Raw genomic sequence first — 62,169 nt, 5'->3', positions numbered from 1 at the left:
CCCCTGATTGGCTTCAGGTGTCCCAATCAACCTAGCCTTCTCCCTGCCTTCTGGAAAGTTCTTAATTGGCCCCAGGTGTCTTAATTGACCTGGAGCAGCTGCCATTTCACTTATCCTGGTACCAGGGATTTGTTTAGCCTGGAGCTAATATATCTATCTCCCACTACTTCTCTATAGCCGTCTGGCCTTGTTCCTCACACAATATATAAACTTGTTTTATTTTAACTGTTTGTTCAGCAGCCCAGGTGTTTAGGCAGAGGAGCACTTAAAAATAATGCAGCCATCGGGATGATCTTGTATGAATTTCATTTGTGTGCTTGTTACTGTGACTCACAGATCAATAATGAAAGGCCAGCACTGACCCCCGTCCCTGTGCTACTCCACAGACTCGGCTCTTGACCCAAATGGCAGTGGAACATCATTTATCTTTGTTTATGATCCTTCAGCCAGTGCTTTTGTAACACCGACAGACACTGGTCATTGCTGAGCAGGATCAAACCTGGGGTCTCTGGAGCTTAGTGCATGAGCCTCTACCGCATGAGCTAAAAGCCACATGGCTCTTAGCGAAGACTGTAGAGCAGACTCAGTAATCTCTCTCTCTGAGTGGTCTCGGTGCCACTAGAGGGGACAGAACACCACACCCAGGAGGTGTGTTCGTTACACTTTCCTTTGACAGTTTCATATCTAAATTAATTTTCAAATAAGATTTCCTGAAACATTGCATCAAATGATTTACTAAAATTCAGTATGATTGTAAACCATAATCAGATGCAATATTAAACCATTTGCTTCCCTTCTCCCACTAACCTGTAACTTAATCAAGGAATGGGTCTGGTTTGTTTGCTATTGAACTAAATAGTGCATCACAATAGTAAAGAATCACTTTTCTAGGTGAGCACAAAGAACAGCAGCTGGTTGTTAGACTGGCATAATCATCTTCCCCTGTTTTGGTACTTAGGCATTGTATTGAGCTGGCAAAAGGCCTTCTTGGGGTGGCAGGGATTGTTGTTAGCTTCCCAGGGCAGAAGCCACACATTGAAACACACCTAAAAACCTATCAGGCCTATGATTTCCACCAGTGTGAGATGAAATCAAACCCAAAGGCTATCCAAGTTCTTAAATGACCCTATTATCCTGAGTGCCCATCAAAAATATTTACGAGTGTATCCTCACAGCACCCTGTAAGATAGGGAGGCATTGTTAGCCCCACTTTATAAATGGGAAACTAAGGCACAGACTCTAGTAACTTGTCTAAAGTTACATAGGAATTCTGTGGCAGACCTGGGAATTGAACTCAGGGACTCAACCACACCATATCTCACCTCTATATTTTCTTCTTCAACATGTTTCTTTTTCTGACTTCAGTATGAAGATGAAAAAATAAAACAACATATAAATAAGAACGATGTCATTTAAAATACTTTCACATGCTGTTTATTTTTGTAGGATTTCTGCACCTTTGATTCCATCAATGATAAAATTTATAAAAATAATTTTAAATGATGCTTTCTTTTTTTTATATTCATACAATGTGCAGCTCTCAAAGACAGAGATGATGAGAAATGAACACAGGCATCACATAACTCTCATGCTCCTTTTGCCCTTTTCCTGATTCTGATTGTCAGGTTCAGGGTCACAACAATATGAACAATATCCAGAAAACAGTTACTGGTTCTATAGATTTCCAATGGGTAGGATACGTACAGGAGGAAATTTAATTTGGGGATAAGGCCTCTAAAGTTAATGTACCTTCCCCTCAGCAGCAGCCCTCTCTAACTCATTCACAAAACAGAATTTCTGCTAATAATATTCACAAGAAATACTGAGTTCCTACCTACACATCTTTCTGCTCCCACTATGTCACACTGCCGATGCTGAACTGAGCAACCTATGTCACACCATAGCAGGAGACATGGCTTTCCTATTCATTCCATCTCGCTTGTTACAAATCTTCCTCCATCTGCTGATTTTGTAAGTGCACATGCTCACTGTAGAGACCAGAAACAAGTTCTACTAAAAGATTTATAATCACAAACAGAAAATAAATACAAAATGATTGGCAAGGAGTTCTCAGTTACATGCACAATATCAGACTAGCAACAGAGACAGTAACTATCATTACAAACTACAGGACTAAGAGTACATAAGCCACTAGGTGGGCTGTGGGAATGCACTAGGACAAATGACAAAACAAGAAAGTAGAAGAACTAAGAACATTTTCTGAACTGGATTAGTTTCTGGAAGGCCTGTTTAAACTCTTCATTAAAAGCGGTGTATATGACTGGATTGATAAGCGAGTTTAAGTAACCTAGCCATGTGAAAAAGTCCAATAGGATTGGATGAAACCAGCAGGCATCCTGACAGAGCGGCAGGACCAGGGTCACAACAAAGAATGGCAGCCAGCAGAAAATAAAAGCTCCCAGGATAATGCCCAGAGTTTTTGTGGCTTTCCTTTCTCTTGCAGCAGAAATTCTTTTCCTTTCCAGGACACTATCTGCAAGTTTGATTTTCACATGATTGATAAATACTGGGGAGCCCCCTGAATGAGCATTCCCCTCATGAAGGTTAGAGTTAATGGAGCAGAGAGAAGACCCAGTGGAGCCGGTAATCAGGTGGGCTGTGGTAAATCGTTTTCCATATAGTGAAGGTGGCTTAAGAATCCTGGATCGAGCTGCTACATAAATTCTCCCATACAGTATAACAAGGAGCACAGTCGGGATATAAAAAGCTCCGCAGGTTGAATAGATTGTGTAGGAAATCTGATCCGTGTTCACAGTACAGTCTGCCATTTCTTCATGAGCTTTTGCCTGTCTCCAAAAAAGTGGTGGCATAGAAATACAAATAGAGATCACCCAGACAACGGCTATCATGAGGGCTGCTCTGCCAGCCGTCCGACGTTTTGTGTATTCCAAAGCATCTGTGATGGCCCAGTATCTGTCCAGTGCAATAACGCAGAGGTGCAGGATTGAGGCTGTGCAGCCGGTGATGTCTGACAATAACCAGATATCGCACATAACTTGACCAAAGGTCCACGTGTGGCTGACAGTATAAGCAATACTGATTGGCATGACTAAGATAGATACTAAGAGATCAGTCACCGCTAAGGAGCCAATGAGATAATTTGCAGGTGTATGAAGCTTTCTAGTGAGAAAAATGGTGATCATTACAAAGGAATTGGAAAGAATAGTTGCCAGAGTTATCACAGACAGGACGACAGCCACTAAGACCTTCAGCCCCAGCAGAGTGGTCTCATCCCACGCCACTGGCATTTCAGTGGCATTCAGTGACTCATTTGATGTGCTCTGGAGAGAAAGCTCCTTGGAACGGTTGCACTGAGCCATTCTCTGATTTTCCTTTGCTATTTAGTCCGCCATAAACAGGTGAGAATGTTGCTGTTTCTGCCGAAATGGAAGGTCTGTGGCCAGAACGCCCAGGCTGGAGGGAACGAACTTCTAGTGAGCAGGAGCCTGGCCAGGAGTTGAAGCATTTTTCTAAACTAGATTCCTGCAGCTTATTTCCACCTCTCTTTTGTGACGCACTTTAATAAGCAGCAGGTTCTAACACAATTATCAAGACATTATTTCTGCCATATATTAACACGGACTATAGGATAAAGGGTGGAGTGTTTTAATTTCTGTTCGCTCCACATATTCTTTTTGAGCTAAGTCTCCAGCAGGCAGCAAGAATCAGCACTAGAGAGCGAAAGGCAGAGAGAGGAATATTCTACATGGCTATGTTGGCCCCATCTTTGGGACAAAACTCTCCTAGAAAAAGTTTGCCCTCAGTTAATAGCTGACCATGATGACTCTTATAACGGGGAACGCGCTCTTCCCAGAGTACATATCGACATAATACAACACTGTTTGACTTGTTTCTGTGGACATAACTTCTGCCAGACACACTTATTAGGCCCTCTTTAGTGATTTGTGCAGGGTTCTATCGGTGTGTGCATCTCCAGACCATCCTTTCTTTCTCTCAAATGCACGTTCAACCCTCAAACATTGGTCTCGATTTCTGAATGATTAACAGAGTTCAATGCTGTGGACCTGGAATTCACAGGATGTTTTAGTTACTGCGTTGTCCATGACTGAGTAGATGGTGAATGATTATAATGAGCTGTGGAGTCATGATTCCCCCAACAGAAGGAGGACGTCATCATCTGACAAGGCTGGTTATCGCTGAATGGATCTAAAGGGAGAAAGTGAGTGTGTTAGCCCAGAACTGTGGAATCATGTGACATGGGAGTTCACAGCCCTCAGTGTCAGACTGGGCCTTGTGGGCATTAATGAAGCCAAAGGTCTCTTTTTATGTATTTCTTTAGATGTAGTAGGTGACTATCTGTATAACTAGAGCCTTACTATCTGTCAGGCAGCTCCATCACACAGATAATAAATCCCTACCACCGGCCCGGCTTTGTCAGCCTGTTCCTCCTGGAAAAGGCCAAGAAAATAGGTGGCCTTACTGCATGCCATGAAGGTTTACAAATTTGGGTTCTAGCAGGCCACATGGGAAGCACAGTCAGTGCTGAAAGCTTCTCAGAGAAATGTCCTGCCAGTACCCCCCTTCTGAAACCAAGGAGCTCCAGCATCTCTGCTGATCACAAATGATGCAGCTTCCTGGGCGAGAAGCGTCTGTCAAACGGCTAAGGCCCAAACCATTTAGGGTATTGTAGGACAAGACCAACACCATAAATTCCACTGAGAAACTAAATTTGAGCCAGAACAGAGTCTGGGGCCAAAGTGGAGTCTGAAAATACTGGTCTCCTCAGACAGAAAGTTTCGGCTGTTATTCCTCACAGATTTATTTTGAATGGGAGCTTTCTGTTTAGAGAGCGGTGTTGCCGCAGCAGTTGGAACTGGTATTGTTTCAGATCTCTCACTAGACTATTTCTGGGTTGGAAATTTAGCAAAAAAACAACCCCACAAAAGAACAGCTTTCTGTACATCTGCTAAAAGTCCCATTTTAAAGAACTGAGCTAAGATTCAACCTAAAAGAACTTTGAACTTACTGATAACTCAGAAATTGCCATTTTCAGAGTTTGGGAAACATACTGAAGCATATTTACCTGGGTGCTGGGATGCTCTCATAGGCCAACTCACAAATAAAACCTACAACAACAAAACGGATTAGAAACATTACTTAAAGACAATAATACTCTACAGTCAGGTTCCAGAGCATTGCAAGACATTTCTCACACTTGAGTTTTCTCTATTTTAGTTTGTTGGCAACAGAAAGGCCAGTAGAGCCCTTTCCCGTTTGTTATAAGGAAGAACCATTCTTCCAATCTGATTCTAAATCTTTATTGCAGCAATGAATAATAAAATACAGAGCAGAGCTGTCAACCAAGTGCATATCAACAAAGTATTGTCATATTGCTCCCCAGAGCTCTATGCCCTAAATGGGAATCAAAATCCTGATGTGATGCACAAAATTCTTATCCAAACTAACTGTCCCCAAATGAAAACCTCAAATGTCCCAGAGCCAGGGAAAGAATATTACCCAGGAAGAAACTCCTGGTGCAATCCAGAAGTTCCATTCAGGCAAAGCAGCAGGGCCTGACGGATATAGGATTAATTTATATACACAGCTGAGTTTCTTGGTGTAGGCAGTCCATATTGCACTGACTGCCTATACCAAATCAAACTATAAGTGACTTAGGTGCTTAAGTCCCATTTTCAAAAGTGACGTAAGCTCCTAGGGCAGCAGTTCTCAACCTGCAGCCTGTGGGCCGCGTGCGGCCCAATTAGCACACAGCTGCAGCCCAGCTGTATGCTAAAAAAAGTTCAAAATTTATCTCTCTGGTCTGGCAGGGGGTGGGGCTGGCTGAAGGGGAGACAGTCTTGCAGCCTGCACCAGGGCTCCTGCCAGCAGGGGGCTGGTGAGTGCCACAGGGGGCTGGAGAGTGGGTCGAGGGGGGCACTCTGCGCAATGAGGGGGTGGGGGGCACTGGGAACTAGGGATTAGTCAGGGGGCTACAGCATCCCCAGTTTTTCAATGGGGCTCTGTTCCTGGCCCCCTTCTCGGGTCCTGGCTGCTGGCCTGTGCCGGGCGCTCCATTTCTAGCCTGGTGCTGGGGGTCCTGGCTGCCCGTCCGTGCACCGCAGCACTTGGGTCCTGGCTGCATGTCCCCACGTGGGGTGCATGTATGTTCGACTGCTGCCCGGCCCTGCCTGGTGGGGTCCCAGGGTCCAGCCCCTCGTGGCGGTGTCTGGGGTCTGGCAGCCTGGCCCACTCCCAGGGCTCTGCTCTGGGCGAGGGCACTGGGCATAGGGGACTGTGGGGGGGTTGCGGGGGGGCGCTGTAGTTCTCAACCTGCGGCTCACAATGATAAACAGGTTGAGAACCACTGTCCTAGGGGTAATGTTTTCCAAAGTGTCTAAGGGCCAATTTTCAAAGATATTCAGGCACCTAAAGGTGGAGACAGGTGCTTAGTGGGACTTTCAAAATTGCCTAGGTGCCCAACTCCGCTTCACTTGGGGCTGGATTCACAAATGGACTTAGGCATCTAACTGCTAGTGTAGGCACCTAAATCCCAGAATCAGGCCCCACTGGGCTTCACAAAGCCCCCACTCAGCTGCCCCTGAACCTGGTAAGTTCCTAAACTCACTCAGCACCTACATGTTTGCAGTGAAGTTTCCCTAGGTGTCTATGTTTCTGCCTCAGCGTGCACCCTGCGGCTGCACACCATGCCCCTCAATGCATAAACCCCTGCGTAATGCGTGAACAGAGGGATAATAGGCCTCCCTCCACCTAACCTGCTGGTGGGGGGCCCTACCTGGTCAGTGTGCTCAAAGCTCACCTGCTGGATTGAGCTTCATTTGTGAACTAGCACAAAAGAGGGAAGGGTGGGGGAAGCCCTCCTGCATCACTTTTAGCCCATGGGTTAGCATACTCACCTGGCATGTGGGAGGCCCCCCAGTTCAAGTTCCCCTCCACCTGAGGGGAAGAAGGGCTTTGAAAAGGCTCTGCCACCTCTCAGCTGCAGGCTCTAGCCATTGGGCTAGGGGATATTCTGATGGGAGGGCTGGGGCTCCCTCAGTCTCTCCTTTCGAAGTTGTCCCACTGTGAATAAATAATTGAAAAACTCACTGGGCCACAGAGAGAAAAAGTGAGAGAGCAAGCATGAGAACAACTCAGCAGTCTGGTGGCTAGAACACTACCCACCCTGTTCCAATGACTTTTTAAATTCTTTACCCACAGTTCAATAGCTTCAACAGGAGCGTCTGAGGCTCTGACCACGGGAGCGTATCATAACCCAGTGGTCAGAGCCCTCACCTGAGAGACAGCAGAGCTCTGGTCAAACCCCTTCTCCACCCCAGGTGCATGGGTGCTTGAACTGGGGGTCTCCCCCAGCCCAGGTAAGTACCCTAATTACTTGGCTAAATATTAGGAGGGAGGCCCACCTCCTCCTCACAAAAACAGAGTAGATGCCTAATGCCAAGAATGGGTTTGCAGCTAAGAACCCCAAGCAGAGGGAGGCACCTCCTTCGGCCTAGGTTTAGGTGCCAAAGTCCCTGAGAGTGGCAAGGCTTAGGAAATACCGGTTGCTTTGGCGTCTCTCATTGGCCAGCTTGGGCGGCTCCCCACCTAGTTGCTGTTTTTCATTAATCCCATTCTGGGACACGTACCTCTCCTCATTCATTGTATACAGAGTGCTCAGGCTTCATGATTCCCCTGATTCCAGTCCCCAACTGCATTGCCACACCTAAGGGTATGTCTATACTGCAATTCAACACACTTTGATAAGTTAAACAGTAATATGTCACCAGGACTACATGGTATCACCCAAGAGTTCTGAAGGAACTCAAATATGAAATTGCAGAACTACTAACTGGTATCTGAAGAAGTGGGGGGTTTTACCCACGAAACCTTATGCCCAAATAAATCTGTTAGTCTTTAAGGTGCCACCAGACTCCTTGTTGTTTAACTGGTATGTAACTGATCATTTAAATCAACTTCTGTACCAGATGACTGGAGGATAGCTAATGTAACACCAATTTTTAAAAAAGGCTCCAGAGGTGATCCTGGCAATTCCAGGTCGTAACCTAACTTCAGTACCAGGCAAATCGTTGAAACTATAGAAAAGAACGGAATGATCAGACACATTGATGAACATGATTTAAAGACCCTGTCCTTTAAATCAGCTACTGTACCCAATGACTGGAAGATAGCTAATGTAACGCCAATATTTAAAAAGGGCTCTAGAGGTGATCCTGACAATTAAAGATTGGTAAGTCTAATGTCAGTACCGGGCAAATTCGTTGAAACAACAGTAAAGAATAAAATTGTCAGACACATAGATGAACATAAATTGTTGTGCAAAAGTCAACATGGTTTCTGTAAAGGGAGATCATGTCTTACTAATCTATTAGAGTTCTTTGAGGGGGTCAACAAACACGTGGACAAGGGGGATCCAGTGGACATAGTGTACTTAGATTTCCAGAAAGCCTTTGACAAGGTCCCTCACCAAAGGCTCTTACGTATATTAAGTTGTCATGGGATAGGAAGGAAGATCCTTTCATGGATTGAGAACTGGTTAAAAGACAGGGAACAAAGGGTATAAATGGTATATTTTCAGAATGGAGAGGGATAACTAGTAGTGTTCCCCAAGGGTCAGTCCTAGGACCAATCCTATTCAACTTATTCATAAATGATCTGGAGAAAGGGGTAAACAGTGAGGTAGCAAAGTTTGCAGATGATACTAAACTGCTCAAGATCGTTAAGACCAAAGCAGATTGTGAAGAGCTTCAAAAAGATCTCACAAAACTAAGTGATTGGGCAACAAAATGGCAAATGACATTTAATGTGGACAAATGTAAAGTAATGCACATTGGAAAAAATAACCCCAACTATACATACAATATGATGGGGGCTCATTTAGCTAAAACTAATCAGGAGAAAGATCTTGGAGTCATCATGGATGGTTCTCTGAAGACGTCCACGCAGTTTGCAGCGGCAGTCAAAAAAGCAAACGTGATGTTAGGAATCATTAAAAAGGGATAGAGTATAAGACGGAGAATATCTTATTGTCCTTATATAAATCCATGGTATGCCCACATCTTGAATACTGCGTACAGATGTGGTCCCCTCATTTCAAAAAAGATATACTGGCATTAGAAAAGGTTCAGAAAAGGGCAACTAAAATGATTAGGGGTTTGGAACGGGACCCATATGAGGAGAGATTAAAGAGGCTAGGACTTTTCGGCTTGGAAAAGAGGAGACTAAGGTAGGATATGATGGAGGTATATAAAATCATGAGTGGTGTGGAGAAAGTGAATAAGGGAAAGTTATTTACTTGTTCCCATAATATAAGAACGAGGGGCCACCAAATGAAATTAATGGGCAGCAGATTTAAAACAAATAAAAGGACGTTCTTCACTCAGTGCACAGTCAACCTGTGGAACTCCTTGCCTGAGGAAGTTGTGAAGGCTAGGACTATAACAGGGTTTAAAAGAGAACTGGATAAATTCATGGAGTTTAAGTCCATTAATGGCTATTAGCCAGGATGGGTAAGGAATGGTGTCCCTAGCCTCTGTCTGTCAGAGGGTGGAGATGGATGACAGGAGAGAGATCACTTGATCATTACCTGTTAGTTTCACTCCCACTGGGGCACCTGGCATTGGCCACTGTCGGTAGACAGGATATTGGGCTGGATGGACCTTTGGTCTGACCCAGTATGGCCATTCTTATGTTCTTATTTGTTGGAGAAGAGTCAACGTGGCTTTTGTAAAGGGAAATCATGCTTCACCAATCTATTATAATTCTTTGAGGGGATCAACAAGCACGTGGACAAAGGTGAGCCAGTGGATATTGTGTGCTTAGACTTTCGGGAAGCCTTTAACAAGGTCCCTCACCAAAGGCTCTTAAGTAAAATAAGTAGGTCTGGGATAAGAGGGAAGGTCCTCTCATGAATCAGTAACAGGTTTAAAAGACAGGAAACAAAGGGTAGGAATAAATGGTCAGTTTTTACAATAGAGAGGCAAATAGTGGCAGAGTTCCCGAAGGATCTGTAGTGAAATCTATGCTGTTCAACATATTCATAAACAATCTCGAAAAATGGGTGAACAGTGAAGTGGCAAAGTTTGCTGACGATGCAAAATTGCTCAAGATAGTTAAGTCCAAAGAAGATTGTGAAGAGTTATAAAGGGATCTCACAAAACTGCATGATTGGGCAACAAAATGGCAGATGAAATTCGAGGTTGATAAATGCAAAGTTATGCACATTGCAAAACATAATCCCTACTATACATTCAAAATGATGGGGGTCTAACCTAGCTGTTAGCACTCAAAAGAGATCTTGGAGTCACTGTGGATAGTTCTCTGGAAACATCATTGAATGTGAAGCCGCAGTCAAAAAAGCAAACAGAATGTTAGGAACCATTAGGAAAGGGATAGATAATAAGATAGAAAATATCATAATGCCAATATACAAATCCATGGTATGCCTACATCTTGGATACTGTGTGCAGATCTGGTTGCCCCACCTCAAGAAAGATATATTAGTATTGGAAAAGGTACAGAGAAGGGTAACAAAAATGATTAGGGGTATGGAACAGCTTTCGTATGAGGAGAGATTAATAAAACTGGGACTTTTCAGCTCGGAAAAGAGATGGCTAAGGGGGGATATGATAGAGGTCTATAAAATTTTGACTGTTGTGGAGAAAATGGATAAGGAAATGTTATTTACTCCTTCACATAACACAAGACCCAGGACTCAGCCAATGAAATTAATAGGCACCAGGTTTCAAACAAACAAAAGGAAGAATGTCCTCACACAACACACAGTCAATCTGTGGAACTCATCATCAGGGGATGTTGTGAAGACCAAAGCTACAACATGGTTCAGAAAAAGACTAGATAAGTTCACGGAGGATAGGTCCATCAGTGGCTATTAGCCAGAATGGGCAGGGATGGTGTCCCTAGCCTCTGTTTACCAGAAACTGGGGGATCACTTGATGATTACCTGTTCTGTTCATTCCCTCTGAAGCACCTGGCGTTGGCCACTGTCGGAAGACAGGATACTGGGCTAGATGGATCATTGGTCTGACCCACTATGGCTGTTCTTATGTTCTTAATACCCGTGGCCGACTCATGTCAGCTGAGTAGAGCTCATTGGGCTTGGGCTACGGGGCTTTTTAATTGTGGTGTCAACATTCGGGCTTGGGCTGAAGCTTGGACTCTAGGTCCATCCCTCCCATGTAGGGTCCCAAAGCCCGGTTCCAGCCTGAGCCTGAATGTCTACACCACAGTTAAACAGCCTGTAGTGAGTTAATGGGGGTCCCTCCGCCTCACTACGTCACTGGGCGTCACCCACAGTCAGGGAATTAGCAGAGCACTACACAGACTGCATGGCTCTGGCCTGCAGTCCAGGCAGATCTGCAAATGAGTCTCTGGGCCCTGGACCCTCAAGCAGGGCGGGGCAACAAACAGTCTATGCGACTGGCCTGCAATCAGGGCGGAGCGACAACCAGTTGGAGTCTCTAGTCTGCAATCGGGGCAGACTAGCAAACAGTTATTAGCCCAGGTCCTCAGTCAGGATAGGGCAGCAAGGAGTCTATGACTCTGGCCTGTACTCAGGGAAGAACAGTAAGAGGGTAGGGTGTCCTAGCTCTGGCGGATGACCAACAAACGCAGGTCTCTTGGCCTAATGAGGGGAGACTACTACCCCAGCATGGGGTGGCAGAGGGTTGGGGGGCCCGGGCCCATTTGACTCTACCATGCCCCGACCCAGTGGCGGAGTATTCTGCCACTGGGTCAGCGGGGAATCCACCCAGAACATGCTGACCAGATTTCTGGCAGCTGTGCAACCAGATTGGGGTCAGCTGCCCAGGGCCACTTCCCACCTTCCCCTTGGGGTGTACCTGGATCCACGGAGGGTCCTCCGGTTCAAAGGCCAGTGACAGTCCCAGCAACTCCTCAGTGCCTTGGTCAGCTGGCCGCTCCAGTAGCTCTGACCAGTCCTCAGCTCTGCAGGGGTCTGCTGCAGTCTCCCAGTTTAGGAGTGGGTAGTAGGCATCTGTCTCCTTCAGCTGCTGCCCGCCAACTGAGCTCCAGGACCCACGCTTTATCCTTCCTGTTCTGCAACTGACTTCCGGTGGGAGGGGCAAGCACAGCCTGGATCTGCCCACCTGGATTCAGAAAGTGGTCCCTCCCACTCTGGCTCAGTGAGAGGCCACTCCGCCTCACTACACAGCCCCTTAATCCAAGCCCCGTGAACCCGAGACAGCTGGCATGGGCCAGTCATGGATGTTTAATTGCAGTGTAGATGTACCCTCTGTTTCTTTGTGAATCTAGCCCTATGCACCTATCTGCTTCTATAGGTATCAAAATACCTTTACAAATCTGGCCCTATGTGCCTGCATCCCATTGTCTTTCAAAGGGAGTTAGGCTCCTAACTCACTAAACCATTTTTGAAAATTTTACTCATCGTCCAAGTGTTAGCCAAATTTTATTTACATTTTCCCTACGGAAATAAAGCTGGGAACCCTGGGCTGCTTAATGGGCATCACTTTGGAATGTGGGCAGACTCCTTCTGGGTACGCAACGTTTTAGCCAAGATCCATGCAAACAGGCTAGCAACCCTAACCCGTCCCCTGCTAGGCTGCGTCTGCCAGGGAGCTGCCAGTTGTCACGCAAGGATGTTTATGTAACTCATTACCTCAGAGGCGCCTAATTCTTAGGCTCGAGTCCCAGGCGATCTGTTTTTATTCCCTACTTCAGAAGACTTCACGTCCGGCCACCATTGCACGGTGTGGATAAACCTGTGCTGCTCACCATCCAGGGGCTTAATGATCGCTAACAGTTTATAATACCCCAGCTGATTGAAGTGGAACAATGAAGCAGGGATAACCCATTTTTTATAAGCTGAAAAAGGAGGCCATATCCCTTCTTTCACAACTATATGTGTCAAAAATCCAGACTGAAATTCACTCTAGCTCCTTCACAAAGTATTGGGCTCAAAGCAGGAATTACTGGATGAAGGTTGCTGGGAGACTAGATGGTCATAGCCCTTTCTGCCTTGAAATGTATGGCCCCAGTTCTGCAGAGATTTATGCACGTGCTCAGTGTTCTGCATTTTGAATAATCCCATTGATCTGTATTACAGCCTTTGAATCTGTAAAAACATTTCACTGTTTGCTAATGGTTTAGCGGAGCCTTTCCCCTAGCATCCCTATTTTAAAGGACATGCCATTCAATCTATACAAATCAGTAGTCACTCCCACGGATATTTTGCAGAAAAATAACCAGCAGAATCCCACTTTAAAATAGGTACATCAGGTTCTAAGGGCCTTTAATATTCATGTAGTTAAAATCAATATTCTCCTGTGAATTTTTCATCTCTAACAAGTTTTACCATATTTTAGCCCAGTTAGGAAAAAACCCTAGACAAAGCCAAATCAATATGGGTCGGGGGGGGGGGGGGGGAATCAAAAATCAGTTTTCTTAAACTACAGTTATCAAAGAAAATAAAACATGCAGTTTGAAAAAAAAAAACAAATACAAGGTCATACATGCATGCATACAACACTAGGAAAAAAGAATACAGGACATATTTACAAGATGGGGGGATGTATCCTGGAAAGGAGTGACTGAAAAGGATTTAGGGGTCTTTGTACATAACCAAATGTATCCTGGAAAGGAGTGACTGAAAAGGATTTAGGGGTCTTTGTACATAACCAAATGCACATGAGCTCCCAGTGCAATGGTGTAGCTAAAGGGCTAATGAGATCTTTGGGAATATAAATAGGTGGATGTTGAATCAGAGTAAGGAAGTGTGTGTGAGCATTATTTGAGTACTGTGTCCCGCTCTTGTGTCCACACTTGTAAAGGATGTTGAAACATTGGAGAAGGCTGAGAGGAGTTGCAACAATGATCCAAGAGCGTGAAACCCTGCTTTTCAGTGGGATTCTTAAGGAGATCAATCTTGTTAGCTTATTAAAAGGAGGAGACTTGATGGGGAGGTTTCTAATAGGACAGTAGAGGATCCTTCATTTAGCAGACTAAGGTAGAACACGATGCAATGGCTGGAAGATGAAGTTAGACAAATCAAAACTGGAAACAAGAGACACATTTTTAATAGGGTAATTAACCAATGGAACAGCTGTCCGAGAGACACAGCAAATTCATGAGCACAACAGAGTCTTTACACTGAGATGATGCATCTCTTTCGAAAAGATGTTCTAGTTCAAACACCAGTTATTGGGCTCTGTAGTGTCACTTACCTAGTGGGGAAGAATAATGCCTTTTGCTGCAGAAATCCCTGTGTGAGGCTCGCTGGTGTGTTTACAGTGGAAGTCAGACTCGATTATCAGAGAGGTTGTGGAACAGTGCCATCTTGTGGATGCTGTAGGTATTTAACAGAAAGCAGGCTAGAGCGAGAGACATGGAGACATTTTAGGGGTTCTCTGAGTAAGATGCTGAATCTGGTTTCTTCCATTATTTGTTGATGTAACTGTAAAATAAAACATTCAATCCTTACATCTTGAATACAACTACATTTTATGCAGAACAAGATGAAAGTTTACAGAGCACACTCACTACACAGCTGACAATTCAAACAGAATATGCATAAAACATGTATTTTACCAAGATAAATGATAATAGCATCTGCTACTGAAGTAGACACACTCACATAAACCGGGCGGGAGTGGTGAATGCTAAATGTGAGTGCACCCCGATCCTAGAGTTAGAAGAAAGACAGAAAAACTGAAAAAACTGGGTGCAAATTCTGCCCAAAGCAGCTCGAAAAGGGAAGCTGGATAGATAGCATGACAATAACCCTGAGTCACAGTTAGAGGGGTTTGTTTACTTCATGAACTCAGAATTGAGGGGCTGTGTTTGTTAATGAACAAAAGCTGGAATTGGTCATTGATCCCAAGAGGGAAAGAAACTATTAATGTTGCCTTTTTGAATGAATAAATAACCAGAGTTAATATCCAGTAAGAGAGAGTATTTTGCTCAGACAGCACCAGCCCATTGAACTGTAGTTATGGTTGCGGTGTTTTGCGGAGCGACTCAAAGCAAGATTTTTACAAGTGTTTAGGAATATGTTTTCAAAAGTTCCAAGTTTGCTCTGAGCTGCAGAAAATGGGTCTCTCCTCAGCCTTCCTGGGATCGCTGCATGCCTCGTTGCCCACAGTCAGATCTGGCAGAACACAGTCATGTCTGCAGAAAAGAAAAGAAGAAAGAAGAAAGGCCTTGATCCACAGCTGTGCCAGGAATTGTGCAAATGCTTGGGTTGGGGATACGATACATGGTGTCTCACAATGAACAATGGGTAAGGAACCCCACCATAGCAGTGCTCTCAGCACAAACAGACAAACACATGGGAAGTGTGTGAGACTTGCCAGAGCTGAGCTCTCCTCGCAGACAGATACAATGTGGGTCAGGTACTTAGGGAAAAATTCAAGAACTCTATACATCAGGAACCATTTCTGCCTTCAAGAGCTAGAGCTGGCCAACTGTCCTGAGAAATACATTGCCAATATTGGTCTGAAATAAAAACGGAATTGACTTTCCCCTCTGAGCGTTGGGGTGTTCACTTCCCATGAATAGCCTGGGGAATGAGGTGTTTAAATTCACTCTATGCACCAGTGCATAGAGTAAATTTAAAGCAAAGATAGAAAATATTGGTGGAAACCCCATTTTAAACTGAGAAATGTGAGCGATCACCATGGAAACCTAGTTTTCAGAGCTATGTCCATTGGCTCAGGGAACAGAACAAACCATGTGATCTACAAGGCCAGTAAAACTAACCAACATGGTTTGAATTCTGAATATGCACAATGACGTGCTCATGAACAAGCTCCAGTACAAGAATCAGTCACTGAATGATTCAGCCTTTTGGAATAATGAATACATGCAGGAAAGCTAGGACAATTCACCTCTGGGCAGAGAGGTTATCACTGAGCTCTACAAAGCTCTTACACAACCAGCTTCTACATCTGTGTAATGGAGCAGGGGCTACTTGCTGACTGACATCTCTGCATTTCAGTGTTTCCAGTGCTGAGGCTGAGAAGCAGTCTGGCTGTGCTGGGCACTTGCTCACTCCTCTCAGACTTCTCCTCACCTTTCTTGAGAGGGATGTTCCCACCTGCTCTCTCTCCCCGCTGTCACTTGTCTCCATCTCTTTGGCTGCTATGTAGACCAGTGCTCTGCAGACAGTTCTCTCTCTCTCTTGTAGCCCTCGGTGATGAGATAAGATTTGGTGATGCATATTCTGTCTGTTACATCGTGTGTGTGTGTGTGTGTGAGTGTGTGTGAATTATTCTTGTGATTGAGCTCTGGATGTTGCCCTCAAGCATATCTTCCTTCAGGAGTGGCTTGAACAGAAAATGGGAGCCCCTTTCTGCCATGTGAAGTGGTGCTTGGTTTCTCTCAGAGGGCTCCAGGGCCCACCTCCTGTGATTCCTCTGCTCAACAGAAATTATTTAGGTCCTTCTCATGAAGGAAATCACTATCTTTATAAAGAGAGAACAGACATGCTGTGTATAAACCTCCCTGCTTCTCCCACATCTCCATACCCTGCTTCCTGTTCACCAATCACTCACTAACTCTGCTGCCCCTACACACCCCATTGCTCAGTCACTGCATCACCCCACACTCTTCCCACCCCTTCACTGAGACTCTGCCTCCCTCCCGCACTCACTGGAATGGTGCAGATTGTGGCTTACATCTCATTGGGTAAGGGTTGAATATTTTTATTGTAAGGAAATATTGGGACATCCTGAACAGGGGAATTGTTACATGTTGCAATATAGAATTGTTACATCAGAACAGAATTGTCTCCACAGCATATTACGGTAATCATGCCTCAGAAGGAGCAGAAATAGGGTTTAACTCTAGCCTTGAGCTTCCCCTCTCAGACTTACACCCTCTCAAAGCCAATTGGTTCCACTCCAGGTCTCCAGTAAATCCATTCTTCCCCATATTTCATCTCCTATTTCTATAGAAAACGACTGTCGATTTTGAATGCCTCAAATACAATCAAACAAAAATTATTGGGCTCAGTACAGGGGTAACTGAGTGATGTACAGGAGGTCACACTAGATGGTCTAATGGTCCCTTAAGAACAGAAGAGCGGCCAGACTGGGTCAGACCAATGGTCCATCTCGCCCAGAATCCTGTCTCTGACAATGGCCAGTGCCAGACGCTTCAGAGGGAATGACCAGAACAGGGCAATTCTGAGTGATCCATCCCCTGTCATCCAGTTCCAGCATCTGGCAGTTGGAGGGTTAGTGACACCCAGAGCATGGGATTGTGTCTCTGACCATTGATGGACCTATTCTCCATGAACTTACCTATTTTTTTAACCCAGTTATATATTTGGCCTTCACAACATCCCATTCAATGAGTTCCCACAGCTTAACTGTGCTTTGTGTGAAGAAGTACTTCCTTTAGTTTGTTTTAAACCTGCTGCCTATTCATTTCATTGGGTGACCCCTAGTTCTTGTGTTATGTCAAGAGGTAAATAACACTTCCAGATTCACTTTCTTCATGATCTTATAGACTTCTACCATATCCTGCTGTAGTCATCTGCTTCCTAAGTTAAACAGTCCCCATCTTTTTAATCTCTCCTCATATGGAAGCTGTTCCAGATCCCTGTAATTTTTGTTGCCCTTTTCTGAACCTTTTTAAAGATAGAGCGAATAGAACAGCATGCAGTACGTAAGGTGTGGGCGTACCAGGGATGTATATATTGGCATTATGATATTTTCTGTCTTATTATCTATCCCTTTCCTAATGGTACCTAACATTGTTAGCTTTTTTTACTGCTGCTGCACAGACGTTTTCAGAGAACTATCTACAATGACTCCAAGATCTCTTTCTTGAGTGGTAACATCTAATTTAGACCCCATCATTTTGTATGTATAATTGGGATTATGTTTTGCAATGTGAATTACTTTGCATATATCAACCTTGAATTTCATCTGCCATTTTGTTGCCCAGTTACCCAGTTTTGTGAGATCTCTTTGCAGTCTGCTTTGGACTTAACTACCTTGAGCAATTTTGTATCATCAGCAAACTTTGGCACCTCACTGTTCACCTGCTTTTCCAGATGTTTATGAATACCTTGAGAATCATAGATCTCACTACAGATCTTTGTGGAACCCTGCTGCTGTTTGCCTCTCTCTATTGTAAAAACTGACCATTTATTCCTACCCTTTGTTTCTTGTCTTTTAAACCTGTTACTGATTCATGAGAGGACCTTCCCTCTTATCCCATGTCTGCTTACTTTGCTTAAGAGCCTTTGGTGAGGGATCTTCTATGATTCTATGATCTTGTCAAAGGCTTTCTGAAAGTCCAAGCAGACTGTATTGACTGGAATACCCTTGTCCACATCCTGGTTGACCCCCTCAAAGAATGCTAATAGGTTGGTGAGGCAGGATTTCCCTTTACAAAAGCCACGTTACCTCTCCCCAGCATATTGTGTTCATCTAGGTGTTTGTTAACTCTGTTCTTTACTATAGTTTCAAAAACATTTGCTTGGTAGTGAAGTTAGGTTTAGTGGGGCTAGAATTGCCAGGATCGTCTCTGGAGCCTTTTTTTTTAACGGCATTCCTTTAGCCATCCTCCCGTCATCTGGCACAGAGGCTGATTTAAGCGATAGATTACGTACCACAGTTAGTAGTTTTGCAATTTCATATGTTTGTTCCTGCGGGTCCTGGTAACGTCTTATTTTTAATTGATCATTTGTTCAAAAAGCTCCTCTACAGACACCCCAGTCTGCGACAGTTCCTCAGATTTGTCACCTAAAAAGAATGGCTCAGGTCTGGGGATCTCCCCCATGTCCTCTGCAGTGAAGACCGATGCAAAGAATTCATTTAGCTTCTCTGCAACAACCTTCTGTTCCTTGAGTGCTCCTTTAGCACCTCGATCATTCAGTGACCCCACTGACTGTGGCAGGTTTCCTGCTTTTGGTGTACTTAAAACCCTCTGGCATTCTGGCCACTGACTCTCTGCCCTTTTGAGACCAGAGTCTGATTTTCAGAGGTGCTGGTCATCTGTAACTCCAACCTAAGTCAGTGGGATATATGGGTGCTCAGCACTTCTGAAACCAGGTCTGTAGGGGTCTCAAGCTGGGCACCTAGAATTAGGGGGTCACTTTTGAAACATTTGGTCCAGAATTCTACCCTAGCCAGGAGCACCATGCTTGTCTCTCCTGCTGTAATGCCCAGGTGTCAGGCAGGTTGAAATGCAGTCCAGATCAGTGGTCAGAGTTCATGCAAGAGGTTCAATATCCAGGAGATCCAATCCGAGGGGAAGATACAGCAAGGCAATTGGTGGGGTTGGGCAAGGCAGCAAAACAGGATGGGTGTGGACAGCAAGGTCAAGCAAGGACAAACAGCAACTGGAAGGCAATGACTTGTTGCTCAGACAAGGCTAGAAAGGAAGCAGGAAGTTTATATATGGTCACCAGGCAATCAGAGTAATGGGTATAGATTTTGCACAGTGATTTTATTTAAGGCATGGTAGTCCACACAGAGAATGGGCGCCCAGCTGGGGAAACGGACTGTTGAATAAAATCCTTTTTCAGTTTCTCATGGATATAGTTCTTAAGAGCTACCATTTCAGGCTCAGACGTGGAGTATATTTGCTTAAATAGTATCTTGGCATTGTGATGCAAATCAATTAGGCAGTTCAACAAAGTTGGATTTCCCGAATGTTTCAGCGCATCACCCAGTCATGGATTGCTTCTACCTTGTGGGACTGCATGTGGACCTCTTTGAGAGACAGTGTGCACCCAAAAAATTCTATGCTAGTTTGCCTGAAGATATATTTTTCCAAGTTTGCATAGATGTGGTGGAGCCTTCCCAATACATTGCACACATGCTGGTCTTGCATGGGTTTATACTTGGAATCAATTAAAATGTTCTCTAGATAGGCAATCACATCGTGGTCCAAAATGTCCCACTAGACATCACTGATGAGGTGCTGTAAAGTGGCAGTTGCTTTGGTGAGGCCAAAAGGCATAACCTGGTATTAAAAGTGGCCATATTGTGTTCAAAACACTGTCTTCCATTTGTTCCCTAACCAGATCCTAACTAGATTATAGGCCCCTGAGGTCCTGCTTGGTTAATATTTGGGCAATTCTTACCCAGTCTAGGAGCTCCGGAATCACAGGTAGTGGGTATCAATTTCACACGATGATTGTATGCCACGCACAGCCTCAAAAGATCCACCCTTTTTTTTTTTTTTTTTACTAACAAGATGGGAACCCAGCTAGGGAGACAGACTATTGGATAAAATCCTTTTTCAGATTCTCATGGATATAGGCTTTAAGAGCTACCATTTCAGGCTCAGACATAGAGTATATTTGCCCAAATAATATCTTGGCATTGGGATGCAAATCAATTGGGCAGTCATATTCACAGTGGTGGGGCAAGGTGTCTGCGTTCCATTTTTTGAACACGTCTATGAATTCTTGGTATCTCATGGGGAGAGAAATGGCTGACCCTACAAGTAAGGAGGCCTATTCAGCTGCTCAAGCCTGTGTACCCCTCAACATACCTGAAACCCAAATGAGTCTGGCTGGGGATTATGGAACTCTGGGGCCAAAAGGCAGTTAGTTTAGCAGTACTCTGAGTTAAACGTCACAATGTGCTGCCACCAGGAGATACATGGAATCCCCTGGCTGCCAAGTATCCCAGGAAAGTGTGGTGACTGCATTAGGCTGAACTGAAGGAGTTCACGGTGTTTGTGACGGTTTTTCCCCCTTCAAGATGCCACCTGATGTGCTGAGATACTACTGAGCCCACCTGTTCTGCCAGCCTGGACACCCTTTTTACCTTTCTTGCTGAGCCAGGCTATTAAGCCTCCTCCAACACACACACACACAGGCAGGGCCACACCCAACTTCAGAACGACACAGACACTGAGACCAGCTCTGGGAAGACTCATCTTAAGGGACTTGCCCCAGCACTCAGGTGTCCACCTCCCTTGGAGTGCAGTTCCAAAGGTATATTATGAAACCCGCCTCCTCCCTCAGTGTGGAGGCACAAATGGGATTATATTATAAACAAGAAATAAAGTTTATTAACTACAAAAGGTGAATCTTAAGTGGTTAAAGAGATAGCTAATAGAACAAATCAGATTACTAAGCAAATAAAGCAAAACACGCCAACTAAGCTTGTTTCACTAAAGAAATTGGTTACAAATAGTAATTTCTCACCCTAGATATTGTTGCATGCAGATTACAGAAAGTCTGGAAAGGCAGCTGCACTGGTCTTCAGCTTGAGACCTCAGGTATTACTACTCACAAGCTAGATGCCCTTCCAGCTTGGGCTCAACCCTTCTCCCCCAAGTTCAGTTCTTCGTTCCAGGTGTTTTTCAGTGTCTCTTTGGGTGGGGAGGCAAAGAAGAATCACAATGATGTCACTCCCCTGTCTTATATCGCTCTTGTATAAGGCAGAAATCTTTTGTCTTCCAGTAGAAAAACACTGGCAATCCAAAAGGTGAGGAGGGGTATACAGTACCAGGTGATTTGGACCTATGTCTCTGCATGGCTGTAGCAGCCATTGCTCGTAGCCTGTCTTGAGCAGCCACAGGAAGACTACGCTCTTTTAGAGTCCATTGTCTTTGCTAATGGGCCATTAGCACTGTCTGGCTTTCTCATTGTTGTACATGAAGGGCTAGTTGGGGGTGACACCCAAAGTAACCCATTTGAAATACAGATACATAGGCAATATTCCTAACTTCAGGTAGAGAAATGATACAAGCATACAACATGGATACTCACATTCAGTAAATCATAACCTTTCCAATGATATCTTACATGAGCCCTCTTGCATAAAGAACATATCAATTATGTCAGACCCATATCATAAGCATATTTTCATAAAGAATATAGAGTCTAATGTCACAATGTTCCCCATGTACAGTTTCCAGAACAATGGCTTCCTGACTGATGGGATCAGAAGCAAGCAGTGAGTCATCAGCTCTCTCAGCCAGCTCAGGGGTGGTCTTGGACTGTACGAGGAGACCAAGTGCTTGGGCTACAGTGGCATCCATGAAATGAGCCCTTGCCCAGATCAGTCAAAGCCCACTGGAGGGGAAAAGCTTGTCTGGAGCCCTGAAATTGGAATGTGGGAGCTGTAAATGAGGGGATGATTTTGAGGAGGCGGGGCAGATGTCTGGAAGGGCTTGGTGAGTGGGGTCTCCTATATTACCCAGGCTCCACCCTCTGACCAAGGGTGGGCAGGGGCATTTTTCTGAAGCCATGTGATTTGGGGCTTTGGCTGAACAGACAAATGCCACATGGCCCATGGTGCCACAGTAAAGGGCAACTAAAACGATTAGGGGTTTGGAAGAGGTCCCATATGAGGAGAGATTAAAGAGGCTAGGACTTTTCAGCTTGGAAAAGAGAAGACTAAGGGGGGATATGATAGAGGTATATGAAATCATGAGTGGTGTGGAGAAAGTGAATAAGGAAAAGTTATTTACTTGTTCCCATAATATAAGAACGAGGGGCCACCAAATGAAATTAATGGGCAGCAGGTTTAAAACAAATAAAAGGAAGTTCTTCTTCACTCAGTGCACAGTCAACCTGTGGAACTCCTTGCCTGAGGAGGTTGTGAAGGCTAGGACTATAACAGGGTTTAAAAGAGAACTGGATAAATTCATGGAGGTTAAGTCCATTAATGGCTATTAGCTAGGATGGACAAGGAATGGTGTCCCTAGCCTCTGTTTGTCAGAGGGTGGAGATGGATGGCAGGAGAGAGATCAGTAGTCATTACCTATTCGGTTCACTCCCTCTGGGGCACCTGGCATTAGCCACTGTCGGTAGACAGGATATTGGGCTGGATGGACCTTTTGGTCTGACCCAGTATGGCCATTCTTATGTTCTTAATTTTATTTTATTCTGGCATTGGATAACCTAAAAGTAGAGCTCTTACACATAGAGGCTGAGTGATGGACACTCTCAGGACAATAGTATCAGTAAATATGAATATTGCTTGTTTGGATGGGAGTGTTACGAGTCTGAGGGGGTAGAGGTGTGTGTGTGTGTGTAGCTAGCCTCTGCTGTTCACTAGTTTATTTCTATTGCTCCATATGTTCAGACAGGGTAAAATGTTCAAAAACCCCTAAGTGAGTCATTTGCAAAAGTGATGTGGGCTTGTCTACATGGGAAGGTTTTGCAGCATCTTTGTTTTGTTTATTAACTAATCTGAAGTAGTTGCATCTACACAGCTGGCTTCCTCCTACTTATCTTTGAGTCAGTGCATCCAAGCAGCATGGAGTTTTTTTCAAGTAAGCACTCAGCATTCTAGATCGGTACCCCTTGGGGCACTGTCCCACTACTGGGCTCTGTGCATTGTGGGATTTTTCTTGTGATGTACTGTGGGATGCCTGTCGGAAGCCACCAGCATTCTGGCACCTGGGGTCACAGTAGCAAATTCCCATGATTCCTATGCTCGTATCCCATGATTCACTTGTCTTTTGTGAGCCAGGGCCATTTTCAAGCTGCTGTCAGTTGTCATAGAGGAAATACAGCTTCATGCTGAGACCCTGATAGTCACTAATATTCAGGGGCTGCTGCACAAGCATTTGCAGTTGCCCAGCCACCGCCCAGCTGAGCTGATCAGGGTAGGGGAGGAAGAGGAGAATGAAATTGAGCAGCTACTTGTGGATGAATTTTTCCAGAAGCAGCTTCATCGAGGGGAGTGCTATTTCTGGGCTCGGGACACCACCACTGACCAGAGGGAAAGGACAATGCTCATGACCTGGGGTGACCAGCCCTGCAGCAGAATTTGACAAGAGGCTACTTTCCTAGAGATCTACGCAGAGCTCACCAAGGAGCTGCAGCAAGAGAACCCCTACATGAGAACTCCCCTCAGCTTGGACAAGCATGTGTCCTTCACCTTCGGGACGCTGGCCATCCCTGGTTGCTACCTGTCAGTAACTAGCCAGTTTGGTAGGTCACCTGTCAGGGTGCTGTGATGGAGCGCTGTGCTGCTACAAAGAGGATGTGGATGCTCCAGGTGATAAAGCTGGGCAATGCACTGGAGATTACTGATGGGCACATCTCCATGGTACTCCAAAGGCTGGTTGATCACTGTGGCAGGTTCACCAATATTAAGTGGGGTGGTCTGGAAAGGTCCATGATGCCACGATCTTTCAAAACTCAGACGTGCTTTATTTAGTGAAAAGTGGAAATTTTGCTTCCAGGATTGCTATGAACATTAATGGTGTTGTGATTCCCCATCATTGTGGGAGAACAGCAAGACAAGGACACTGGACTTCAGAAAGGCAGATTTCAAGCGACTCAGAGAAATAGTAGGCCAGGTCCCATGGAAAGACCAATTAGGAAGAAGAGGAGTCAAAGGGAGCTGGCAGTTCCGAAAAGACATAATACTCAAGGCTCCACATCATGCTATTCATGTGCAGAGGAAAAATAAGAAGAGCCACAGGAGGCCAATGTGGCTGGACAGGGAGCTTTTTAGCTGTCTAACAAGCAAGCGGTTTCCATCCAGGGAATGGGAGGAGGGGCACGTCACCAGGGAGGTAAACATGGGAATAGCGCAAGCATGGTGGGACAAAACCAGGAAAGCCAAGGCAAAGAATGAGTTACAACTGTCAAGAAATGTTAGAGACAACAGGAAGGGGTCCTACAAATATGTCAGACAAAAAAGAAAGATCAAGGACAGTGTGTGTCTACCGCTCAGTGGAGAAGGTGAGCTGATAACGGAAGATGATAGGAAGGCGGAGCCGCTCACTGCCGACTTTGCTTCAGTCTTCTCCCAAAAAATAACATGTTACCGGATGACTAGCGAAGTTACCATAGACAATAAAGGGGAAGGGATGCAGATCGGGGTAAGTAAAGAACATGTAAGAGATCTTCCGATCAATTTGAATGAACTCTAATCAGCGGGGCTGGATGCTATTTACCCCAGGGTACTGAAGGAATTAGCTGAAGAAATCTCAGAGCCACTGGCAATAATATTTACGAACTCATGGATGACAGGAGAGGTCCCGGAAGCCTGGAGAAGGGCTAACGTAGTGCCCATCACCTTTAAAAAGGGGGAAAAGGAGGAGCCAGGGAACTACAGGACAGTCAGACTGACCTCAGTACCTGGGAAGTTACTAAAGCAATGTAGAAAACACTCAATTTGCAAATATCTGGAGGATGAAGGGCTGATCACTAGCAGCCAGCCTGGATTTACCACAAACAAATTATGCCAAACCAGTTTGATTTCCTTCTTTGACAGGGAGACTGATTTGGTGGACGGGGGAATGCAGTGAATATAACATACTGGACTTCCCACATGACATTCTGATAAGTAAGCTGGAGAAATGCGGGCTTGGCGGAACTACCATTAAGTGGATACATAACGGGTTAAACAACTGCAAACAAAGAGTCACTATTAATGGAATGATGTCAGATTGGAGAGAGGTATCATGTGGGGTTTCACGGGGACCTGTTCTAGGTCTGGAGTTAATACAGAGCGCACTGATCGAATTTACAAATGACACAAAACTAAGGGGGGTGGCCAATACTTTGGAGGACAGAGCTAAAATTCAGAAGGATTTTGATACATTGGAGAACTGGGCTATAGACGACAAAAATGATATTCAACAAAAACCATTGTAAAGTGCTCCACTTAGGGAAGAAAAACCCAAATGCACAACGACAGAATGGAGGAAGGATCTGGGAGATATGATGGAACACAACCTCAGCATAAGTCAGCAATGCGGTGCTATTGCAAAAAAAGAAATGTAAGTTTAGGCTGCATTAGCAGATGCACATCATGCAAGTCACAGGAGGTGATGGTACCGCTTTCCTCGGCGTGGTTAGGTCTCAGCTGGAGTATCATGTCCAGTTTTGGTCACCAATGTATAGACAGGATGTAGAGAAACTGGAAACGATCCAGAGGCAAGTGACAAAGATGATCAAAGGGATGGAATGCAAGTCATATGAGCAAAGGCTGAAGTGACTGGGTATATTTAGTTTGGAAGAGGAGATTAAGGAGGGATATGGTTGCCGTCTTCAGATATTTGAAAGGTTCCCATAAAAAAGATGGAGAAAAGTTGTTCTCTTTTGCCATATATGGCAGGACAGGAGGCAATGGGTTCAAACTACAGCAGAGCAGATTTAGATTAAATCTCAGGATAAACTTCCTAACTGAAAGAACAGTAGGACAATGGAACAGATGCCTAGGGAGGTGATGGAAGCTCCTCCACCGGAGGTTTGCAAATGGAGGCTGGATAGCCTCCTGGCGTGGATGGTTCAGGCAGGGGGTTAGAGGAGATGACCCTTGTGGTCTCTTCTAACCCTATGGTTCTATGAGACCCAGCTTACTCTCATCTTTCCTGGCTTATGAAGCTTTTACTACGTACGCGGACAGGAGAAAGGAGCTGTTCAGCTGTACCCTGAGTAGCTGCAGAATGACAGTGGAGGGGGCATTTGGAAGGCTGAAAGGGAGATGGCATTGTCTCATGATGAGACGGAAGGCTTTTGTGCAGAGTCTGCATCATGTGATCACTGTGTGCTGTGTTTTGCACAACATCTGCGAGAGCAGGGACAGCGCCTCCCCAGTGGGTGGGAGCAGAGGTGCAGAGACTTTCAGAATGCTGTGAACATGTTCCGAGAAGCTGAACACATACAAGGCAAACTTAAAACCAGTGGAACATAAAACACAACATGAACCAGTGCAAGCTTTACGGAACATGTCAGTGCAGACGAGGCAGGCTTGCCTAAGGTACAGAATGCATGTTTGTGCTCCTCTGGTCACAGATGTTTAGGTGCAGGATTTTTTCGTGTTGCCCCTTGTCTTGGGGTATAGAATGGCCAGGGCAGAACTCATCAGCTGTAGCTGCAGGAGTGAAGGTGGGCTGAATGAGTGAAGGTGTTCTCTGTGCTTGTGGTCTTGGTGTGTGGAGTGGGAAGGGATGTGCCTGTGGCTGCAACTTGGGGAAGTGTACTGCTGCTCCCCATATATGTTGCTCCCCATGGGCTACAGAAGATGGCTGGGTTGAGGAGCTGGGCAGGAACATTAAACCAGAATATTTTCCAACAGGACTGTCTGCTTCTGCATCAACTCCAACACCTGTTTCTGCATGTCTCTGTCTTTCTCAGTGCTGCCCTATGTCAACTTTCTGTCTCTATCTCTGCAAGGAGAACTTCCCTTCACTCCTCTGTCTTCTTATCCCTCTTCTGGGATGCAGACACAAGGTCCCGAAACATCTCATCTTGTGTCTTCCTTTTCTTGACCTGCAGATTAGCCAGGCATTGTGGGGTTGATAATGCTCCTGCCAGGGGGTGGGAGGGCACAGCATGTCATGTGTAGAAGCTGGGAGAGCGGAGATGCAGAACAAAGTCGTTGTATTGGTCCAGGTCTCCATGGCAATAATGATAACATATTGCTTCTTCCTCAATTTTGGAACACCATTAGTCGCTTTCCAGTTTGGGATGAGCTTGGAGATGGTAAGGAAGTGGAAGTTTTCCACCTTACTACTCCTCTGCACAGGAACACTGCACCAATCCCGGATTGGTGGTGGGCTTAGGGTTGGGGTGTGGGTGGGAGGGGGGGGCGCAGGGGGCTGGGTAATAATTGCATGTGCACCTCTGCAGGCTGTCCTTTTTTTGGAGGCTAAGAGGCAGAGAAGGGGCATATTCAGAAAAGATGCTGGGCAGACCAGAAAGCTAGGCAGTGATGTCGCCCACCAGTCCTGCAATAGCTCTGGAAGGACCATTCTGGAGAGTTACATCACCGATCCAGGCAGCTCTGCTTTGCCTTGCCATGTCTGTGCCAAGATAGAGCACTACTTCGCCTTAATTCCTCCTTTATAACATCTGCAGATCAGCACAAAGTGCACTGCAAAATAAGTAGACTTCTGCAGTTATTGTTCTGAACCCAAGGGGTTAACAATGCAAAGAGTCTGCTTAAAAGACACTGAGTGCCTTCTAATCTCTATGCACTTTGAAATAACTCACTTTGGGAAACGTTTAGCTAAGGAAGCTGAAATCTCAGAGCATTCTCAAATGGGAAGAAGCAAAGTACTTTTGATACTGTATTTTCTCTTTCTCTATCTGCCTTTTCCATACACATGTGTGCATCACCATGTGATTGATTTTTAACCCCTGTGGCGCTGCCAGCTTGAGTATGTGTGTGTGTGGGGGGGGGGGTAGGGTGACTAGGTAGCAAGAGTAAAAAACCGAGATGGGGGTGGGGGGGTAATAGGAGCCTATATAAGAAAAAGCCCCCAAAATTGGGACTCTCCCTATAAAGTCGGGACAACTGGTCACCCTAGCGGGGGGAGTGGTGGATTATTGGGAGGGAGAAGGAATGTTTTGATATTTCAGAGAAATAAACGCTGTACAGGTTAAATCCTACCATCACAGTCGAGCACGTGGGGTGGCAGCGGTTGTCTGGGAGTGGGAGGGAAAGGGGAATGGGGTGTCAGTGTGGCCAGTGGATGTGGGATTTGATATTTCAGAGAAATAAGTGTTGTAGAGCTTAAAGTCTCTGGCACAGATGCCATTTTGAGCATGTGTGTGTCAGCATGGGTGTGGGGGAGACAAAAGCCAATATGGCTCTTTGCCCACATCTGCCCCAAATGACAGTGGCCGTTGGGCTCCCAGAGGCATAGGTGCTGGAACCAGGCGTACTGGGGTTGCTGCCGCACCCCCTGGCTTGAAGTGGTTTCCATTACATACAGGGTTTACAGTTTGGTTCATTGGTTCTTAGCACCCCCACGATACAAATTGTTCCAGCGCCCCTGCCCAGAGGAGAGGTTATTTAACACCCTGTACGGTTGTATTATAACACAGAACATACTACTTCCAGGCTGTGCTCCCCACCCCAGCACTGTCAGGCTGACAATCGGCCTGGGTCTGGGCATCCATCTCTGACACGGCCTTTTCCTTGTGGTCTGCCTAGGCCACTTGTGTGGGGAAGAGATCCTGGCTTTCCAGGGAAACCTCCTTCTTATCGGGGTCCTGGATGGGGTCCAGGTCTCTTGGGAGCCTTCGGTGCTGTCCACAAAATACTGGGGTTTGGTGGTCACCTCCTTGGCAAAACTCTAGTCTGGGTCTTGCTCTGTGACAGTGGGGCAGGTGCTGGGAGTGTGGCTGGAGGGTCTAGTGCTGTCCTTGTTTCTATAATTCTTCCACAGCTCCTTTCCTTTTTTGTGACACTGGAGCTTGTCTCCAGAATGCCCCCTCTCCCTCCGCTAGATGCTTATATGGCTTGGCTGCTGTTAAAGCAGGACTGGTCTGTCTCCTATCCCAGGTTTCAGGGAAATCCATGGTCTCTGCACAGCTCCACATGGAAGCATGAGGCCTGACTGCTGTAATGGTGAGAAGGGCATTCGACTCCAGAGTGTGTAACTGCAAATGGGGCACACTGGGCTGTGTACCAGTATCTAAATGGGGAGGTGATATCCAGTCAACTTGACCCCAGCATAGTGGCAGGCACACAGGTAAACAGACAGATACATCCAGGTGTGCAGCAATGCAGTGTGGGAGAGCAATGGGAGGACTAAATTAATCCAAAATGCAGGCACATCCACGTGAACCTTTTTCTACACAAACTCATCCCGAGAGAGACTTAATCTATGTTCAAAGTGGGTTAGGCAAGTCTCTAAAAGTTGCCAGATAATGTGAAAAAAGATTTGCATTGTATGGCCAAGGGCCATTTTAAACCAAACCACCAGACAAGAATGTGATAAAACACCCCCCTGCAGAGCATCTCTTAAGCACTTAGTGTCTAATTCTCATTGAAAGTCAAAGGGGCTATTGAGCCTAAATCACTTATGGGCTTTTGAAAACATTACCCATTAGCTCCTGCCAAGGAGGATGTGATTGTCATAAGCAATGGCTCCCGTATTCTCATCTCCCAAACAATCCTTCCTCCTCTGTGGTCAGTGAATGCCCCATAGTGCCCCCTGTCCAAAAGAAAAGGAGGACTTGGGGCACCTTAGAGACTAACACATTTATTAGAGCATAAGCTTTCATGAGCTGCATCCGATGAAGTGAGCTGTAGCTCACAAAAGCTTACGCTCAGATAAATTTGTTAGTCTCTAAGTCTGCTACTCTGAAACCTGTCCAAAAGAGGGTGAGAAGAGGCAGGCACTAGCTGCTTGGCCAATGTTAGCCACTAGGGGGTAGTGCAGGTTTAGATTTACAACAACAAAAGCATTTTGGAACGGTTTAAAATAAAATAAAAAATCGTCAGGAAAGCAGAGCTGGGATGTGTGAAGTGGAGCTCATGCTCAAATAAATTGGTTAGTCTCTAAGGTGCCACAAGTCCTCCTTTTCTTTTTGCGAATACAGACTAACATGGCTGTTACTCTGAAACCTGAAGTGGAGCTGTTCTTGCTCCCTGAATACTGGAGAAACCTCAATGCCCTGAAATCTGCATCAGTGTCAGATGGGTCCCATCTGGTGCCAGGAACAAACAATATCGGTGAAACTTGCAGGATGGGAGTGGGGGACTGTTGCCTGCAAAGCAGGACTCAGAAAGGGACTGAGCGGCCATGGTGGAGAGCAGCTCCCAGTGCCACGCGGGGGCTAAGTATGTTAACAAGGGGAGGTCACTGAGAAGTAGGGAAGTGGTACCACCTCTGGATCCGGCATTGCTGCGACCATTACAGTGTAGTGTGTCCGGCTCTGGTGAGCATCTCTCTGTTTAGTTTACTTAAGAGGTGATTTATATTGTAGGGCTCTTTAACTTAGCAGACAAAGGCAAAACAAGATCCAGTAGATGAAAGTTGAAGACAGCAAAGTTCAGACTGCAAATACTAGACACATTTTTAACAGTGAGGGAAATTAAGAGGGCTGGCTGGAAAACAAAACTATTCCATTTCACGAACAATTTAACCAAGACCTTTGGGAAATCTTTTTTCCGGGAGGTGTGGTTGGGCGGGGGGGGGAAGAGCCCTAACCTCTTAGACTCAGAGACTTTAAGGTCAGAAGGAACCATTGTGATCATCTCGTCTGACCTGCACCTGGCAAACCACAGAACCTGGCCTATCCGCTCCTGTAACAGACCCAGAACCTCTGGCTGAGTTACTGACGTCCTCAAATCATGGTTGAAAGACTTCAAGTTACAGTGACTCCACCATTTACACTAGTTTAAACCAGTGAGCGACCCATGCCCCATGCTGCAGAGGAAGAGGAAATAATCCCAGGGTCTCTGCCACTCTGAGGTGGGGGAAATTCCTTCCTGGCCCCAGATATGGCGATCAGTTAGACCCTGAGCATGTGGACAAGACTCACCAGCCAGACAGGTGGAAAAAATTCTCTGTAGTCACTCAGAGCCCGCCCCATCTAGTGTCCCATCACCAGTCATTGGTGATATTTGCTGCTGGACCTGCCAGAGAGACTGACTGCAGCCTGCTGATGAGGACACTCATGTCAGTGTAGGCAGTCCCTCCCTCTTGGCTATTCTGGTGTGGGTCCCATCTCTCTCTGACCAGAATTTTTATACCAGACCTTAGAAACCTTCCTGACAACATTTCCAACCAAAGCAATCTGCTTCCATGAAACATTCTGGTTTTGAAAAAAACGCATTTTTTGATGGAAAAAGTTTTGTTGACAAGTTTTTGACCAGCGTTAGCGATTAACAATTGGAAACGATTACCAAGGGATGGGGTAAAATGTCTGTCCCTGGGTGGCTTTAAATCCAGGTCAATGTCTTCTAAAAGATCTGCTCGTGCTTCATCAGACGTTCCGGCTGGATGCAGGAATCCTTGGGTGGGGTCCCCTGTGCCTTAATCTCCCCAGGGACTTTTCCTGAGAGGGGAAAGCTAGGCCACTAAATTCTCCTTACACATTCACATCCCTGCGTGGGCCCTCTGAGCACAGACCGGCTGGGCCAGCCCTGTGCCCTCCCCGCTCCCCCAGGGGAGTCCCCGCAGTCAGACCCCGGTCCAGGGCGCTCCGGGGCCACCCCATCCTCGGGACCGCACCGCGTGCAGGCACTTACCCGCTGGTTCTCCGGGCCCCCTGCTCTCTCCTGCCGCAGTTGCCCGGGGAGCGCCGGGGCCGCCAGCCGAGGAGCCGGCGCGTCGCTGCTCCCGGAGCCGCTCGGCCCGGCGGCGCCCGGCTCCAGCGTGCGGGACGCTCCTCCGGCCCCGCGCAGCCCGCCGGTGCCCAGCGGCAGCCCAGCGCCAGTCCCTGCAAAGGCCGGCGAGGGGGTCTCGGGGATGCCGCCTGGTCCGCCCCGGGGCCGCCCAGCCCAGCTCCTTTGCCCGGAGGCGTCCGCAGCTGCGGGGTCTTGGCAGCTCCTGCCCTTGCCCGGGACGCAAGGGAGCGGCGCGCTGCGCGGGGAGCTGCCTCCGCCCGTCTGGGTCTCCCCGGGGCTCGGGCCACGAGGCGAAAGCTGCAGCCGGGCGCTCTGCCCCAGCCTCTCCCCTTGCGCCCGGCTCCAGCGCCCGAGGCGGCCCGGCCCGTGTCAGCACCGCTCCCGGCACCCGCAGCGAGCTGCAGCCGGTCCCTCTGGGCCCCCGCCCTGCGACTTGCGCTGCCTGCAGTCCGGCCCGCCGGGCATCCCCGCTGGGGTCCGCATACAGCAGGGGACGGCAGGAGCGAGGCTCGGTACGATTTCTGGGCTGGTGGCGAGCAGCCTTAGGCGGGATCCGGATGCTGGAGCCGGGAGTTCGCAGCACAGTTGTGCCTCGGGGCTCTGGGGTCCTACCGGTGCCCCTGGGCAGGGCCAGCCAGTGGGTATCCGCGCTGCTTGGAGAAAGGCAGGGTCAGAGCTGTGCCACTCACTGGTTTAGTGCCGCTCTGTCCCTGAGATAGAAGAACAACGGGAGAGCCCAGCTGCGAAACTGAGAACCTTGTTTTATTGTGTAATTGTAAAAGTGTACCCGTGTTTTAAGACTTGAAGAGTGTAAGTAGCAGCTAATAAAGGACATATTTGATGAGATGCCAAAGATATCTATTGACTCCCCATCTACACACCAAGATAAAAGAAATACTGTTACTTTTTTTGCCATGCTTAACACACATTTGATGACTTTCTAAGACTGCGGAACTGAAATGGGCTACAAATGCAATAAAAATATGCAAAAAGAACAGAAGGACTTGTGGCACCTTAGAGACTAACAAATTTATTTGAGCATGGTATTCAAAAAATACGGTATTCAAAAGTTTAACAAATGGGCAAGGGGGGACCGAAGATGCTCCTTGCCTGGGGCGCCATTTGGTCTGGGGCCAGCCCTGCTCCTAGGGATGCAAAAAGTTCTGACCTTCCTGTGATTTTGAGAAGCAGTGAGCCCCACCCAATATGGTTACCCTGTAAACAAGGAGAGGGTGTGCTAAACTGAAAGGTGACAGTTCTCATCCTAGCTCTTCCCCTGCTTGCTGTTAACATTCCACAACCTTTGTTTATGTTGAGAAGGGTTTATGGGTGGGGCAGTAACTATCATTCAGACATTAGATAACAGAGAATCGACACTGAGCCCTAGTCTACACTACAGACCTACTGCATATCACTGTCACTCCTGCCGACAGAGCTACCGCCTCTCGGGGAGGTGCAGTAACTTCAGCCATGAGCTCTCTCCCCTCAGCTTAGAGCGTCTTCATTAAAGCGCCCTAGTGGCACGGCTGCACCGAGGCAGCGTTTTAAGTGTAGACTTGCCCAGAGACACATTAGGCAGAGCTGAGGGTAGAGCCCCCGTCTCTGAGGGCTTGTCTACACTTGAAAGGCTACAGTGGCACAGCTGCTCTTGTCAGGGTAGGTAACCCACCTCCACAAGGGCAGGTCTACACGTAAAAAAGCTGCAGTGGAGAGGTTACTATGCCCGGGGAGAGCGTTTTCCGTCGGCATAGTCAATCCACCGCCTAAGAGGCAGTCGCTATGTCAGCGGGAGGAGCCCTCCCATCAACAGCCCCATCTCCACAGGGGTTAGGTCAGTATCCCGACGACGTATCACACTCATGGGGGCCGAGTTTTCTGTATTTGTAGAGCAGCCCTGCCTTAGGGGCGGTAGCTAGGTTGCTGGAATAATTCTTCCATCGACCTAGTGCTGTCTACTCTGGGGTTAGGTCAGTATAGTTATGCTGCTGAGGTGTGTGGATTTTTCACACCCCTGAGAGACGTAGCTCCAGCGATGTAAATTCCTAGTGCAGACCAGGCCTGACATAAAAGAGTCAAGTCTTATCCACTTTGCCATCCACCTTCAAAAGAAACGAGGGAGGGGGAGCGTCTCTAGTTAGAAGCACCTGGCACACCGTGGCTCTGGGTTGCCCTCTAGCAGCTGGAGCACATACCGAGGTTTTTGACTCTGCGATAACTTTTAGGCTAAGAGTCCTGCCCCTTTGTCTCAAGTAGTTCTGCTTCAGATTCCTCTATCAAGAGGCTCCAGGTTCAGTCCCCACCCAGAGATGCTGCTGCACTTGGATGTGTTGTCTATGACCAAAAGCCACAATCTCCTCTCAAAGCCAGGAAGGAAAGCCAAGAATCCTGGAGTACATTTTGGATTTTAGCAAATATTTGGTGCTTTTCTTACATCCCCCGCTTCTGGAATCATGAGGTTACATGAGAATCTCAGTTTTCATTTTCAGACATTGTTTTTAAATCAATCTGATTTTTGCACATTTGGGGCTGGTGACACTGAGTCAGTCCCTGCTCCAAACAACTAACTTCTTAAACAGACAAGATAGACAAAGGGTAGTGGTGGGGAATCACAGGTGAAGTGGTGTAGGACCTCAGCGTAGATGAACAGTAGGGCCAGGAATGGAACCCACACCTCCTCTCTCCTAGCCCTATCCGTTGGCCTGGCAATGCTGCTGCTCACAGTGGCAGGGTGAGACATTGCTCTCCCTTTAGGCAGTGGAATTTGGGGACTTGGAGTAAAATACTGCCAGTATCTAGCTTTTACCCAGACCCCTGCCCCTTGTCACTGCTCTGGGGCAACTCAGGGGCAGCATCGCCTCCCCAAAAGTGAGGGGGCCAGGAGCCCTTGAGGCCCCACACCTCTTGTCCCACCCCTCCTCTTCCCCCCAATGCCCCACCCCTTCCCACTGAGGCTCTTCCCCCAATGCCTCGCTCCCTCTGCCCCCGGAGGCGCCACCCTTGGCAAAGCCAGAAAGCAGCCCCCTGCCCATCCTTACCCCCTTGGTTTCCCACCCAGGCTCCCCACAGGAGCCCACATGTATTTTACCCCAACCTGGTAAGAGCCACGTGGACAGCTATGGGAAGCTTACAAAAAAGAAGCTTACAAGAAGTGGAAGATTGGACAAATGACCAGGGAGGAGTATAAAAATATTGCTCAGGCATGCAGTAGTGAAATCAGGAAGGCCAAATCACACTTGGGAGTTGCAGCTAGCAAGAGATCTTAAGAGTAACAAGAAGGGTTTCTACAGGTATGTTAGCAACAAGAAGACGGTCAGGGAAAGTGTGGGCCTCTTACTGAAATGGGGAGGCAAGCTAGTGACAGAGGATGTGGAAAAAGCTAATGTACTCAATGCTTTTTTTGCCTCTGTCTTCACGAACAAGGTCAGCTCCCAGACTACTGCACTGGGCAGCACAGCATGGGGAGGAGGTGACCAGCCCTCTGTGGAGAAAGAAGTGGTTCGGGACTATTTAGAAAAGCTGGACGAGCACAAGTCCATGGGGCCGGATGTGCTGCATCCGAGAGTGCTGAAGGAGTTGGCGGATGTGATTGCAGAGCCATTGGCCATTATCTTTGAAAACTCATGGCGATCGGAGGAGGTCCCAGATGACTGGAGAAAGGCTAATGTAGTGCCTGTCTTCATATATTCACACCCTGTCTGTGGCCCCATGAAGTTGCGAGACCTCCTTGTCATCCTCCTCCTGGCGCTGGCCAAAGTGGCCATCCACAATACCAGGAGGAGGATGCTGGATGAGGGGGTGCTCTGCGACTGTGGAGCCTATTTCTGTTCCTCCCTTGTGTCACGCATCCGGGCAGAGTTCCTCTGGGCAGCGTCCACTGGCTCCCTAGACAGCTTCAAGGAGCAGTGGGCGCTGGCTGGGGTTCTCTGCTTGGTGTCCCCCTCTGGATCCCTAATTCTGAACCTATGACCCTCACTCCCATTCCTGTTATTCCTTAGTTGTCCCCCAAATTCAGTTGGGTCCCAAATCTAGTCATTCCTCCTGCAAGGCTGTGGGAGGCACCTCCCAGAATTTCCAGTAAGGAGGACACTCAACCTCCACCTACTCTGGGCAGGGAACCCGGGGGGCGGAGACATGGGGGGGTAGAGGAAGGGAAGGGGACAGGGTCCACCGTGGTGAAAAGTGGACAGGGCCAGGCTCCCTGCCCCCTCCCCGCGTTCCAGCACCATTGTCTTAACTTGGATGCAGATTTCCAACATGACGTGTCTGATTCTGCTAAGGACCCTGTGAGGGCCAAGTTGGAGCTGCTGGTGAGGAGTCTGCCTCCTTGAACCCAATTGCTTTTGTCCTTTCATGTCACAGAGTGCCTCTGTGGGGAATAAGAAAAGGAGTACTTGTGGCACCTTAGTGACTAACCAATTTATTTGAGCATAAGCTTTCGTGAGCTACAGCTCACTTCATCGGATGCTGTAGCTCACGAAAGCTTATGCTCAAATAAATTGGTTAGTCTCTAAGGTGCCACAAGTCCTCCTTTTCTTTTTGCGAATACAGACTAACACGGCTGTTACTCTGAAATCTGTGGGGAATGAGGGTCTGAAACTGAAACTGAGCAGTCACAGAACTGGGCTCCCCACTGGGGAGCCCCGAGCAAGTGGAGGTGAAAAGGGAAACCGGTGGGTTTTCACAGCGGGGCAACAATGCCATGCAAAAAATGTTCCCTGAGCCATCTCTCCTGCAGACAGGGGGAAGACTCATGGTGAATCATTTCCAATTCCGAGAGCATCTTAACTCCTTAGAGACAGCAAGAGGGAGATATTGTATCAGCCAATAGCTTTGCTTTGAAACCTTAGGAACATTTGCATCTTGGCTTATTTTCTTTCCAAACAAAGTGGGTGTGACTCCGTGGGCAAAAATGCATTTGGTGTAATTTAAAGAGAGTGAAGCTTTTAAGTCTCCTACTTAAAGCCATCCCTTAGGAACTGGGTGTCTCAGGGGATTGGTTACAGAGCAGTTCAGACTTAGCCCAGGTCTATAGCAGCTCAAAGTTAGCCTCACGTTCTCAGTCAGCAATGTGACAGGAGCTGGGGAGCGGATCTGTAGTGGCTAGTTGCCCCTCTTCCTCTATACAGGAGCAATAGGCATGAAGTCTGAGCTCCCCTCCCCTGAGGCAGAGAGAGGCAGTTGGCAGGAGCCAGAAAGCTTGCACGCAGGCTGTATCAGGTCTGCTATGGACTCAGAGCTCCAGAGCTGCCCCTCTGGTGCTTCTCACAAGCAAGAAGCTCACACAAAATTGTTTTAAGAAGAAAGGCAGCTTTTCCCTTTCACTGGCTCTAAACGCCCAGATGTGCTCCTACCTGCCACCAGCCGCATTCAGCTAACCTCTGTTCCACAAGTCACAATCAGCTTTTGTATTTAATGTTCTGTTCCCAAAGAGTCTTTTTCAGAAACATGGTGCAACGCTGTCTCTTTGAGGGGAGCGTGGACAGGGGCCATGTGTACACATGTGCCCACAGACAGCAACTCTAGGATTGTGTGGCAGTAATACAAAAAGATTTACAGACAAAAAGGGCAGGTGAAATGAGCTTGTTCACAAAAGCCAGAACTTCATAGCCAGGTGGGAGAGGTGGCATGGGAGAAGAGCTGGCCATTCCTCATCACCAGGGGCACAAGCAAGTCTCCTCCTGGCCTCCATTTGTTCACATTACGCAGCTCCCTGATCCTCTTTCTCTGTTTAAGTGGAGCTCAGCGACAGGGATGGCGGGGCAGGTCAGAGACAAAGTGCCTGGACCATCCATCCTCAGGGCTGCAGTAGCAGGGACTGCAGCTCAGGAGCCAGATGTATCGACTATGCCTATGTCTACACTGCAATAAAAACAATCAGTGGCACCGAGTTGCAGGGCTTGAGATTGCAGTGTAGACATTTGGGCTTGGGCTGGAGCCTGGGATTTGAGACTCACCCCCTCACTGGGTTTCAAAGCCAGGGTCCAGCCCGAGCCTGAATGTCTTCACTGCAATTATTAGCCTGATAGCCCAAGCCCTGCGAGCCTGTCAGCTGACACAGGCCAGCCGCAGCTATGCTATAATTCTTTTATTGCAGTGTAGACATACCCTATGTGGCCTAGTGCACAGGAGTGTGAATCTGGAAGTCCTCAGTTCTATTCTCAGATGTGTTACTGGTCTATACTGCAACCATGAGCAAATGAGTTAACTCTGCAGGGTCCCAGCTTCCACATCTGTAATTAATGGCAGCATAGGTACATGTGAGCATGACTTGATCACATTTCTAATGCACAAACAGAATAAAGTCCCTACCAAAGATATATATACTTAGTGCTTTAAAAGCTGGAAAAAATTATGAGCCAAAACAACTGGGAGGAAGAATTTAATCAGAAAAAAAGTGAATGATAACTGGGAATTATTTAAAAAACACTTAACTTTATGCCCAGAAAGCCACAATCTCACAATCAAGGAAGAAGACTGTGCTGGTTAAAAAGAATGACCTGGTTTAGAGTGGAAGTGAAGGCAGATATAAAAAATAAAAAAATATGTATAACAAATGGAAGAAAGAGAAAGTTGATAGTAATGACTATAAATCAGCAGGTAGGAATTGTAGAAAATGGTTAAGGGAAGCAAAGGCACTCACAGAGAACGCTATGGCCAGCAGAGTTAAGGATACTAGGAAGGATTTATTTTAAAGCATATTAGGAAAAAAAGAATCCTGACAATGGTATTGGTCCATTACTAGATGGAAATGGTAGAATTATCAATAATAATGCAGAAAAGGCAGAAGTGTTCAATAAATATTTCTGTTCTGTTCTGGGAAAAAACAAATGTCTTCTCATCATATAAAGAAAAGGAGTATTTGTGTTAGTCTCTAAGGTGCCACAAGTCCTCCTTTTCTTTTTGTGAATACAGACTAACACGGCTGCTACTCTGAAACTTCTAATCATATGATGATGATGAAGATGATGACAACAATATTTCTACTCCACTAGTATCTCAGGAAGCTGTTAAACAGCAGTTAATTAAATTTAGACATTTTATAGTCAGCAGGTCCAGTTTATTTACAACCAAAAATTTTAAAAGAACTGTCAGAAAATCTCGCTGAACCATTAATGTTGATTTTCAATACATCTTGGAACACTGGCGAAGTGGAAGTTAACATTGTGCCAATATTTGAACAGGGTAAACCGGATGATTTTTATAATTAATTATAGGCCTGTCAGTCTGACATTGATCCTGCACAAAATAATAGAGCAGTTTATACGGGACTGGATTAGTAAAGCATTAAAAGAGAGTAATATATCTAATGACAATTAACATGGATTTAGGGAAAACAGATCCCGTCAAACTAATTTGCTCTCTTTTGTTTTATGAGATTACAAGTTTGGTTGATAAAGGTAATAGTATTGATGTAATATACTTAGACTTCTGTAAGGTGTTTGATTTAGTACAGCATGACATTTTGATTAAAAAAAATAGAACAATATAAAATTAACATGGCACACATTAAATGGATTAAAAATTGGTTAACCGAAAAGTCTCAAAATGTAACTGTAAATGGGAAATAGTCATTGAGCAAGTCTATTTCCACTAGGGTCCTGCAAGGAGTCTGTTCTTGGCCCTACACTGTTTAACAGTTTTATCAATGACTTGGAATAAAACATAAAATCATCACTGATAAAGTCTGCAGATGACACAAAAATTGGTGGAGTGTTAAATAATGAAGAGGGCAGCTCACTGATACAGAGTGATCTGGATTGCTTGGTAAACTGGGTCAAAGCAAATTAAATGTGTTTTACTCTGTCTATATGTAAATGTATAATCTAGGAAGAAAGAATATTGGCCATACTTACAGGATGTGGGACTATATCCTGGTTAGCAGTGATTCTGAAAAAGATGTGGTGGTCTGTGGTGGATAATCAGCTGAACATGAGCTACCAGTGTGATGCTGTGACCAAAAGGACTAAAGCGATTTTTGGATCCATAAACAGGGGAATCTAGAGTAGGAGGAGAGAGGTTATTGTACCTTTGTATTTGGCACTGGTGTGACTACTGCTGGAATACTGTCTCCAATTCTTGTGTCCACAATACAAGAAGGATAGTGAAATATTGTATAGGGTTCAGAGAAGAGCCATAAAAATGATTAAAGGATTAGAAAACCTGCCTTATAGTGCTAGACCCAAGGAACTCAATCTACGGTATTTAGCTTAACAAAGAGAAGGTTAAGGGATGACTTGATTATATTCTATAAGTATTTACCTGGGGAACAAATATTTAATAATTGGCTTTTCCATCTGGCAGAGAAAGGTAGCTCCAATGGCTGCAAGTTGAAGTTAGACAAATTCAGATTGGAAATAAGATGTACATTTTTTAACAAAAAGAAAAGGAGGACTTGAGGCACCTTAGAGACTAACAAATTTATTTGAGCATAAGCTTTCGTGAGCTACCGATGAAGTGAGCTGTAGCTCACGAAAGCTTATGCTCAAATGAATTTATTAGTCTCTAAGGGTATGTCTACACTACGGAATAAGGTCGAATTTATAGAAGTCGTTTTTTTAGAAATCGGTTTTATATATTCGAGTGTGTTTGTCCCCACAGAAAATGCTCTAAGTGCATTAACTCGGCGGAGTGCTTCCACAGTACCGAGGCTAGAGTCGACTTCCGGAGCGTTGCACTGTGGGTAGCTATCCCACAGTTCCCGCAGTCTCCGCTGCCCATTGGAATTCTGGGTTGAGATCCCAATGCCTGATGGCGCTAAAACATTGTCGCGGGTGGTTCTGGGTACATATTGTCAGTCGCCCCTTCCCTCCCTCCCTCCGTGAAAGCAAGGGCAGACAATCGTTTCGCGCCTTTTTTCCTGAGTTACCTGTGCAGACGCCATACCACGGCAAGCATGGAGCCCGCTCAGCTCACTGTCACCGTATGTCTCCTGGATGCTGGCAGACGTGGTACTGCATTGCTACCCAGTAGCAGCAACCCATTGCCTTGTGGCAGCAGATGGTGCAATATGACTGGTAGCCGTCATCGTCATGTCCGAGGTGCTCCTGGCCACGTCGGCTGGGAGCGCCTGGGCAGACATGGGCGCAGGGACTAAATTTGGAGTGACTTGACCAGGTCATTCTCTTTAGTCCTGCAGTCAGTCCTATTGAACCGTCTTATGGTGAGCAGGCAGGCAATACGGATTGCTAGCAGTCGTACTGTACCATCTTCTGCCGGGCAGGCAAGAGATGAGGATGGCTAGCAGTCGTATTGTACCATCTTCTGCCGGGCAGGCAAGAGATGAGGATGGCTAGCAGTCATACTGTACCATCTTCTGCCGGGCAGCCATGAGATGTGGATGGCATGCAGTCCTTCTGCACCGTCTGCTGCCAGCCAAAGATGTAAAAGATAGATGGAGTGGATCAAAACAAGAAATAGACCAGATTTGTTTTGTACTCATTTGCTTCCCCCCCTCCCCTGTCTAGGGGACTCATTCCTCTAGGTCACACTGCAGTCACTCACAGAGAAGGTGTAGCGAGGTAAATCTAGCCATGTATCAATCAAAGGCCAGGCTAACCTCCTTGTTCCAATAAGAACAATATCTTAGGTGCACCATTTCTTATTGGAACCCTCCGTGAAGTCCTGCCTGAAATACTCCTTGATGTAAAGCCACCCCCTTTGTTGATTTTAGCTCCCTGAAGCCAACCCTGTAAGCCATGTCGTCAGTCGCCCCTCCCTGCGTCAGAGCAACGGCAGACAATTGTTCCGCGCCTTTTTTCTGTGCGGACGCCATCCCAAGGCAAGCATGGAGGCCGCTCAGCTCACTTTGGCAATTAGGAGCACATTAAACACCACATGCATTATCCAGCAGTATATGCAGCACCAGAACCTGGCAGAGCGATACTGGGTGAGGAGGCAACGTCAGCGCGGTCACGTGAGTGATGAGGACATGGACACAGATTTCTCTGAAAGCATGGGCCCTGCCAATGCATGCATCATGGTGCTAATGGGGTAGGTTCATGCTGTGGAACGCCGATTCTGGGCCTGGGAAACAAGCACAGGCTGGTGGGACTGCATAGTGTTGCAGGTCTGGGATGATTCCCAGTGGCTGCGAAACTTTCGCATGCGTAAGGGCTCTTTCATGGAACTTTGTGACTTGCTTTCCCCTGCCCTGAAGCGCATGAATACCAAGATGAGAGCAGCCCTCACAGTTGAGAAGCGAATGGAGATAGCCCTGTGGAAGCTTGCAACGCCAGACAGCTACCGGTCAGTTGGGAATCGATTTGGAGTGGGCAAATCTACTGTTGGGGCTGCTGTGATGCAAGTAGCCCACGCAATCAAAGATCTGCTGATATCAAGGGTAGTGACCCTGGGAAATGTGCAGTTCATTGTGGATGGCTTTGCTGCAATGGGATTCCCTAACTGTGGTGGGGCCATAGACGGAACCCATATCCCTATCTTGGCACCGGAGCACCAAGCCTGCGAGTACATAAACCGCAAGGGGTTCTTTTCAATAGTGCTGCAAGCTCTGGTGGATCACAAGGGACGTTTCACCAACATCAGCGTGGGATGGCCGGGAAAGGTACATGACGCTCTCATCTTCAGGAACTCTGGTCTGTTTCAAAAGCTGCAGGAAGGGACTTTATTCCCAGACCAGAAAATAACTGTTGGGGATGTTGAAATGCCTATATGTATCCTTGGGGACCCAGCCTACCCCTTAATGCCATGGCTCATGAAGCCGTACACAGGCAGCCTGGACAGTAGTCAGGAGCTGTTCAACTACAGGCTGAGCAAGTGCAGAATGGCGGTAGAATGTGCATTTGGACATTTAAAGGCGCGCTGGCACAGTTTACTGACTCGCTTAGACCTCAGCGAAACCAATATTCCCACTGTTATTACTGCTTGCTGTGTGCTCCACAATATCTGTGAGAGTAAGGGGGAGACGTTTATAGTGGGGTGGGAGGTTGAGGCAAATCGCCTGGCTGCTGGTTACGCGCAGCCAGACACCAGGGCGGTTAGAAGAGCACAGGAGGGCGCAGTACGCATCAGAGAAGCTTTGAAAACCAGTTTCATGACTGGACAGGCTACGGTGTGAAAGTTCTGTTTGTTTCTCCTTGATGAAACCCCCCGCCCCTTGGTTCACTCTACTTCCCTGTAAGCTAACCACCCTCCCCTCCTCCCTTCGATCACCGCTTGCAGAGGCAATAAAGTCATTTTTGCTTCACATTCATGAATTCTGTATTCATTCATCACACAAATAGGGGGATGACTACCAAGGTAGCCCAGGAGGGGTGGTGGAGGAGGGAAGGAAAATGCCACACAGCACTTTAAAAGTTTACAACTTTAAAATTTATTGAATGCCAGCCTTCTTTTTTTGGGCAATCCTTTGTGGTGGAGTGGCTGGTTGGCCGGTGGCCCCCCCACCGCGTTCTTGGGCGTCTGGGTGTGGAGGCTATGGAAATTGGGGAGGAGGGCGGTTGGTTACACAGGGGCTGTAGTGGCAGTCTGTGCTCCAGCTGCCTTTGCTGCAGCTCAACCATACACTGGAGCATACTGGTTTGGTCCTCCAGCAGCCTCAGCATTGAATCCTGCCTCCTCTCATGATGCTGCCGCCACCTTTCAGCTTCAGCCCTCTCTTCAGTCCGCCACTTACTCTCTTCAGCCCGCCACCTCTCCTCCCGGTCATTTTGTGCTTTCCTGCACTCTGACATTATTTGCCTCCACGCATTCGTCTGTGCTCTGTCAGTGTGGGAGGACAGCATGAGCTCGGAGAACATTTCATCTCGAGTGCGTTTTTTTTTCTTTCTAATCTTCAGTAGCCTCTGGGAAGGAGAAGATCCTGTGATCATTGAAACACATGCAGCTGGTGGAGAAAAAAAAAGGGACAGCGGTATTTAAAAAGACACATTTTATAAAACACTGGCTACACTCTTTCAGGGTAAACCTTGCTGTTAACATTACATACATAGCACATGTTCTTTCATTACAAGGTTGCATTTTGCCTCCCCCCACCGCGTGGCTACCCCCTCAACCCTCCCCCCTCCCTGTGGCTAACAGCGGGGAACATTTCTGTTTAGCCGCAGGCAAACAGCCCAGCAGGAATGGGCTCCTCTGAGTGTCCCCTGAAGAAAAGCACCCTATTTCAACCAGGTGACCATGGATTATATCTCTCTCCTGAGGATAACACAGAGAGATAAAGAACGGATGTCGTTTGAACACCAGCAAACATACACTGCAATGCTTTGTTGTACAATGATTCCCGAGTACGTGTTACTGGCCTGGAGTGGTAAAGTGTCCTACCATGAAGGACGCAATAAGTCTGCCCTCCCCAGAAACCTTTTGCAAAGGCTTTGGGAGTATATCCAGGAGAGCCGCGAATGCCAGGGCAAAGTAATCCTTTCACATGCTTGCTTTTAAACCATGTATAGTATTTTAAAAGGTACACTCACCGGAGGTCCCTTCTCCGCCTGCTGGGTCCAGGAGGCAGCCTTGGGTGGGTTCGGGGGGCACTGGTTCCAGGTCCAGGGTGAGAAACAGTTCCTGGCTGTCGGGAAAACCGGTTTCTCCGCTTGCTTGCTGTGAGCTATCTACAACCTCATCATCATCATCTTCTTCGTCCCCAAAACCTGCTTCTGTATTGCCTCCATCTCCATTGAAGGAGTCAAACAACCTGGCTGGGGTAATGGTGGCTGAACCCCCTAGAATGGCATGCAGCTCATCATAGAAGCGGCATGTTTGGGGCTCTGACCCGGAGCGGCCGTTCGCTCCTCTGGTTTTCTGGGAGGCTTGCCTCGGCTCCTTAAGTTTCACGCGGCACTGCTTCGGGTCCCTGTTATGGCCTCTGTCCTTCATGCCCTGGGAGATTTTGACAAAGGTTTTGGCATTTCGAAAACTGGAACGGAGTTCTGATAGCACGGATTCCTCTCCCCATACAGCGATCAGATCCCGGAACCCCCGTTCGGTCCATGCTGGAGCTCTTTGCGATTCTGGGACTCCATCATGGTCACCTCTGCTGATTGAGCTCTTGCATGGTCACCTGCAGCTTGCCACACTGGCCAAACAGGAAATGAAATTCAAAAGTTCGCGGTTCTTTTCCTGTCTACCTGGCCAGTGCATCTGAGTTGAGAGTGCTGTCCAGAGCGGTCAAAATGGAGCACTCTGGGATAGCTCCGGAGGCCAATACCGTCGAATTGTGTCCACAGTACCCCAAATTCGAGCCGGCAAGGCCGATTTAAGTGCTAATCCACTTGTCAGGGGGTGGAGTAAGGAAATCGATTTTTAAGAGCCCTTTAAGTCGAAATAAAGGGCTTCATCGTGTGACGGGTGCAGGTTTAACATCGATTTAATGATGCTAAATTCGACCTAAAGTCCTAGTGTAGACCAGGACTGAGGTGCCACAAAGCCCTCCTTTTCTTTTTGCGAATACAGACTAACACGGCTGCTACTCTGAAACCATTTTTTAAACAGTGACAGTAATTAACTATTGGAACAATTTAACGTGGGTCGTGGTGGATTCTCCATCACTGATGGTTTTTAAATCTAGATTGAATATTTTTCTAAACATTATTTGGAGGATGTTCATTGGCCTGTGTTATACAGATGATCACAATGGTCCCTTCTGGCCTGTGAAAAACATCTGACCCCTTCACAGGTGTGTTGTGCAGATTAGTTTCATATTTATGGAAGTGTTAATGCATGTGTCTGGGACCCAAGATGGAGCAGAAAGGGTGTAATAGGTAATAAAAGGAGACACACTGGCAGAGCTGTGTGTCGGCGCTTGCATGGTGCATGACAGGTATGTGCAATGGGTGAACCAGCCATTGGGGGAGGCCAGCCCCCAGCCCCTCCCCTTCTGCCTGAGGCCCCACCCCCCCCTTCCTCTTCCGTCCCCCTTCCCCGCAAGTGCACTCTCACTACGGCTGCCGGCCTCCCCGCCCCAGCCCGCCTGAGTGCCCCCAGCACTGGAGTGCCAGGCAGGTGCACAGCTGCGATGCCCCTCACTCAAGTCCCAGAGTGCCGGGCAGGCGGTTGTGATCCTGGCCCCAGCACCCCCAGCCCTGGGCCTTGTGAGCACTGGCCCCAGCCACCCTGAGTCCCCCCCCTGGAAAGCAGGCCAGCCCACCCCCGCCCCAGCCTGCGCCTACGATACTGCCGCCCATGCTGACAGGACTGCTAGTGGGATTAGTGACATTTGTCTGGTACTCTGAGTGCCAGAGTTGCTCACAAAAGTTACAGAAAGAGCCCTACAATTGTGCCTTATATTTTACTGATGCAATTCATGTTCCAGAATGGCAGGTGACTGTCACAGATGTTGCTTGACAAAATGGAGTCATATGAAGAGGCACAGCAAGAGGGGAAGCAGAAAAGGAAAAGAGGCAAATAAATCCAAAAAAAATAAATGAAGTGATCATGAATTCACCTCCTTGGATGAAAAAGGGACCTTGATATCAAAGGGCCAGCCATGCCCATGAAGTGTGGCAAGGTAAAAATAGCTCCTTCTCCCTCTGCGAAGAGCATCATTGTGTATATCTGACTGCAGTGACAAAACACATTTTTATGGCTTTTTATACCTGTGAGCCCTGCAAACCAAAACCATTAAGAGAAAGCCAGCTGGATTCAATTCCTTCTAGGGCAGCGACCACAGAACTGTCTGGTACAAGTTCACCCAAGACCCTGGTAGTACTGGCATTGCTAACCTGTGCCATGGTCCATGCTGCTGTGACTTTCACTGCTATTTTTAGCCATGCCAGCTAGATCCAAAACTAGTGTAGCCGTCACAGGCGAATGTCAGGGTTTGATTTGCCCGTGCCCATAGGCGCCGACTCCGTGGGTGCTCCGGGCCTGGAGCACCCACAGGGAAATTGGTGGGTGCTCTGTACCCGCTGGCAGCTCCCCACCCCAGCTCACCTCCGCCCACTCCGCCTCCTCCCCTGAGCGCACACGTCGGCTTCTCCCCCCCGGCTCCCAGTGCTTGCCGCCGCAAAACAGTGAAACAGGGTTGGAACGGGGCGGGGCAGGGGCGGGGTAGGGGTGGAGTCGGGGCGGGGCCGGGACGAAGTTGGTGCCTATCCATGCCCTGTCCTTTCCAAGATCGAAGGGCTGCGGTGGGGCTCAAAGGTCATAGCTTTGGTTGGAGCAGCAGACTTTTGTGTGTTCTGAAAGACCGAGGAGCAATGGGACTTCTGGAAGCTGTGTTTGTTGGTTTGTTTATACTGAGTTTAATAAAACTCCAGTTTTAAAATGGTCCTGGCCTGGAGTGTAACATTTGGTGAGCTAGCCAGGAGACACTGAATCGCAATGATCTAATTTACCTAAGAGATGAACCTACCTAGAAGCTGCTGCAGACTGTTCTAGGAAAGGCTGCCAGGAAAGATTGTTTGCAAGCCTATGGCTGGGAGAGAATTGGAGGACCTTCACAGGAAGTTTATATCAGCTACAGGATGAGCATTTAAAAAAAATCTGTGATTCTCTGGGCATTTCTTCTGGGACAAGTTGTAGTTGGAAACAACAAAGGAAGAGAGAGACCTGGGTGGCAGGGGTTGGTCACAGGATGCCTATGAGCTACCACTGTAATGCAGCTGACCTAGGCAAATGCTAAGTTAGGGAAGGCATTTCCAGCAGAGATAGAGAAGTATTCATGCCATTGTACAAGGCACTGATAAGACTTCATTTTGGAGTTCTGTTCACGCCATGTTCAAGAAAGATGAATTTAAAACTGGAACAGATGCAGGGAAGAGCTACTAGGATGATGAGGGGAATGGAGAGGAGACTGGAAGAGCTTGGCTTTGTTTAGTTTCACAGAAAGAAGGCTGAGAGGGGATATGATTGCTCTGTATAAAATACTTTGGGGATAAATAACAGGGAAAGTGAAGAGCTATTTAAGCTAAAGGACAGTGTTGACACAAGAACAAATGGATATAAACTGGTCACAAACAAATGCAGGATGGAAATTAGAAGAACGTTTCTAACCATTAGAGGGTGAGGTTCTGGAACAGCCTCCCAATAGGAGCTGTGGAGGCAAACAATTAGTTTTAAGAGAAAAAAGAAAAGGAGTACTTGTGGCACCTTAGCGACTAACCAATTTATTTGAGCATAAGCTTTCGTGAAACAATACCTCCTCCCACCCCACTCTCCTGTTTCATGGTCTCTGTGTATATAATGTCTTCTGCAGTTTCCACAGTATGCATCCGATGAAGTGAGCTGTAGCTCACGAAAGCTTATGCTCAAATAAATTGGTTAGTCTCTAAGGTTGCCACAGTCCTCCTTTTCTTTTGCGAATACAGATTAACACGGCTGCTACTCTGAAACCAGTTTTTAAGAGAGAGAGAGCAGGATAAATTTATGAGCGCAATTGTATGACAGGGTTGCTTGTGATGGTGGGGAACAGAACTCTGGGACTTACTTCCAGTTTATGTCATATGTTCCTAACACTCATGCTTCAGGGTTTCATCTGACCACTGTCAGGGCTTAGGAAGAGACCTTCCCACCCAGGTATTCCGGGAGGGTTCTTTTAACTCCTTCTTCTGAAGCATCAGGGATGGCCACAGCTGGAGATGGGACACTGGGCGGGGTGGGCCAGTGCTCTGAGGTGACACCAAGCTTGCTGTCTCTCAGGTGTTTGGCTGGCTGGTTTTTGCTCTATATCCTCAAGGTCTAACTGATCACCATATGTGAGGTCAGGAAGGAATTTCCCCCCCAGGTCAGACTGGCCATGACCTTGTGGGTTTTTTGCCTTCCTCTGCAACATGTGGGTATGGGTCACTTGCCAGGATTATCTGGGTATTTCTCACTTAATAATTTCTCTACCATTGTGGTGCACCATGGTTCCTCCTGTTCTTGACCTGTGGGCTGTAATACTTTGGTCTCTGTGACAGACCCCTGTGTTCATCCTTTTTGAAAAACTATGATAAATTTTGTACAAAGTATGCCCTATTAGGTATCATTTGAAAACTCATAATCTACTGAACATTATTGTCCTGGTAAAATATGTGTGGCAACATTGCATGTAAAGTTATGCATGTATGTAAAGTTTCTACTGTATAACATTGCTGTGACATATTCCAAACTCAGAAAATCATAGGTGACCAGATGTCCCGATAAAATCGGGCCTGTCCCGATTTTTAGTTCTTTGTCCTGTGTCCTGACGGATGCACGGTTGGGAAGCCATTTGTCCTGATATTGTGGCTTTGGCTGCTCTGGCTGTTTTTTTGTTGTTGTTTTTGTTTTGCTTCCCCTATGTGTCCCGATATTTTGTCCGTTTCATCTAGTCACCCTAGACAATCAGGCCCAAACCAGTTCTTCAGAGACAAAAGACACACTGATGCCCCGGCCAGGTATCACCATAATCAAATGGACTATCATGAACTATCATCTGGTTAAGTGGTCATTCTTTGGCAGGAAGGAGGGATTGAGCGAGAACTTTACATATTAGCAATGGAAAACAGCTGGGAGTTCCTGTGTAAACAGACTGGCTATAACCAGAACCCCAATGGCAGATAGCACTCAAGGAGGGGAAAAAGGTATAAGAATAAAGAGCAAATCCCACAACTGATCTCTCTCCTCCATTCTTCTCCTTTCTGGTGCTGTTAATGCCATGAACAAACACTGAACTGTGGGAGGAGTCCTGGCCTGGAGACTTCCAGCCAATAAAAATTGTAAAGAGCATATGGTGAGGAAAACCTTTGTTTTGAATACATTTAGCTTACTAAATTAGGTATTAGCTTGCGGTTTATCTTTTTATTTTCTTTGTAACCAATTCTGACTTTTATGCCTCATTATTTGTAATCATTTTAAATCTATCTTTCTGTAGTTAATAACCCAGTTTTATTGTTTTATCTAAACCAGTATGTTTGGACTGAAGTGTCTGGGAATCTCCACTTGAGATAACAAGGACTGGGCATATGATTTTTCACTGTCCAGTAGAGAGCGGGACAAGTACAAGATCACATTTCTGGGAGAAGATATGGGACTGGAAAGTTGCTGGAAACTACCCTGTATGTAATTCATGAGTGGCTAGCCAGAGCATTCATGTAATTCAGCTGGAAGTGATTTTGAATCTAGAGGCTGTGTGTGAGCAGGACTAGGATTGGTTGCTCTCAGAGAAAAGCAGTGTAAAAGACACCCCAGGTTGGAGATTTGAGGGGACACAGCTGTCCAAAAGTCCAGATTATATTCTGGGGAATGTCACAGTCTCATTTCTGTTGTTGGGTTTAGTGTGGGTGCTGGGTGGCATTGATGGCCTGTGATATACAGGAGAACAGACTAGATGATCTAGTGGTCCCTTCTGGCCTGAAACTGTATGATTCTATGACTGTAAACTGCAGCAAAAAGCCATTTTGCTTTAATCGAATCTATAAGAAGCCACTTTAATAGTGAAGAGCAGGAAGAGTTGGAAGATCAGTGATTTGATTAATAAGGAATTAAAGGAGCATAATGTAATTAATGTAATCAATACAGGTTCATGGAAAATAGATCTTGTTAAACTAACTTGCTACCTTTCTTTGATGAGATTATAAGTTTGATTGATAACGGCAATAATGTTAATGTAATGGACCTCTGTAAGGTGTTTGATTTGGTACAGCATGACATTTTGATTAAAAAACTAGAATGATATAAAGTTACCATGACATACATTCAATGGATTAAAAACTGGCTAACTGATAAATCTCAAAATGTAACTGTAAACAGGGAATCATCATTGAGCAGAAATGTTTTATTGAGATTCCGCATGGATCTGTTCTTGGCCCTATTTAAGTATTTAACATCATTATCAGTGAACTGGAAGAAAACAAAACCATCACTGATAAAATTTGCAGATAACACAAAAATTGGGGAAGAGATAAATAATGAAGAGGACAGGTCAACAATACAGAGCTATCTGGGTCACTTGGTAAGTTGGATGCAAGCATTCAATGTGTTTTAATATGGCTAAATGCAAATATCTACACCTAGGAACAAAGAATGTAGGCCATATGTACAAAATGGGGGACTCTCTCTGGGGAAGCAATAATGATGAAAAAGATTTTGAAATCATGTGGATAATCAGCTGAAATGAGCTCTCAGTGTGACGCTGTGGCCACAAGGGCTAATGCAATCCTTGGATGTATAAACAGGGGAATCTCGAGTAGGAGTAGAGAGGTTATTTTACGTCTGTATTTGGAACAGGTGCAAATGCTGCTGGAATACTGTGTCCAGTTCTTGTGTCCACAATACAAGAAGGTTATTGGAATATTGTATAGGGTTCAGCGAAGAACCATGAGAATGATTAAAGGATTAGAAACTTGCTTTATAGTCAGTATGGCTGCCCTTCTCTCAGGGCTGTGTGGCCTAGTGGTCAGAGGGCATGTGATACCAGACAGCTCTGTGTTCTTGGGGAACCAGGGCACAGTCTGACTCATGAAAGACACTCCCCCCCAATCTCTGCTTGAACCAAAACTGATCAGAGAAAAGGCTTGCAGAGAGCAGTGAAAGGCATTGGAAGACATACCTAGACCCCTCTTGACAAGGGTGACAAGATTAAGGCCTCACCATTAGCATACAGAATGGAGAATAGAGAACTGCACTGAACTCTGGGACCAGAAAAGCAGGGAAGAACTGCATTATGGGGGATCTCTGCTCCATATGTTAATGAACCTAAGCCTGCACACACCCAGCTCAGCAGTTATCAGATCAATTCTAGTAATAAATCCTTGAATATCCAAAATACTGAAGCAGCCTAGATGCATTGTGAGCTCCCTGGAAGAAAACACCACCCATGATCAGCTCTTATTGTCTAGCCTAAAGAAAACCCTTGAGTCATTAGTTTACCCATAAACACATCTAGTGTTCTCCCTTGAACCATTGTTGTTTCTCTACAAAAACCCCTACTTATGTTCAAGTAAGTGTTCTGATGCAGGGACGCAAACTCTGCAGCAGATCCACTGGGACTCCATCTCCTGACTGATCGTGCTGGGGGGCTCTGCCTGTCTCCTGCACTCAGGACCCTGAGCTACCACCATCACCTGGGAACCCCGACCAGTTCAAGCCTCGTGGAGTGGGTGAGATCCCTCTCTCCCTCTCTCTGTTTTCTTTTCTATCTCAGGTATTAACCTTTAATAATGTAACTGTATGTGGTTTAGGCTCTCCATAAATAACTTTTATGGTTAAGCTGGTTGTTTTTCTCCCTCTCTCTGAACTTTACTCTTTTGTGTTTTTAGCTTCCCCCCTTTACTCTGCAGCAATGCTTCTTTAACTAAGCTAAAGATCTCTGTAGCACCCAAACGTACTATGGGGTTTGCTCATCAAGTGGGTTATTACCAGTACAATTGTGACGTGAAAGTGGGGATAGGGGCGTGCTAAACCTGTGGCATATAAGGGTTGCAGCTTGAAAGTGCTGCTTGACCTGGGTTGCTCAGACTTGCTCTGTCAGTGTGTGTGTGTGTGTGCGTGTGTGCGTGTTCATCTGCTTCCAGAGCTGGAGGACTCCAGCCCTGTGGACCCTAGGTCCTGCAGGATGGCTCCACTGGGAGGGAACTTGCAGAGGGGAGGATGTAGCGAGGCTCTGTGGCTCCCTGCCGCCCTGGAGAGCGTTGAGCCCCTCCAGACACCGGCGTGGGCGGAGCCAGGAAGCTCTGAGCCCACCCCTCAGAGGGACAGGCGGTGACCTGGAGGTATAAAGGCAGGCCCTCAGAGCTCACTAGAGGACCAGCTGCCGGGGAGGCCAGGTGTAGCCAGCCTAGCCCACGACTGGGAAAACCCCACGGCCCCAGGTCCACGCCAAGACTGGCCGGCCGTGCCCTGCACCCGCCCTCCCGGGGCGTTGCCGGCCCTGCCCTGCGCCCGCCCGCCCGGGGAGTTGCCGGACCTGCCCTGCGCCCGCCCTCCTGGGGCGTTGCCGGACCTGCCCTGCGCCCGCCCTCCCGGGGCGTTGCCGGACCTGCCCTGCACCCACCCTCCCGTGGCGTTGCCAGCCCTGCCCTGCGCCCGCTCTCCCGGGGCGTTGCCGGACCTGCCCTGCGCCCGCCCGCCCGGGGAGTTGCCGGCCCTGCCCTGCGCCTGCCCGCCCGGGGAGTTGCCGGACCTGCCCTGCGCCCGCCCTCCTGGGGCGTTGCCAGCCCTGCCCTGCGCCCGCCCTCCCGGGGCGTTGCCGGCCCTGCCCTGTGCCCGCCCTCCCGGGGCGTTGCCGGCCCTGCCCTGCGCCCGCCCTCCCTGGGCGTTGCCGGCCCTGCCCTGCGCCCGCCCTCCCTGGGCGTTGCCGGACCTGCCCTGCGCCCGCTCTCCCGGGCCATTGCCGGACCTGCCCTGCGCCCGCCCTCCCAGGGAGTTGCCGGCCCTGCCCTGCGCCCGCTCTCCCGGGGCATTGCCGGCCCTGCCCTGCGCCCGCGCTCCCGGGGCGTTGCCGGACCTGCCCTGCGCCTGCGCTCCCTGGGCGTTGCCGGCCCTGCCCTGCGCCCGCTCTCCCGGGCCGTTGCCGGACCTGCCCTGCGCCCGCGCTCCCGGGGCGTTGCCGGACCTGCCCTGCGCCCGCTCTCCCGGGGCGTTGCCAGCCCTGCCCTGTGCCCGCCCTCCCTGGGCGTTGCCAGCCCTGCCCTACGCCTGCGCTCCCGGGGCGTTGCCGGACCTGCCCTGCGCCCGCCCTCCCGGGGAGTTGCCGGACCTGCTCTGCGCCCGCCCTCCCGGGGCGTTGCCGGACCTGCCCTGCGCCCGCGCTCCCGGGGCGTTGCCGGACCTGCCCTGTGCCCGCCCTCCCTGGGCGTTGCCAGCCCTGCCCTACGCCTGCGCACCCGGGGCGTTGCCGGACCTGCCCTGCGCCCGCCCTCCCGGGGAGTTGCCGGACCTGCCCTGCGCCCGCCCTCCCGGGGTGTTGCCGGACCTGCCCTGTGACCGCTCTCCCGGGGAGTTGCCGGACTTGCCCTGCGCCCGCTCTCCCGGGGAGTTACCAGGCCAGCCGCTTGTCCACTGTCCCGAGGAACCCATGGTGCTGGACCCCTGGAGAACACTGCCGGGATCCAGATACCAGAAGGAGAGGAGTTAGGAAGTAGCCCGGGGACAGCTGACCCTAGTCTGGCTGTAACTTTGCCAGAACCCATGTCAGTGTGTTGCGGTCAGGATCCCCACTGACCCAGCAGCGGGTCATTTGCCGCTGCTAGGGCCCCGGGCTGGGATGCAGCGGAGTGGGTGGGCCTGTGTCCCCCCTGCCACCCAACTCGTGGGTGGCCGTCTCCCCCCTCTTCCAGGTCCTTGGAGGCTAATTCACACATGCTGTGTTGCTCAGCCCCTGCCTAAGGGCCTGCGCTATTGACTGTTTGTTCCCCCTGCACTGACCCAGGGCCTGGCCTACTAACATTGGGCTATTTGCTCAGCCCTGCCTGAGGGCCTGAGCTACTGACTATTTGGTGCCCTGCCCTGACCCAGGGCCCGGGCCTACGGAGCTCCGTCCAGTTACTGCAAGGCCTGCCGAGCGAGACACCGGTGGCTGGACAAATTCCCCAAAATTAACTGTGTGTAGAGAGCCGGTGTGGCTCCCTGCTGCCCCAGAGAGGGTCGAGCCCTGGCATAGCCCCTTTACAGAGGAGTAGAGCTCCATATGAACACACAAGTGACAGAAGCAGTACATTAATAGAATTACAGACCCCCGCCCCCAGGAGAGTAACCCTAATAAATGAGCAATACTGCAAAGTAACGGGCAAATCTGGTAACACATGGGCCACCACCCAGGGAGGTAGTGGCCAGGGTAGGGGGACCCAGGCCCTTTCTACTGTTCCGGATTCCAGCCCAGAGCGCTGTCAGCACTGAGTGTATTCGCCACTGTGTCAGCGGGTGTACAACTGAAACATATTTATTTATTCGTCAGTTCTACAACCAGACCAATGTCTAGTTCCCCTGAGCTACTTCCTACCATGTCTTCCAGTGGTGTGGTCTCTGGGTCTCCAGCCTGTGAAGCTCCCAGTAGGCTGTCCGCTTTCCTGGGTGTCTGTGGGTAACTGAGTCTCTCTTTGGATCCTGGCAGTATTGGCCTCCATGGTCTCAGGCTTCTGCAGTTCCAGGGCAGGAGCCTGAGTCATACATCCTCCCTACTCGGTGGTCTGCCCAGACTGAGCTGTGCTTCCCTTTATACTGCTGTTCCAATTGGAACATGCCCAGCAGGGGCAAGGGTGTGTGGTTTTAACCCCAGTGTCCGGGCGGGGCAAGTACATCCCATCACAAAGGGGCTGAGACTATCTCTAGACAAATGCTAGTACTGTCAGGAAAAAATAGAGAATACAGGGCATATAATTTCTCAAGATGGAGTTGCTGCAGATCCAGATAAGTTGGAAGCCTTGAGGACATGGCCAAGACCCAAAACTTTGAAAGAATTGCAGAGTTTCTTGGAGTTCTGCAATTATTGTGGGTGATTTACAGAGGAATTTTCTGCCTATGGTAGACCCTTAAATGAACTCACCAAGTTGTATTCCCCGATAGGAAAAGGTTGGGCTCTGCATCCAGATGTCAAGTGCTACACAATCAGAGACCCCTTTGGAGATGGTGAACACTGGATTGTAAGAATGGTTTTCAGATTTTAATCGCTGCACCTACTCATGCTCTGGTGTTACATTCTTTTTGTATCAACAAAAGCTATGTATTACACAGAGGACTTGGAGGAGTTCTCTACTAATAAGAGTCAGATGGATGGAGAGCTAGTAGGAGTCTACCATCATCAGAGAAGAACTATCCAGCATTAAAGTGCTCTGTGACCAAGAAATTCCACGATTGTCTCTATGGAGCGAAATTCACAGATGATACTGATAACTATCCCTAATTTATATCCTGAAGTCTTACTGGTTGGATACCATGGGGCATAGGTGGTTGGCAGTGTTGGCCACCTATAATTTCAAAATACAGTGTCGGCCAGGTCATGTGAATTTGGATGCTAATGCATTATCCCAAAGGCCACATGGAGAGAGGTTGCCTGACCAGGAATGGATTGACATCGCATCTCCTGGAGTAAGAGCTTTGTATAAGATGGCTAAGACCCAGACTATTGATGCCATTGTGAACCAGATTTGGGCCATCAAGGTGCTTGGAACCCTTCCTGGTGGTATACTTAAGTGGCATTTGCATACACCTCATCTGGATCTTACTTCATTACCCAAACTGCACCAAGAAGATATCTACACTGCCTAGCTTAGAGTTTCTAGCCTGAAAGTGATCCTGACTGCCAAAAGACTGGGGAGACCTCTGAATACCATACAGAATGCACATCCACATACCAAACTGATCTTGAGAGAGTGGGACCAGTTGACATTGAAAGGAGGCCTGCTATATCTAGAGACTTGCTTCATCACCTCTTACTATTTTATTTAATTAAGGTATACATATAGTTTGAGCCTCTATTATGGAGTTTGTAAAAAGTTTCCATGCAGCTTGCAGGCATTTCACTCTTGTGACTGTTCCTTCTAATTTCCATTTAACTAGCCTCCTCATTTTTGTGTAGCTCCCCTTTTTGAAGTTAAATGCTACCGAGCTGAGTTTCTTTGGTAGTTTTACTCCCACAGGGATGTTAAATTTAATTACATTATGATTACTATTACTGAAGGTCAAGAAAACATGACCTATGAGGGAAGATTGAAAAAATTGGCTTTGTTTAATTTGGAGAAGAGAAGAGAGAAGAGAGGGGACATGATAGCAGTTTTCAAATACAAAAAGGTTGTTACAAGGAGGAGGGAGAAAAATTGTTCTCTTTAACATCTGAGGATACGACAAGATGCAATGGGCTTAAATTGCAGTAAGGGCAGTTTAGGTTGGGCATTAGGAAAAACTCTCCAACTGTCAGGGTGGTTAAGCAGTGGAATAAATTGCCGAGGGAGCTTGTGGAATCTCCATCACTGGAGATTTTTAAAAGCACGTTAGACAAACACCTGTCAGGGATGGTCTAGATAATACTTTCTCCTGCCATAAGTGAGGTCCCTTTCAGTCCTTCAACAATTCTCTGATTCTATGACTCCAAGATGTTCTGTACTCTCCAAACATGAGCAGTGAGGTCAAAGGCTTCAGAAGGCAGTGCAGTATCTACAACGAACTCCCAGCAAATCAGCAAGGCAAACCACTCATAATGCATGAAGGAGTTGATCAACCATGGTAGAAAGGTAGGCATGAACTTATATATAGTGGAAAATAAAGGCTATCTTGTGATGGCTGATTGCTAGTTGGATTATTGGAAAATCAATTTCTTACACACATCAACAGCAGCCTCCTCCATTGAATGCAGCAAAGTTCACTTTGCCTGGTACTGAATTCTAGAAATGTATTAAGGATAAAGCACGTCAGTTGCCTGTTGGGAATTTGCACAATAATCAGCAATAGCAGCCGCAGAAGAATTTGTCATTTAGGTCTCGACCCTTCAACATTTGGAGTGTGCATGAGCTTCTGTGCCCAGGAGAGTCAACTACAGAACTTGGGCATTGGATTGCAAACTCCTTGAAGCAGGCATTTGTTATTTGTGTTTGTCTCTGACCCCACCCATATCTATGGCACTAGATAAGCCCTAATACTTCTGCTATTTTTATGTATAAAATGGCCCAATGGGAGGAACAATCACTGCAGAAAGGAAGAAATGCTCACACTTCATGCCACAGAGACAGTTCCTTTCTTTGTTCAAAAATGCTGAATTCTCAGTGCCTAGGCACTGTGTGTTAGGATGGATTTGAAATAGATGCTATTTGGATAAAAAGAGCCAAAGCACTGCTGGGTTTTTAATTTCCTCCTGGCTTGTTCGTTCTTTAAATGATCTGCACAAACTGAAAGAAACACAATTTATTTACCTTATTAAAATACCATTGACTATACTTTGAGATACAGAATTTTAACTAACAGATTAAATTATTGATAAAGCAGCAAGCAGAGAGTAGATGTTAACCTCACTGATTTTAATTTCCTCAATACTAAGGACATAGAAGTCAAGGAGATGGTATGAACTCAAGAAAAAGCACAGCAGGAAGTTCATGGAATACTAGAAAATGATGATATCTATCCAAAGCCTAGTGAATCATGTCAATACAAAGATGCCATAAACTAAAGATATAGAAAAACATTTCAGATTTTTTTCCACCAGATTAATTTTGAATGGGAGAGTTGTATTTTTAGCAGTGTAGTATCGTGCTGCCTCCCCCTGCTGGAGTCTTTCCCCACCAGAGAGAAAGATGCCTGCAACATGGAGCTGCTGGAGCCATTCCCGGCCAGCTCTGGAATCTCCCTACTGCAGGAATCTTTCTGTGCAGTGGGGAAAGGCTCCATCGGCAGGGCAAGACACTGGCTAGGGGGAGGCAGCTGCTTCCCTGCCAGAGCCTTTCACTGGTGCACACCCTGCTTTTCACTGCAGCGTGCACCCACTGTGGCACTCTGTACCTCAAAGCAGTCCCCTGAGCCCCCCATATTCACCACTGTCATATTATTATGATATGTTTTGTACAAAGTATGCCTTGTGAGGTATCATTCTAAAAGTCTTGAACATTAATATCCTGTTGGGTTGTATATGCTAGGATTGTATGTGAAGTTATGAAGTTTTGCTATGTGTGTGTTATTGAAATATGTTGTGGGGTGGGCAATACTCACAACCAGCCTTTTAGGTACAACAGTGGAGTAGCCAGACATGCTGACAGCCCTTTAAAAGGGATCCACACTCCCAACGACCATCCCAGAAGACTTTTCTCAGAGAGAGCACATAGACAATGGAGGCTGCTTGACCAGTGGGGGAGGACCCCCTTGTCACAAGCATAGTTCTTTCCAGCAAGCTGGAAGAAACTATAAAAGGGGGAAAGTGACATCATCACTTGGCCTTTCTCCTCCCCCACCGATGCTGGAAGAAACAAGAATGCTGGGAAGACAAAGACTTGAGCTAAGGAGACTGGTCCCAGGCTTAAAGGGGAAGCCTGTGTATTAAGAACTATAACCTACCTGCAATGTCCAGTGGGGTGAGAAAAACTGCTTGATCCAGATACTGCCTAGTGTAATAAGGTTTAAGATTTAGACTGTGCATTTAGCTTTTATTTTCTTTGGTAACTATCTCTGACCTTTTATTACTAGCAATTATAATTGCTTAAATCTATCTTTCTGTAGTTAATAAATCTGTTTTATATTTTACCTAAAACAGTGTTTTTTGCTTGAAGTGCTTGGGAAATCTCAGCTCAGTTTACAAAGGCTAGAGTGTGTCCTCTTCACATTGAGGGAGGGGCAGGCTGGGAAATGAACTTACACTGGTCAAGTTTTGGACCAGGGCAAGATGGTACAGTTCTGGGGTGCAAGGCTGGGGAACTGGGGGGAACTGGATGAAGCCTCTTGATTGTTGGTTCATGAGTGGCTAGGAGAAGCATTCATGTAACATAGTTGGGTGTGTCCCTGCCTATGGACGTGTGTCTAAGTACAGTACCTGCCAGAGATTGTAGCTTGCCACCAGCATCACAGTGTGAGAGGGACCCCCGGCTGGTGGGACAGATGGCTTAGCGGTCCCACAGTCCAGGTTTCACCCAGGGAACGTACACATACCCTACATTCTGCTGCAGGAGAGATGTGCAGCACACCTACACATGCCCTACATGCTGCTGCAGGAGATGTGCAGTGGAGACGTAGTCTGTCACTAGCCAGCACCAGGTGCTTCAGAGGAAGGTGTAACACACTCAGAGAAGACAGTTATGGCATAACCTGCCCCACAAGGAAGTTGCTTGCTGACACAGGAAGTTTTTCAGTCATTGTTTATAGTCTGGAAATGGGAAGGTTTATATCCCTTATATAATTCTGCCTATTGTACTGCACCTATGGATGTTTCCATTATCCATATAAATGTCTAATTCTTGTGTGAATCCTACTAAACTTTAGGCCTCAATAATATCTTGTGGCAGTGAGTTTCACAGATTAATTATGCATTATGCGTTTTTTTCTTTTTATCAGTTTTAACTTTGTTGCCTTAAATGATTACCTGTTCTTATGTGACTAGGTAAAATGAGCCCCCGTTTTACTATTCATTACTTTGTATACTTCTGTCATGTCTCCTCACTAAGTCTATACAGTCCTAATCTGTTAAAACTCACTTCAGATGGCAGCCTTTTCATGCCTCCGATCAGTTTCATCTCTGAACCATCTCCATTTCTGTTTTAGCCTTTTTGACATGGTGAAACTGAAAACCAAAACTGAATGCAACTGTGTTTGTGGCCAGCGAGTAAGATCAGCTCCTAAAATGGCAACATATTTTCAATATGATCTCGCTGCTCTTCTTAATGCAGCTGTGCATCCTGAATGCTTCTTTGACCGAATGCAAGAACATTTAATCGTAAAGAGCACTACGCCAGAAGAAATAGAATAATAAGAAAGAAAATATTATAATTATCTTTAAATTGTCTTCTACTATTCCCTCTGAATGCTAGCTACATAAAAGTCTGACCTCTAGTGGCTATTGTGCATGTTATTATCAAAAGAGAAAAATCTGAAGAACACTGAGCATGCACGAGACAGGAGATTTCCCTAGATCAGGGTTTCAGTGGTCCTTATAGTGCAGTTCTTCCTGCTAAGAACAGAAGACAAAGCTCACTCTACTCTAACTCCACTGGCATCATGTGCAAGAGGACAGAGGTATGATTGAGTACTAACCTGAACATGGATTTTTTTTTAACCTTTGAGTGCTTAACAGGGCATTAATCATTTTTGCTTTTAATTTGTCTATACAGAATATGATTGTAATCATATACTATTGTTATATTTATTTTATTTGCTCTTATTCAATAGTTCCCATAGCACTATAAAGACAATACATCAGGCCTATATTTATTGTTCATATTGTACAATAGGGATAAGAAAACTGACCTCTTTTGTAAAGTGCTTTGAGATCTGCTGATGAAAAGTAATAATAAGACCTAGGGATTATGATGAGGATGATGGTTAATACCAGGTTTATAGATGTATAATGCATTATCGATACTCTATTCTGGGGATTTTGCACATGATAAAATGGGTCTCGATTCTGTACTTTTTCAGTTGCTAAGATTACAGTTTTATACAGACTATAATCTACTGGCTGATCTTATGTTGCATGTACTGTATGCATCCCCACCATATGGGGCTTCTGGAGGTCCTGGGTTACTTTATGGGTTTGTGTGCTAGCCTGAGCAGCTGCAAAGTTTGTTCTTTCTTTTCTTGCCTTGACTCCTCTGGGTTTAGCTGTCCACATGAAACACAGGCCTGTCTACACTACAAATGTTGGTCAATGCAAGTTACATTGGCATACAGCTGCCAAAGTTAGTATATGTCATAAATATAAAGGGAAGGAAGACTTGAACCTCCTGGAAATCCCTCCTGGCCAGAGGAGAAACCCTTTCACCTGTAAAGGGTTAAGAAGCTAGGATAACCTCACTGGCACCTGACCACAATGACCAATAAGGAGACAAGATACTTTCAAAGCTGAAGGGGGGGAGAAACAAAGGCTCTCTCTGTCTGTGTGATGCTTTTGCCGGGAACAGAAAAGGAATGGAGTCTTAGAACTTAGTAAGTAATCTAGCTAGATATGCATTAGATTCTGTTTTGTTTAAATGGCTGATAAAATAGCTGTGCTGAATGGAATGTATATTCCTGTTTTTGTGTCTTTTTGTAATTTAAGGTTTTGCCTAGAGGGATTCTCTGTGTTTTGAATCTAATTACCCTGTAAGGTATTTACCATCCTGATTTTACAGAGGTGATTCTTTTACTTTTTTTCTTCAATTAAAATTCTTCTTTTAAGAACCTGATTGCTTTTTCATTGTTCTTAAGATCCAAGGGTTTGGGTCTGTGGTCACCTATGCAAATTGGTGAGGATTTTTATCAAGCCTTCTCCAGGAAAGGGGGTGTAGGGTTTGGGGAGGATTTGGGGGAGAAAGACGTTTCCAAGTGGGCTCTTTCCCAGTTATATATCTGTTAGACGCTTGGTGGTGGCAGCAATAAAGTCCGAGGGCAAAAGGTAAAATAGTTTGTACCTTGGGGAAGTTTTAACCTAAGCTGGTAAAAATAAGCTTAGGGGGTTTTCATGCAGGTCCCCACATCTGTATCCTAGAGTTCAGAGTGGGGAAGGAAGCTTGACAGTATATAACTCATCCTTATGCATACTTGGCTGCTTACATAGGCACTGTGCACACTCACCAGGAGTGATTGTGTTGATGCGAACTGTAGCGCACCACAGGTAAGTATC

The 62,169-nt window shown here is 46.9% G+C and overlaps 1 protein-coding gene across 3 annotated transcripts; it reads right to left on the bottom strand.

Moving 5' to 3' along the window:
* Positions 1–1,434: 1,434 nt before the first annotated feature.
* On the bottom strand, positions 1,435–15,155 carry HTR1D (5-hydroxytryptamine receptor 1D). Of its 3 annotated transcripts, none has more exons than XM_037881845.1 (5): positions 15,034–15,155; positions 14,223–14,452; positions 6,897–7,062; positions 5,066–5,108; positions 1,435–4,188 (listed from the first exon to the last, which is right to left on the bottom strand). In XM_037881845.1, exon 5 carries the CDS (start codon positions 3,339–3,341, stop codon positions 2,208–2,210), a length of 1,134 nt encoding a protein of 377 aa, XP_037737773.1. In that variant the 5' UTR covers positions 3,342–4,188; positions 5,066–5,108; positions 6,897–7,062; positions 14,223–14,452; positions 15,034–15,155; the 3' UTR covers positions 1,435–2,207. The 3 variants fall into 3 exon arrangements, with proteins under 3 accessions (XP_037737773.1, XP_037737772.1, XP_037737774.1); XM_037881844.1 differs by lacking the exon at positions 15,034–15,155 and adding an exon at positions 14,587–14,983; XM_037881846.1 differs by lacking the exons at positions 6,897–7,062; positions 15,034–15,155 and adding an exon at positions 14,587–14,983.
* Positions 15,156–62,169: the final 47,014 nt, after the last annotated feature.

This window comes from Chelonia mydas, chromosome 19 (genome assembly GCF_015237465.2).
Source record: "Chelonia mydas isolate rCheMyd1 chromosome 19, rCheMyd1.pri.v2, whole genome shotgun sequence".
In the NCBI taxonomy this organism is placed as follows: domain Eukaryota; kingdom Metazoa; phylum Chordata; order Testudines; family Cheloniidae; genus Chelonia; species Chelonia mydas.
This window is presented reverse-complemented; position numbering and strand designations above follow the sequence as displayed.

Coding starts and splice junctions, on each gene's coding strand:
- HTR1D (XM_037881845.1), bottom strand. CDS start 3,341: ATGGCTCAGTGCAACCGTTCCAAGGAGCTTTCTCTCCAGAGCACATCA.